At 48.5% G+C, this 71,683-nt stretch overlaps 1 long non-coding RNA gene across 1 annotated transcript; it reads right to left on the bottom strand.

Annotated features, from left to right (window-relative positions):
- Positions 1 to 54,699: 54,699 nt before the first annotated feature.
- Positions 54,700 to 62,679, bottom strand: LOC144366213 (uncharacterized). Its single transcript, XR_013425173.1, has 2 exons — positions 56,424 to 62,679; positions 54,700 to 55,484 (listed from the first exon to the last, which is right to left on the bottom strand). It is a non-coding gene; the product is annotated as an uncharacterized LOC144366213 (long non-coding RNA).
- Between the last annotated feature and the right edge of the window lie 9,004 nt (positions 62,680 to 71,683).

Raw genomic sequence — 71,683 nt, 5'->3', positions numbered from 1 at the left:
ATCTGTAACTCAGGAGGCTGAGGGAGGAGGATCACAAATTCAAGGCCAGCCTCAGCAATTTAGGGAGAACCTAAGGAGAATAAAAAATAAAAAGGGTTAGGAGTGTAGCTCAGTGGTAAAGCACCCCTGGGTTCAATGGAGGATTGAACCCAGGAACACTCTACCACTAAGCTACATCCCCAATTGTTTTTATTTTTCGAGACAGGGTCTCACTAAATTGACAAGATTGGCCTCAAACTTTTAATCCTCCTGCCTCAGCCTCCTTGGTCACTGGGATTACAGACGTATGCCATTGTGCCTGGCTCAAAAACAAATGCTTTTAATGACTGCTGCAGCAAATAGGAAATGCAGATGTCAATGGTCGCAGCAGACTTGCCCCACAAAGCAATAGAAGAGTGTGTGTGTGTGTGCGTTTTCCTGGCCAAGGCTCCAGACAGCCTCACTTGACTGTCCTCCCTGGGGGTTTATCTTCTGTGTGCTGTGTCCTCACGGGTTCACGGACATTCAATTACACACTTCTTCCGATCTCTCATTTGCCCCCCAAGTTCAACAGGTCTCACTGAAGCCCTGTTGGGTCCCATCCTTGACTTTTCACTTGCTTTATCGATCATGCTCCTGTTCACCCAAAAGCCCACACACAGATGCCCACCATGCCACAAAACAGAAACAGCCCAGAAGTTCCTCAACAATGACAGGCTAAAGAAGCCATTGACTACCACTCAGTGATGGAAGGGAGTGAGCGATTGATGCATGCAGTAACGTGGATGGATCTTAAGGAATCCATGCTGCATGAAAAAGACATTACGAGAAGTTCACATACTGGACCATTCCATTATATCACATCCTTATACTGGCAAACTTACAGAAGGGAAGCACATTAGAAGTTGGCATTGGGCTAAGATCCCTGGGAGAGGGAGGAAGAGTGTGGCTACAAAGAGGCAGCAGGAGGGAGATTTTTGTGGTGATGAAATAGTCAAGTACCTTGATTACAATGGCAGTTAGCCTGTAATCCCAGCAGCTCAGGAGATTGAGGCAGGAGGATCTTGAGTTCAAAGCCAGCCTCAGCCACTTACTGAAACCCTAACCAACTCAGGAAGACCTTGTCTCTAAATAAAATACAAAAAAGGGGGGGGGGGAGGGCTGAGGCTGTGGCTCAGTGTTTAAGCACCTCTGGGTTCAATCCCCAGTACCAAAAGAAAAAAGAACTCATTCATGGCCCAGGGACCTCCATGCACTATCTTTGAACTTCCTATGAATCTATAATTATTTAAAAGTTAAAAGAAAGAAATGGGCATATCTGGAGTGTTTTCAGTTTTATTTTGGTTTGGGTTTGGATTTGGCTTTTACAAATAAAGTTGTTCTGAGCACTGATTCACAGGGTTTTTTTTTTTGTGGACATAAGTTTTTATTTCTGACATGGATGTGAACCATCAGGAGCAGTCATTTTGTGGGTGTCTCCTCTGCTATTAAAATATGAGATCAGCAACTCAGGAGCATCACAAGTGCTGGAGATGTAGCTCAGCGGTAAAGCTCTCCTGGGTTCAAACTTAATCCCAATAAATAAATAAATCAACGCCCCAAATAAATAATTTAGTTAAATTTTAGAGTTCCATTGCTCTGACAGCAGGAGTGGACGATTTGGGGACGGGGGTGTCTCCTGACTCCTCTGGGGGAGGAGAGCTTGATAGGTTCTTATTAAATTCTTGCTGGAGGTAATGATCCTGGTATTATGTGAACCTAGCTCTGAGATTTTCTACAGCCGGATTTTCCAAAACTTTCACATCTCTCTTCCAGGACACCCGTTTTGCCCCTGGGAAGGAGCCTGCCTTCAGGGGTAAAGGTGAGAAGGCTTGGAAGGAGACTGGCGGCTGCCGTGCTATCCTGACCCACTAGGGGGAAGCAGAGGACGAAGAATGGGTCCCCGTTCTCTGGCGCTGACAGCATTTCCGCCAAGCAAAGGGAAGGGTTCTGCCCAAGCCTCTCCCCAGATGGGCTGCTGCAGGTGCAAAACCAACTTGCGCGTCCCCAGCGCCTCATAAACAGGGAGTCCCAGTGCCAATCTTAAGGTCTCCAGACGTTGAGATTACAGGTGGGGAGGGAGCAGGGTGGTGAGCTCAGGGTGGTCCCTCCCTCCCTGCCTTCCTTCCTTTCCTGAGATCGGAGATTACAAAAGCTCCCCCACTCAAAGCCCCTGGCTTTTCACTGTCGGGGATCAGGCTGCTCCGGAAGTCTGAATATCCTAGGGTTACTGTGATGGTTAAATAAAGTGAGTGAGACACCTTGCCCAACACCTGGCACCCGGTGAGTAATCAATAAGCATGTTCCTGCGCCCCCTGCTGTCCCCAGCTCAGTTCTGCATCTGGTACGGACTCCGGCTGCAGTATCCCTCATGGCCACTAGGAGACGGTATGGGACCACGGTGCTGGCTTTGCGCACAATCAGATTCTCTCCGGGGAAAACCAGCATTCTGAGCCTAGCGAGCTGCTGAATTGATGCGCCGGAGAGAGACTGAGTCTTGCCTTCTTATGCCAGCGTAGCCCACTCTTGTTGTACAACCAAGAACCGGGCCAGGGTAAGCCAAGCAAAGACAACAGGTGGGAGGGAGTCAAATCAAGGAGTGGAAACACCAGAGATCCTCACGCTGGGGCTCCCAGAATGCCTTCCCACAGCTCGCATTCCAAAGCTGGCCGCTATAGAGACCATACCAACTTCCCCATCCACGACACCTTCCCCAAAAGTATGGGTGCAAGAGGGGTAGAGTATCATTCAAGACATCTCCTGGCCTAAGCATTCATGTTCAATACATTGGACTGGATTGAGATCGGAATAAAGAAACCCAAGAACATGCAAAACATGAACCAATTAACTCCCCTGTCTTTCAAAATTTTATTCATTCATTCACTCACTCACTTTGTAGTACTCCCTATCCCACCCAGGGCTGTGTGCATGTTAAACAAAGGCTCTACCACTGAGCTTCATCTCCAGCCCTGTTTATCATTTTTAAAAACATAAGTCAGATTGCCTCATACCCTTGTTAAAATACTCCAACGGCTTCCCAACATCCCTACTATGTAATTGAAGGTCTCCCAACATAGCCTACAAAACCTCACATAATCTGATCCCCCTGAATCAACACTGACCTCCCTTTCACCTCCATTCTCTCTCCTTAGGGTCAAAGATCAATGTCAGGCTCTTTCTACATCTGCCACCATATTTGCAGTTTGCAGCCTCCTCTGCCTGGGACCCTGTCCCTCCGGAAGTTCATGCCCCTCACTTCATTCTGGTCTCTGCCTCCTCCCCTCAGGCTCTCCCTGATCTGGCATTTTCTTTCTTCCACTGCCCTCCCTGTCACCATATTCTGTTTCTGTGTTTATCTATTTATGACTTTTCTGTCTCAGGAGAATGGAAGTGCTCTGAGGGCCAGGACTTTATCTTCCTGTTGCTCTGACACTTGGTAGGAATTTACTGCTTGCTGAATGAATGTATGACTTAATGAGTTCTTTTACAAAATGTGGAGACTCCTGAAGGATCCTGGTGATGACAGCTCCCTGTAAATTTAACTCAGTATGTGCTCTCGGGTGCCTATTTTGTGTTTTAGGCATCATGTTATTCATTGTCACAAGGAGAATAAGGTGGAGAATGAATCTGATCCAGGCCTAGGCACAAACCCTAGGCGCGGCTCTCTTCACAACTCTCTTTCCCATTCTTGGAACAGCAGGTACCCCATGCCAGCTGGGAGAAGAGCGCGTCAAAGCGCCACGGGGATTTCCCCCCAGAAAGGGTTACCGCCCCTGTGCACTGCTCCTTCTTCCTTTCTGGGCCTGGTGTGTCCAAGAGGCAGGAGGGTGGGGGATGAGATCCCTCTCCCTCCCCCACCCTGGGGCTGACTCACTCTGGTACCTCTTCCCCAGGGAGCTGGGTGGTCCTGGATTTGTGCCTCTGTCTCCTCCCTAGGGCTGCCTGAGAGTCTAGAGATCCCTGATGGAGTCTCAGGACAGCGCGCAGGTAGGCACTAGTGCAGAGCACCGCGTTCCCCCGGTGGCCCGCCGGAAGCGAAGAGCAGAAGAGGCCCGGAGAGGCCCCGGGGACCACCGTAGCTGATGTTAGGGAGACTGGGAAGGCGGGTTGCTTAGGAAAAGGACGTGCCAGCGTCGGATTCGCCGGGCAGGGTAGGGCAAAGTGCCCTGAAACAATTCACTGCTAACCCTGCAGGACGCCCCCCAACGCCGCTAGCCCCAGCTGTGTGCCCGCGTATAACACGTGCAGTTACGTGTGCTTCTGGCGTATGCGCGTGGGCACTTACACGTTCCCGGGGAGGCTGGGTGCAGGAGCTTCACTGTTCACACAAAGAACTCTAGATAAGGACCATTTAAATTGGGGTCCAAAAAAGAAGAGGAAACGTGTTTGGGAAGCTGCGGGAGGAGGGTGGGGCCAAGGGCACTGTCGGGTCTTAGAGGGGCACCGTTACTGGACCGCCTGGGCGGAAAGCTCAGGGGGGAAGTGCGCAGGGCCGTTTCTCGTCCATTCTACGCAGAACTTTTCTTCCCTCCCTCTTCTCTCGCTCTGCCTCTCACGGGGAGGTCCCCAGGGACTGTCTCTCACATCCATTCTCCTTTCCTCCTTGATTTATGCTGCAGAGTGGAACGACCTTCCCTGACCTCATTTTCATGTCGACGCGAGCACACCCGGAGCCGGCTACGCACATTCCGGGGGAGGCTCGCGCCGACACACACTCACCACCGAGACCTGAGCTGCTGGACCCTGCCCATCCCTGAGTTCACACCAGCTCCGCCACCATTATGGGCACTGCCGGGGCTGTGGACGCTCAAAGAATAGATCCTCATTAGCATCTTGCTTTGAATATCATTTGCATTTTATTCATTTCATGTCAAAACGCTCAGAACTCTCCTCAGCCCGCACCTCATCCCAGGGGTTGGGAGTCATGGGCCTCCATCTCAAGCGGCTTCCCTTTGGGCCCCACACTTGCTGGCTGCCCCTCACCCCACCCACTCTCGCGTGGCTACAGCCCGCATAAAAATAGCTGATAGCTCCTGAGCTTTTGGTAAGTTTCAGGCCCTGCGCTAAGGGTGCATTATCTCATTTAATCTTTCCAGCAATCCACAGGGCGAAACACTAAGATCCCTTTGAAAGTGGAGGAAACTGGTCACAAAGGTGCCTTGCCCCAAGTCGTAGGGCCAAAAATCGAGGAGGGGGTACTGAAATCCAAGGCGGCCGGACGCCAAAGCCAGAAAACTTCACCACTTCACTGATCTGCCTCGTGCAAGGTCAAAGCTAAGGTAAACGACGGCAATAGGTCCGTTTCCCTACTAGGAAGAAAGTCGATCTCTGGCCCTCCACTGCCCTTCCCCCAAGCCTGCCACGGGTGGACTAGGGCGCATTCCCAGGACCCGGCTTCTCAGTGCCCCTCTAGCGAAGCTGCCCCTTGTCCTGACCCTTTCCAGTGCCAGCTCCGCCGGGTCCGGCAGCAGTGCTTAAGGGGTCGTCTGTCGGCGCTGGCTAGTTAAGAAAAATAAACAACGTTCCAAATGAAGGCGATTCCTTTCAAACCAAGTCCCGCCGCCTGCCAGAGAAATGCAAACAGCGGGGGACCGCCGGAGCCCGCCCCGGCCGCCGCGCCCGAGCTGCGGGTGGGAGGGCCGGACCGCCGTAACCTGAGCCGCCGCGCCGGCTCCCCGCGCGCTGCCCTCCGCCTGCCCCTTCGCCCCTGACCCCGCCGGCTGCGCGCCCGGCCCTCGTCCCCCATTCGCGGCGCCCCCCACCAGGATGGGACCCTGGCCATCGGTTCTCGGGGCCCAGAGCTTCCCCCTCCCCCCAGTGCGCTTGGCTTGGGCCCCCATCCCCACCGGTCATGCCGGGAGCGTCGGCAAAGTCCCGCGCGCTCGAGGCCACACGGCTCCTGTCAGCAATGCTCCCCTGCGGCGGCCGCGCGTCAGACTTCAGCGACCAGATCATTAAACACCAAGGGGAAAAAAATGGACAGGGGGTGTCAACAAGCTGCCTTAGCAAACTGTTGCTTAGTGGATCAGGGGTGGGGGCTGCTTCTAGGTACGTGCTCTCCCCAACCCGCAGTGTATGGCGAGAGCAGCCAGGGACACTACAAAGAAAGGCCCTACCTGGTCCTGCCAGGCACAGTATGGCCGCCACGAGCCCGAAGGAGTAGCTTATGATGGGACGGGGGTGGTTCAACTAGGACCCACCAGAGGAAAAGCATTGCTCCCTCTGGGGGCTCTTTTACCCCCAGTCTTCCGAGGCCGAGAAAACCTGCACTCGAGACCACCAGGGGGAGCCGAAGGGCGAGGGACAATGACCCCACTCCAAACTCGACTTCAAAGAAGCGCATCCCCGCATGCGACCACGCAGGATGCGACAGCGCCGCCGTGGTTTTTAAGTCTATTTGAATGACTCTAGAGAGCCCAATGGTTCCACGTGTATATGCGCCGCGGTAGGGAACCAAGAACGATCCCTGGAGCTGGGTGCCGGGCCAGGAGGAAATCCTGGGATCCCTGCAAGATGGCCTCACCAACTCGAGGAGGGGTCGTTACGCCGCGTGGCCCGGCGGTGTCGCCCGTCGTAGAGGCCCTGGGAATCGCTACGGCCTTAGTCCTGACAGGCTACCATTCAGGGGGCTCCCGAGCCCCGGGGCTCGGAGTGTTGGGGAGGGACAGTGGTGCACCCGCTTCCTCCGAATCCCTTCATTGCAAACCTGGACATCACCAAGAGCCGCGAGAAAATGTCCGAAGGAAAGCTCCCATCTGCTTGGTGAGAATCCCAGACAAGCGAAGAGGCCGACCCCGCGGGCTCTCGGTCCCCTTTATTCCCAGCTCCTTTTCGCTGGACAGGCATATCTGATAGCCTGTCTTAAGTGCAGTCTCCATGCGTTCCTGCCTGAGCTTTCCAGCTCCCAATTATTTCGAGCGGCTGGGAGTCAAGCGCTCTCCCGGGAGCATTGCTCACACATCTCACACGCACATGCACTTTCGCACAGCTCTCTCCGCGCTGCCCTACGCAGCTCGTTGGCTTCAGGGGTCTCAGACACCTCTGGAGCTCAAGGCCTTGACTTTCCCGCGGTCGCTCTAGACCTGAACGGCAATCAATACTCATTAAGGGCGCAGGACCCTCGCTTGCCTCCACTACCCTTCCCCGCACACGCACGTGCACATCGCTTTAGAGATACCCTTCCTTGCACTTTCGTGAAAGTCGGATGTACACCCGGGAGAATTCTTCTTTCCCGGAAGAGTCCCTATCAGGACTTCAAAAAGAGAATTTTTCTCCCATTGTAGTAAAAGAAAAAGTTTGCCCAGAGAGTAGAGGGAAAGAAACATCCTACAGCACCACCGCCACCTATTCCCGACTTCCTAAATGGGTTCCTTTCCGCCCGAAGACACCGAGCAATTCTGGCGAGAAGGAATCCGTTCCTTTTGGATCCTTCAAAAAGCGCCACCTTCGAGACAGGCGATAAATCTGCTTGGCCTAACTCCGCCATCATTGCTCCTCCCGGACCCTCCCTTGTAGACGTGACCTTAAGGAACTCCCAAGGGAGCAGGTTTGAAAGCTTAGCTCCGAGTATCGAGGGCAACGTTTGACAGGTCAGCCCCCTCGCTCTCCCTCCTCCAAGTCCGGTGCCCCTCTCCCATCCCACCCCCACCCTCTAGCGGGACTCAGACTCTGATCCCCGGACGAGGACGCAGCTGACAGTTAAATTGCAATGTAGGCCGAGGGGGGGAAAAGGGACCGTGTCTCTTTAACGGGCCCTGCAGACAAAGCGTCTCCCCTTGGAGCGAGCGGAGCCCGGCGCAGCCGCGCGCAGACCTGTCAGCGCGTCTCCCGCGCTTGGGAGAGAGTTTGCAAAGTCATAATTATATCTCTTAACCTGTCTTGCTCTCTGCAGAAGAAGGTCCCATTATATTGAAATGAGATTATTAGCCATCAAATACTTTCTTTCTCGGGAGTTTTTTTTTTTTTAAATTCAAATACCTTAACGACTTGGCAATTGCATTTTGATCAGATTTAGTTGGCGCCCCAGCCCGGCGCGGGAGCTGGGGCGGGAAGGCAGCTGGTTAGGGAGGGTCGATGGGGGTGCCAAAAGAGTTTGCAAAGAAAAGCAACCCCTATTTATTCCGTTCCTAAGTCTCAGCCACCAGGTGAAGACCTCTGGGCCGAGGAAGGGGGCGTAATACAAGGGGCTTTGGGCGGAGGACAGCATGCGTCTTCTCTCCCCTCCGGCTCATCGACTTAAACCACTTCTTAAGGAAATCGACTTTCAGGCGAGGCGGAGGTGGGGCTGAGATGCTGCGGAAATTTAAGGGCTGCAGGAATAGGGGTGGGTCTGGGGCACCAGGTAAGACAGACTGAAGCTGTGGGTCTCCCGGCAGAGCCGTTTCCGCTGGAGGCTAGCCCAAGGCTCTCGAGCCAGGTTCCTGGTGGATGGGATTTCAGTGCGTAATAAATGGGTTTTGCTCTACGCCCAAGGTCTGTCTGGTTTTACCAAAGATTGTGGGCCCCTTGAGGGGGAAGTCCATCTTGTTTCCAGACCCTGGAACGCCTGTCCTTACTGCCAGCAGAGCCAGCCCTCCCCTCCCTGGACCAGGGGAGGATGTGAGGTGGAAGATTTTCCAGACTCTAATTGTAAAGCCCTCACTTTGACTTCCCTGGTGGGAGGAGGAGCTGGGCTGGTGTTTTCCTTGGCTTCAACCCAGACTCAAGGAAAATATGGAGCAAGACAGCCACCATCCCTCCTCCCCCTCCCCACTCTTACACTGAGCATATAATCCTGGTGGGTCCCACCCAGCATCTAGTTTCATCCCATCATCTTCCAGATGAACACCTCCCTTCAGGTACTCAAAAAGCAATATGGGGGATCCAGAGTTCAGAAACTTGGGTTCTCAGCAGGGCTAAAGCCACACCTCCTTGGACCAGTCAATCCTAGGCTCAGCTTTAGTTAATGTCTTCCTGGGAAAGGCTTAGACTTGAGATCTATATGGTCCCTTCTTTAATCTCTGACATCATTTCCCTATAATGAAGTTTCTTAGGCCAGGCATAGTCATCTGAAAGATTTCAGAGAAGCTGAACTACCCAGTCTTCAGAAAAGAGGCCTTGGGGGAGTGGGGAGTGCTAACCAACTCTGGCCTTTAAAGGCTTCACATACACAAACTTTGGAAAATTTTGCTGGTGTCTAAAAAGCTGAAGCACACATATCTTGTGACCCAGCATCCAAAAGTAGGCATGGCCCCAACAGAAATGCAGGCCCATGTTCACCAGGACAAGATACAGATGTCCACCCATCTATACTTCTAATCAATATAGGCATCCCAGCCAAAAATAAAAGCCTTAAGGATTGAGAAGAGAAAGGAGAAATATTTTTTCATTCATGGATGACACAGTTGTGAACATGGGAAACTCAATAGAATCTATAAACGACTAGCACTGTAGGTGAATTTAGCCAAGTCACTGAATACGACAAGGTTAATATACTAAATTCTACTTCTCCATATCACAAAAAGTTACCAAAAAAAATTTTTTTAATTGGGGCTGGGGATGTGGCTCAGGCGGTAGCGCGCTCACCTGGCATGCGTGCGGCCCTGGTTCGATCCTCAGCACCACATACAAACAAAGATGTTGTGTCTGCCAAAAAATAAATATTTAAAAAAAATTTTTTTAATTGGTACTGGGGATTGAACTCGGGTGCTCTTTACCACTGAGCTAAATCCCAAGCCCTTTTTATTTTTTGTTTTGAAACAGGGTCTCACTAAGTTGCTTAAGGCCCAAGTTACAGAGGCCGGCTTTGAACTTCAGATCCTCCTAGCTCAGCCTCCCAAGTAACTGAGCTTACAGACCTTTGCCACTGTGTCTGGCTAGAAAATAATTTTTTGAAACAATTCTTCTTAGTCTGGCCTAATACCACAGACTAGATAGCTTATAAACAACAGAAATTTATTGGTCATAGTTCTGGAGGCTGAGGTGCCCAGGATCAATGTGCTAGCAGATCCAGTGTCTGCTGAGGGCCTTGGTTCCCACAGATGGTGCCTCTTTGCTGGGTGCTCACATAGTGGATATGGCCAGGCAGCCGTCTGGCCATCTCTAATAAGGAAGGTAGTCTCATTCATGAGAACTCTGTCTTCACAATCTAATCCAGTCCTAAAAGCCCCACCTCCTAGTTCCATTACTTTGATTTCAACATGAATTTTAGGGAATACAAACATTCCGGTCATCACAAATGCCAGAGTGGGTAATAGATAAAAGATGAGGTTCTTTTGAGGTGATCCAAATATTCTAAAATTGTGATGATGGTTATATATGTATGTGAAAATTCCAAAAGCCACTGAATAGTATTGTTTTAAGTAGTTGAATGGTGTGGTATGTGAATTTTGACTGTTTTAAAAGGTGTCTCATGAAAAGGTAAAGAATACGTATTGCTGAGGCTCTTCACCTTATTATATCCATCACCACTCCTTAGAATAATTATTTTTAAAAATGCAATTTAGAAGAGCAGCAAACCCCATTAAATGCTCAGGAGTAAATCTAATGAAAAATGTCCAAGATCTTTACACCAAAACTACAAACCATAATTAAGAGAATTTAAAGACCTAAATACAGTAGTCCCCTCTCCTTCTGTTGTTTCAGTTACCCATGGTCAACCATGATCCAAAAAATATCAAGAAGCAAATTTGAGAGGAAAACAATGCACAAGTTTTTAATTGCCCACCTTTCTGAGATCTCTTGCCATCCTGCTTCATCCAGGCTGGACAATTATTCCTTTATCCAGCGTATCCACACTGTATACGCTACTTCCCCGTTAGTTACTTAGTAACCATATTGTCTGATTGTGATATTATAGTGTTTATTTTGGAGTATCCTTTATTTTGCTTAATAATAATCCCAAAGGGCAAGAGTAGTGACACTGGCAATTTGGATACATCAAAGAGAAGCTGTATAAAGTACTTCAAGTGAAAAGGTGAACGTACAGCAAGATATTTTGCAATAGGTGAAAGAAGAGAGGCAGAGAGACCATGTTCACATAACTTTTATTTAGTATATCATTATAATTCTGTCCTGTTAGTCATTTTTTGTTAGTATATTATTGTGCCTAATTTATAAATTTATTATGGTTTATGACTTAAACTTTATCACAGATATGTATACATAGGAAAAAAACATAGCTTTGTAGACTTAATAACCATTCATGGTTTCAGGCATCCACTGGGAGTCTTGGAACTTATCCCCCATAGATAAGAGGCAAATACTGTAAATGTGGAGTTGGACTATGTTCACAAATAGGAAGATTCATTTTGTAGTAATTTTCATTCTCCAAACCCATCCATAGATTCAGTGGAATTCCTATCAACACCCACTAAGTTTGTTTATAGAAACTGATCTCCAGCGGATCTGATTCCATGGCCCACTGGAACCTGAACACTTCAAAAAAGATCCAAGGGTCACATTTTCCCCTACATATAGGGCTACAGTGGTCATGAGTAAAAACCCTAATCGTAAAATCAAGAACCCTGAAAACCCCAAATGAGAGTCAAATAAAGAGATCAAACAAATTCTCAGTTAAAACAGACTCTTATCATGCTTTCAGTAGACACAAGAGAAAGACCGTAATTTACTAAATAATTTTTCATTTAAATAAGGGTGGTAGGGAGGAGTTGTCACCTTCCACAAATGATACCACTGGGGATATGGTTCCCATGCTGGGGATATGGCTCTCTTCCACGTACATAGAGGTGTTCAGGGATTCTTCTGGCAAAGACCTGAAGAGTGGGTCACTGAATTCATTAGGCCACATGCCCATGGGCACCAGCTTACGCAGTTGGGTGGCACTGCGCCAAGAGAGCAGCTGGGTCTTGGCCTTGGCTTTGGGCTTTGGAAGGTTGTAGGAGAGTTGAGACTTCAAGAGAATCACTGGAGGAGACGGCAGCCTCCTCCCTGAGGACAGGCTGGGAAGCACCTGATAGGTGGGGCGCACAGCTGGAGGAGGCCGGGGGTACAGCACTACCCTGGGCCTCAGGCTGCACCCACAGAGGCAGGGCTCAGAGCCATGCTTGATCACTGGTGAGGGACAGGTCAGAGCCCCCAGGATCCCCTCAGTCTCCCATCTTGATCCTTTGGCGAGCCAGGCTTTCCTAAAAAGGGGAGACATCCAGATCTATCCAAGGCTCCAGAGATACAAGGAGGTGCCCGGGCAGGCTCCCTGCCCCGAGGAGGTACTCACTCAGAATCGTCCCAGAGGATGTTCTCCTCTAACGGAGACGTAGAGGCAGATGCTACAACAGGGTATCTCTTCATTTTCTCTACAAAAGGGAGAGAAAGAGATTGGGAACTGGGTGGGGGCTGCCGGGAGCTGGGGGCTAGGAACATCAGTGAACCAGAGGCGTTTTCCGGGGAAGGGGAAGGGGAGGAAGAGGAAGGAGACAAGACATCTGCTCCCCTCCGGCTTGCAGATGACCCAGCATCTGCCCTCCAACACACACCTCGAGTGGGAAGGCCGGTCAGACTCATTCTTGTCTACAGTCTGGGTTGGGGACTGAAATATGAGGGAGGGACGGAGAGGACAGATGAGAGAGAAGACGCTTCTTTTTCTCTACCTCTTGCACTAGCTTTTTTTGAGTCCATGAAAATCTACTTCGTGTTATTAAAGGCCCCTGTCCTTACTGTGATGTCACAGATGCGTGGGCTACTAAGTGCCAAGGGCCCCTGTGTTGAGTCACTGTGCTGAGGACCCCAGGTTCTTTTTGGAGCCTAGAAGTTTCCGCTTCTTCCCCAGATGGTCCACCAAGAGTATCCATACCACAAATACACCAGGGCTCCCTATGCCCTCATTTCCTGTGTGCCCATCACTGTGGGAACTCAAATAAAGAATATGGCACCCTCCATACCCTCAGGGGCATGCCAGCTAGCTGGGGAGAAGATACACAGGAGACCAGTGTCTATACCCCTGGCACGGTTCAGACATGGTGGATGGAATATGTTAACAGCAAAAGTTAATAAGACCCTTCCCTGCAAGCCAGGGAGTCCAGAAGCTTCCAGCCAGGGAGAAAATGGCAGAGCCAGACTTTGGGATGGATGAGATGCTGGTGGAGGAATCCAGCAGAAGTTGCCAGGGGAAATGCAGAGCTAGATCAGAAGTCAAGAGACCATTTTGACTGCAGCAATAGATTTACTTTGAGGGCCGACCAACCAGGGTGGAATTCTACCACTGGGGGTCCCATGTGCCAGGGTAAGGGTTTGGGGCTGACTGAGGGTCATGAAAAGCCTCTGGGAGAAGAAACAAGCTAGAGAACAATATCAGATGGGTCCCTCCAGGAAACAGATGGAGTATCCCCACCCAAGCTTGGAACATTGAAAAAAGTTTGATAAAGGCTTCATTTATTGCATAAGGCTGCTGTTTAAAATCATCTTAAATTGGGTGGCTTAAAATAACAAATTTATTTCTCTTACAATTCTGGAAGCCAGAAATCTGACATGAAGTGCCAGCAAAGTGGATTCCCTTCCGGAGGACCTGGGGGAGCCATCCTGGGCCTCGAATACCTTCCCGGTGACCAAACATTCTTAGAAGCTCTTGATTTAGCTGCATCTCCCCAGTCTCTTGCTCCACCATCCTATGGCCCTGCATGTCCTTCTTGTAAGGACACCCACCACTGGATTCAGGGCCAGCCTAAGTCAATACGATCTTATCTTCACTAATTACATCTACAAAGACTCTCTTTCCAAATAAGGTCTCATTCTGAGTTCCTGGGTAGACATGAATTTTGGGGAGACATTTATTCAAAAGGACTACTTACAAAGGTAGGGACAGGTAACCTCAAGGAACAGTGCAGTATCTAAGACTGAGTATCTAGAAACCAAGTGCAGCCAGTCCCAGACCTTCAGTGTGAGAGCAAGGAGCATTGACTGGTGTGGTGGCCCACTCCACCTGACATCACTGCACCTCCAGGGGGTGAGGCAGGAGGGTCCCAAGTTCAAGGCCAGCCAATGGACTTAGCGAGACTCCTGTCTGGGGATGTAGCTCAGTAGTAGAATGCTCCTAGGTTCAATCCCCAGTTCACCTTGAGAGAGCTGGATCAGAAGTCAGGAGACCATTTTGACTGGAGCCATAGATTTACTTTGAGTGGCCGCGTCAACCATGTGTGGAAGGAGCAGGGCAGTAAGTCCCCGCCCTCACTCTCCTCCCTTCTTCAGATCTTTGGCCAGAGATCACAGAACACAGCCATGTGGTCTATGCAGAGCCACCTCCCAAGGTGGTGCAAAGTAGCTCCAGAGAGGCACGAGAGACAGCCAATACAGTGACATAATGACAACGAGGAGCAGATAGACCTCACATAGGCAGAGGAGCCGAAGGCCACTCCAGAAAGGGCAAGGTCTGGGCAAGGTATGTGGGGTGACAATGTCTCCCTCAGCTGTTGGGCCTGGTATTCAGTCATAGATGAGCTCCAGATACCCATCTGTGTCAAGATCTTGGGGGTAAAAGGATGAACCCCATAATCCTAGCAACTTAGGAGGCTGAAGAAGGAGGATTGCAAATTTGAGGCCAGCTTCAGCAACTTAGCAAGAACTTGTCTCAACATTTTTTAAAAAGGGTGACATTGAGGGTGGGTGCTTAGAGGTGCAACTCCGCACTAGTCTCGCTTGCATAAGGCCCTGAGTTCAATTCCCAGTACAGCAAAAAGAAAAGAAAAACAAGATAGAGCCCAAGTCCTGGGAAAAGAAGCTTGATAAGGTCTTTTAAAGCATTTGAGTTCACACACTGGCCAGGACTATGTTTAGCCAGGTCACGTTTGTTGGCAAACATCCAGCTTTTTTTTTTTTTTTTTTAACAGATTATTTTTTAAGAGCAGGTTTAGGTTCATGGCAAAATTGAGCAAAAAGTACAGTAGGTTCCCACACCTTCCCCCAGACACAATCAACAGCCTCCATCACAGGGAACATTTGTTACAATCTGTGAACTGACATTGACTTGCCATCATTAGCCAAAGTCCACTTTTTGAATTAAGATTCTTTTTTTTTTTTAACTGGCTGTTTAACCCAGGGTGCTCTACCATGGAGCTACATCCCCTGGTCCTTTTTATTTTTTTTTTAATTTTGAGACAGGGTCTCACGAAGTTGCCCAGGCTGGCCTCCAACTTGCGATCTTCCTGCCTCAGCCCCCCAGCTCACTAGGATTACAGGAGGGTGCTGCCACCCCCACTTGGGATTCCCTCTTGACATTGTACATCCTATAGATTTGACATGTATCCACCCTGACAGGATCATGCAAAGTAGTTTCTTTGCCCTAAAAACCCTCCGTGCTCCACCTACTCATCCCTCCCTCCCCTTACCCTCTGGCACCCCTGATCTTTTTGTCTTTGATGTTTTCCAGAAGGTCAGGGTAGTGGGAACCGTGCAGTACGTGACCTTCTCAGATGGGCATCTTTAACTTAGAAATGTGCATTTCCGTCTCCTCCATGCTTTTCGTGACTTCATAGCTCATCCCTTGTCTGGATGTGGCACTGTTTACTTATCCATTCACCTGCTGAGGGGCATCTCGGTGGCTTCCAAGTTTGGGTAGTTAGAAATAAAAGCTGCTATCAACACCCCTGTGCAGGTTTTTGTGTGGACAGAAGTTTTCAGCTCTTCTGGATAAACACCAAGGAGTGTGATTGCTGGATCTTACCGCGACAGCGTGTCTGGTTGTATAAGACACGGCAGGACTCTTCCTAAGTGGCTGATCTGTTTTGTATTTCCATTTTCACCAGCATTTGGTGTGACATACAGTTTTTCAAATTGGAATTTGAACAACTTCAGATGGGATTTTTGCACTCAGGTCACCCACAGACTCATTTCCCATCGCCTGACCCAAGCCCACTTTACTGTGTAAACTCCCTGCCCGGCCCCAGTGGGTGGTTTTCAACCCCTACGTAAGTAAGGGTATGGGGTGAAGAGGAGGAAGCAGATTAGCCAGACCCTGGGACGACATTCCTCAATTCTGTGCGTCCCCTCATTTCCAAGAGGGATGAGGAAGGATGGGCCTCTGTCCACTGCCGCTGGAGACGGCCAAGGGAAAGGCCAATGAAAGCCTTCTTTAAATGCAGCTGTTTCCTCGGAAGGCCCTGGATGATTTAGGTCCAAGCAAGAACCAGTTTGTTCTCAACCCTTTTCAGCCATCAAATCAGCTGCCACTTGGATACATGGGGAGGAAAGTGTGGACTGTTATTTCTGAAGAGGAACTTGGACAAATCCTTTAATACCTCTGAGACTTGGTTTCCCATTCTGTAAATAATGCTACCTGTCTCACAGGGTTGCTGTAAAAGAAAAGTAAGCTGGGCACAGTGGCACACGTCTGTAATCCCAGCAGCTCGGGAGGCTAAGGCAGGAGGACACAAATTCAAAGCCAGACTCAGAAACCTAGGGAGACCTTAAGCAACTCAGTGAGCCCCTGTCTCTAAATAAAATACAAAAAAAGGGCTGGGGATGTGGCTCAGTGGTTGCTGATTGCCGACTATAAAATGAAGGCAAGTGGTAATTTTTGCTTGCTTGCTCTCTGCATTTCCTCACCTCTCATTCTTCCATTCATGCCAGTCATTCCACTGAAACTTGGCTGATCAAAGTCATCAGTGACCTCCTCATGGCCACGTCCAAGGACCAGTTCTCTGTCCTCACTGTGACCCACTTCCTGGAACATAGGCTTTCTTTGTCCTTGAAGTCCTTGGCTCCCCTTGGGTCTAGAACATATCCTCTCCTGCTTCCTTCCTGCCCCTTGCCTGTGCCATCTCCATCTCTCTGGAAGGATCTTCCTCCTTTTCCTGACCTCTAAGGAATGGTGTCCCAAAGGCTCATCCTCTCGGCTCCTCTGTTCACTTTCTACTTGTCGCCCTTGACAATAGACTAGACCCAGACCCACCACAGGGAAGTAGCCCAGGCTGAAGACAACAGAAATTGATTCTCTCTAAGAAATTCTGGAGGCCACAAGTCAGAAGTCAAGTCACGAGGCTCTCTCGAAGTGCTCTGGGCAAGAATCCTTCCTTCTTCTTCCAGCTGCTGGTGATTGCAGAGGACCCTGGCTGTTCTTTGGTTTGTGGCAGAATAATTCCATCTTCTGCCCCTGGATGTCCTTGGCCATCTTCCCTCTGTGTGTGTTTGTGTCCAAATTTCTTTCTCCTAATGAGGACACCCATTGTTGGATTAGGACACCTCCCAATTCAATACAACCTCCTGTTCACTTGATTATATCTGTTAAACAATCCTATTTCCAAATATGATCACATTTATAGGTTCCTGGTGGACAAGAACTTTGGAGGAGACACTATTTGACCAAGTGCAATGATGTTCAGTGTTGAAACCAATGATTCGTGGTTTCAAAATTACCAACTCTCCAGTGCACGCCTCCAGAGCAGACTTGGCTGCTGCTCTTCTGCCTGCCTAGTCCTGCCTTCTCCCCATCTGAGTCACGTGACTCAGACTTACTGTCTTCTGAATGTACCCTTATTCTGCACCCATGGTTGTTCCCCTCCTGCAGAAATGGTACCACTTTGAAGCAAGGTGCTCAGCCCCAAACTCTCAAGGTATCTTGGCTCCTCTCCTTCTCTCTATCCCCCAGTGCAATTCATCAGCAGGTCACAGTGGTTCTGCTTTCAAACGACCCAAAACCCATCCACCTCTCACCACTTCCATCCAAGTCACCAACAACCGTCACCAACAGAAGCCACTGACCTCATCTTCTGCCATTTTTCTTATAGTACTGTCCCCACCCAAACTGCCCTGTGGATTTATAATCACAGGATCTGAGCTTCTTCTGTCACAGGGAGGGGGTTCACTAAGAGTCCATTCAGTCCTGGCCTTGAGAGAATTCTTAATAATCATTTATTATCAATTCACATTTATTGAGCACCTCCTGTATGCCAAAGTCCTCCTTGACCCTAGGTAAATGAGGTTGAGTAGGAACTAGGTTGTACCCTAACCTGGTAGGAAAATAGACAGGTGAACAACTACAATCTATGCCAGGGACTTTCTTCTTGAGTCCCAGAGAAGGGGGCCTCTAAAACAGCCTCTTGGAAATACAATATCTCCATAATGTGTCCCCATTCTTTCCTCGTACCCTTGGGTACTCACCCAGTACCTTTTCTGATCCAAACACACTTATGCCGAGATTCTGCTGCCTTGGACATCCTTTCTAGGGATGAGGATTACTGCGTATCTCTTGAAATGTGTTCATACAGAAAGATTCCAACACTGTTATTTGACAAATAGTGAGAGAGGGTGTGCTGGGGACAAGCCCGTGAACAAGGGAAGGTGGAGCCTCCATGGGAAAGACGGATCATTAACAAGCAAGCAAAGAGCACACAGCAGTGTGACCAACAATATGGCAGAAAAATAAACTGGGCAAGGGGATAATGAGAGGAGTTTAGATGCAGTTGTCCACCAAGCCCCTCTGAGAAGATGACATTTGAAATGAGACCTGCATTAAGGGAAAGAGTGTAGCTTGCCAGACAGAACAGGAAGGGACACCAAGGAGGCCCTGGGCCATATGGGTGAGCGGTGGGCCTGATGAGGTCAGAACGTGGAGCACAACTCAGAGCCCAGGGGGCCTGGAGAGCCTGAGGGAAGACTTGGTTGTATTTTAAGCACAAAGAAATTTGGAAAGGAAGGAGCGAATCCAGCTCGTCTTAAGGAGGGTTCTTTGGATTATAAGGAGGTGATGAGAGTCTGTCTTTTAGGCCCTAATAGGTCCATCTGGGCACTCACAGTGACTTGGATACAGCACCAGGGAGCGTGGACTTCATCCTGATGATTACGGGGGCCACTGAGGTCTTCTGAACAAGAATATAACATGATTAGGTTCCTAATTCCAAATAATCACTCAGACCATGTGGAAGATGAATTGTGGAGATCAACGGTGGACAGGAATAGCTACACAATTTGCAGGGCCTGGAGCAAAATGGAAACACGGGGCCTGTGTTCAAAAATAAGTAGGAATTTCAAGATGGCAGCAGCAGCTGCAGAGCACTCAAGCAGCAAGGGCCCTTCAACGTGGGTTTCGAGGTTTCGATTCATAGACATCAGACTCTATTCCTCAGGGCTCATAGTAAGGCAGGACATCATGGAGGAAGAGTGGGACAGAAGGAAGTGACTCACATGGTGATCAGAAAGGAGATAGAGAGAGAGAGAGACTCCACTGGCCAGAAACAAGTATATACCCAAAGCCACGCCCCAATTCCCACCTCCTCCAGCCACACCCCCCAGTTACCACTCAGTTATTCCCTAGGAGAGGATTAAATCACTGATTGGGTTAAGACTCTCACCATCCAATCACCTTCTTGCATTGTCTCACACGTGAGCTTTTGGGGGACACCTCACATCCAAACCATAACAGGCCAATATTGACATTTGGAACTTCCAATCAAAGTGGCTGGCTGGCCTCTTGAGCAAGCCCACCCTGGGCACTTCTAATCAGAAATGCCCAAGAAGAGGCAAAAAGAATAAGCAAGGTGGGAAGAGAACTCACACAGAAAAGAGACAACTGTCAAAGCAGAACAATTCAAAAGAATTGTAATTAATAGCCTCAGAGAGATAATACAAGACAGGGCATCCATGAAACAGATGCAGAGTGCAATGTTAAAATAAATATAAATAAAGAGGAGCCAAGAGTAAATTTTAAATGATAGCAAAATTTAAGAGTAATCGCATGGAAATGGAAGGCGATCCTCAGGGTTATACAAAATGATATATAAGAGGAAAGGAAGGGTAAGACAAGATAATACAAATGGAAGAAATGATTTACAGTAGAAGGGGTAGAGAGAGAAAAGGGGAGGGGAGGGGAGGGGAGGGGAGGGGGGATAGTAGAGAATAGGACTGACAGCAGAATACATCAGACACTAGAAAGGCAATATGTCAATCAATGGAAGGGTAACTGATGTGATGATACAGCAATCTGTATACGGGGTAAAGTTGGGAGTTCATAACCCGCTTGAATCAAACTGTGAAATATGATGTATTAAGAACTGTGTAATGTTTTGAACGACCAACAATAAAAATAAAATTAAATTAAAAAAAAAATTTAAGAGTCAGCATGGTAGTAGGATTGCACAATAAAGTCAATGAAATCTCTTACAAAGTAGAACAAAAAGATAAGAAGAGATAAGAGATGAGAAAATTAGAGAATTAGTGCTAAGGATAAAACTGACTCTTAAGAGAAGTATAAAGAATTGAGTCAGACCCAGTGACACACGCCTGTCATCCCATCTACCTGGGAAACTGAGGCAGAAGGATGACTTGAGCCCGAAAGTACAGAGCCAGCCTGGGGCAGCCTGAGCCTGTCTCAAAAAGAAGGAGAAGGAGAAGAAAGGATGAGAAAAGGGTAGCAGATTATATTTTCCAAGGATGGCTGCAACAATATCTCCTCTGGCACATGTTTTTCTAGAACCTTGCCATCTCCCATCAAGAGGTGATCCCTGATTGCTTTACCCTTGGATCTTGGAAGGCTTCCATAACTGGGTCCACCACTATAGCAGGGTAGAAGGGGTAGTGTGTGACTTCTGAAGTTAGGGTACCAAAAGCAATGTTCTGCCTCCTTTCTTGCTGGAAGAACTGCCCCAGAACCCTGAGCTGCTCTGAAGCCACCAGAGTAAACCCAAACAAAGCCATATCAGAGATCACAGAGGACACCCTGAAAAAAGAACTACCCCATAAACCCTCAGCTGCCCCAGTCCCCACTGTCCCAGCTCCAGCTGCCATCCTGCTACAGTCTCATGAGGAAGAACCATTTAGCTGAGGTTTTCCAAGATTCGTGAGAGGTTCTAAAGTGATTGCTGTGTGCCAGGAATGGTGGCCACACACCTGTAATGTCAGTGACTCTGGGAGGCTGAGGCAGGAGGATCACAATTTTGAGGCCAGACTCAGCAACTTACCAAGAGCCTCAGCAAATTTAGCAAAATCCTGTCTCAAAAAATAAATAATAATAATTTCTATAAAGTCTGCAGATGTAGCTCAGTGGTAAAACATACTTGAGTTCAAAAATAAAATTAAAAAAAAAAATGGTTGTAGTCTTAAGTCCCTTAAGTTTGGGGAATGATTTGTCACCCAGCAATAGCTAACCAGAGCATTACCTGAGAGAATAAAATTTCCCAGATTGAAAGATGTGAATCACCAAACTAAAAGACTCACTAAAGCCCAGCTTCATTAATGGAGAAAAAAAATATATATGAGAAGTTTCAGAACTAAAAGAAAAAGTAAAAATTCTAAAAATAAAATAAAATGGTTGGGGAAGGGATCTGATGGAGTGGGAAAATGAGCAGATTCTAGTGTGGCCTTGTACCTCTCAAAAAGAGCAGCAAAAGCTAGAAATGGATTGATGGCTTTGCATTAGTAGGATACGCTCTGGTAACAATAAATCATAAAACTAACATGGAGGTTTACTTTTGCTCACAGAATAGTCTTGGGTGGATGTGTGGGTAGTAGGCAGATCTCCTCCATGGATCCTAGACTCCTTTCATCTTGAGGCTTGGCTCTAGCTCAGAATCCTTCTTAACCATTTTGGGTTCTGGACCCCTTGGGCTAACTGGGGCACCCTTCCTCCACACTTTCTTTCCTTCTCTATTTATTTATTTATTTTGGTGCTGGGGATTGAATTCTACCACCCAAACTGTTTTATTTCTTTTGAGACAGAGTGGCCAGGCTGGCCTTGAACTTGTGATCCTCCTGTCTCAAGTAGCTGAGATTACAGGTGTTTACCATCACACTGACTCATAATATTTTTAAGTCCACAACACATAGTAGTACAAAACATACTCATTATGTAGACAGACATACAACTATTAAAATATGGAAAGACAATTAACGATGTAGTAATACAGGTATTTCTGCATTAACTCAATAAGACAATACATTTAGAACACAGGTAAGTTAAAGTTACATTTATTTTTTAAAGACATGTCAGTATGAGCTGGGAGCAGTGCACATTCCTATAATCCAGAAATTTGGGAAACTGAAGCAGGAGGATCAAAACCTGCCACAGCCATCCCTGTGCAACTTAGTAAGATCCTGTCTCAAAATAAAAAATAAAATAAAAGGGGTCAGGAATGTAAGTCAACAGTGCAGTGTCCCTGGATTCAATCCCCAATACTGCAAAGGTGTGTGTGGCAGGGGAATCAAGCACATGTACCTGTGACCTGAGCACCTCAGTATTAAGGGTTAAGAATTTTTGTTCGAAAAAGTCTTATGGGTTTTTGTTGTTGTTGTTTATTCATTTGTGGTCCTAGAGATTAAACCCAGTATTCTTCCACTGAGCTCTGATTATGAACAGCAACAACAAAATGTTGTTTGAATCATTCTTTTTTTTTTTTTTGCAAACCTTTAACAAACAATAAAGAAAATAACTTATCCTCATGTTTCCCAGAAGGGAGAGCAAGGAGTCATGGAAGAGAGAAGATACTAAGGCTAATGAAGAAGCCTCCTCCACTGGCCAGGCAGCGGGTGTCCACAGTGCTTGCCCAGCAGGGCCCAGCATTGATATGGAGGGAGTGGGGGCTGCCTGTGCTCCCCCATCTGAATTGCAATTTCCTTATAATTGGTGGGCAAAGTTCATGGTCTTTGGACTAAGAAACTGCACCAGTCTTGATGGGAAGGACTACATGTCACCTGAAGTCCTGGACATGGGGCTGAAGGTCAGTTCGTACTAACTGACCAACCATGGAGGCAGAGACTGGTCCACCAGCATGAGCACTGTGGACGTCACCATGTGGTGGCTGAGTGCTTCCTGGCTCAGCATCGGCCAGTTGTGTTGCCTGACTGTCAACAGAAGACTGCAATTATGTGCAATCTGGTGGCAGGTCTAATAACTGCTGCAATTTCCGAGTAGTGACGAATATAACGATATTTTGAGATTTCTGCAACAACTATAATGTGATTTGAAAATAGGTGTGATTTCTACTGGTGACAGAACCACAGGTACTGCTAGGATCACTGTGATTTGTTGTCACATTCTTTTTGTTTGTTTTGGGACGTCGGGGACCCTACGCACTCAAGGCATGCCCCCTACCACTGGGCTACACTCCCAGCCCAGCATGTTGTACGTTAAGGAAAATAAAGATGTATTTATGTCAGTTCATAGACTCCCTGAACTTAGGATCTATGAACCTCCAGGTTGGGGCATTTGCTCTGGAGTCTGTTGTGACATGTGCCACCAGCCAAGAGGGGAAGTACAGAAAGGACTGTAGAAATGGAGTCTTTACGGGCCGAGCTGATGGGCGCACAGGTGTTCGTTCTCATTCCCCCGGGGGAGGGCTCAGTCATGTGGCTTGACATGTAATCTTATCTGTGGGCCAGGAAGAAGAAAGTAGAGATTCGGGTGCCCAACTCGCTGTCTCTCCCGTGGTCAGAGGTACGTGTGGCCTTCCTGACACACAGAGAACATACTCAGTCCCTTTCCAAGGTGTCAAAGCAAAGTCCCATCTAGTTTCTCTGGCTCCTCTCTGGGACCTCAGGGTGACCATGCAGTCCTTTCCACCAAGTCTGTGGAATTTCTCTTGGTCCTAAGACTTAGGAACAGTGCCCCCTGCTGGGAAAGCATTGTGCATCCCCTCCCCACCCCACCCACCTACCCACCTTGGCAATGGAGTTCTCTTCATTAGACCCAGTATCTCCTCCTTGGGAAGAGCACCTTCTCTTCCATGATCCCCTGCTTTGCCCTCTAGGAAATTCTCTCTGGTCCATTATCTCCTATGGTCACACTTGAAGGAGTTGAGTAGTACCCACCTTTGGGGGGAGGTCCCTTTAGTTTCATGGTGCATTTGTTGCTCATGAAAGCTTGGAGGTCCAAGTACTGTTTTCAAGTTGTTCAAGGCCGTGGCTGTGGTCTCTTTGAGAATTCAGTTGCTTCCTTCAGATAGATTTCTGATCTGTTTGGTTCCTATTGGGTTCCACATGCCAGCTACCACATTCCAGGTTTCTGTGGGGTGGTTCTTAAATTTGTTTGTAGTTTCTTTGACTCCATACCAATCTCCATTTGTCGTCGTCAGCTACTTTAAGTCCACCTGTAGCCAGAGGCTTATCAGAGAGACAATGTCCTTAGCCTGATCTTTGCTGAAGGGATGAGCCCCTTGTTTATCTGGGAAGGCTGACTTCTTTGCGGCTCAAATACTTAGTCTTATCTCCTCCTCTAAGTGGTCTGGAAACTATTTCTTTATTTTTTTATTTTTATTTATTTATTTATTTATTTATACTGGGGATTGAACTCAAGGACACTTTACCACTGAGCCACATCCTAGCCTTTTATATTTTATTCAGAGTCAGGGTCTCACTAAGTTGCTTAGGGCCTCACTAAATTTCTGAGTCTGGCTTTGAACTTGCGATCTTCCTGCCTCAGCCTCCCAAGCCACTGAGATTACAGGTGTGCACCACCATGCCCAGCTTGGAAACTGTTTCTTCCATCCTTATTCTCTGCTTTCAAACAGCCCAGTTCTTCCTTGAGCTCATTTTTCCTGGTGACAACCCACCGAGTGAATTAAGAAACTGACAAGCCTCTGTGACTTTTCCAGCTTCTTCCTCGGTAGCTCCAGTATAATAGGAGATTGTCTCTGATACCAGTTTTACTAAATGCTTTGGCCTCATCATAGCAGGGATCTCCAGCTCTCCAGCCTGATCCTTGTTTCCTTACCGCCCATCCCTACCCTCCAGAGAAGGGTCCAAGGAGTTCCTGGAGACAGGGGGCCACCTGACTCAGGGCCTGCAGGGTTCTTGGCATCCGTGACGGAAAAGGATTTCAGCACATGCTGGTCAAGAGGAACAGATAGAAGTTTATTTAGGAAAATAAATATTCCAGGGAGAACTGGGGCGATCTCAAGAGAAAGAGAGGAGTGTGGGGAAAAGAGAGGAGTACTCATATAGGAGAGAATGTGCTTTGGGGGTTCCCAGGTTCCCTTTTCAGGGAAACTTGATGAAAGCTAAGCAGGAAAGGTATCAGTCCAGTGATCTCAAGACGGTTTCTGACCACCTGGTCACTCTCAGAATCCTTAGACTGACGTCGTCTTCATTTTCTGAACAACAGATAGCGCTAAAAAGTTCTCTACATTATAGGTTCCTCAAGATATCACCTCTCTCTTTGCTTATTCTGTTGGGAGAGGTAATTAACAGGACATGGGTAGATTTATAGATTTTCCAGAAATTTGGGGAGTAACATGCCTGGGTGGCAGGCTGGCTTAGGGGATGGCAGACCTGAAAAAGTGTATGGAACTTCTGAATTAAAATTCTAGTTTTTTGGTCCTTCCTTTATGTTTCCTTCTTACGTGTTTCTTACTTCTATTTTACCTCAGTGCCATTTGCTTCAGTTTTTGCAACAGCGTCACCCCACTCCTAGAATCAATTTCTGTACTAGTTAGAGCAGGTTAAACTGCTAACAAACAGACTCCAAGTTTTTACTGGCTCAAAACAATAGGTATTCGCTTCAACTCACAAAACATTCCCGGTGGGCTGTTCTTCTCCACGTGATGATTCAAGAGCTGACCTGATGCTCCTTTCATCCTGTGACTACAACTCTCTAGAATTTCACTTCATTGTCTCTGTCCATGACCAGAGGGGAGAAAGGTTGAAGGAACGTGCACAGTAGATTTTCACTGGGCCAGTTCTGGAGTTTTAAATCTCCATTAAAGAAAACTGGGTCCCTTTATTGCAAGGGAAGCTAGGAAGTGTAGTCTCTGTGTATGCCCAGGATTTGGGTGGACAGCCAGAAGTCTCTGCCATAGTTACTGTCAATGTAAGCTTCTGTACCCAAATAATTTATCAATCAGATGAGTGTACGGTAACATTTTCAGACATGCAAAATCTCAAAATTATACCTTCCATTGACCTTTTCTTATGAAGCTACTAGAGGATGTACTCTACCAGAAAGAGAAATTAAATCAAAATAGAAGTCAGTTTGGGATCCAGAAAACAAGGAACAACAGTTGTATACCTAGAGAGCTTTTAATCCATAGTATAGCAAACGTTTGGAGCTCTCTCCAAGAAATAAAGTAGGACTGATAAATTTTACAACAGAGTGAGAGAGTGAAAAATTGTAATAAGGTACATTTTGTAGAAAATTGTTGAAAGATTAGATATAGTCAGAACATCAAAGAGAGCTAATTAAATTTTAAAATGAGACAATTACTAAATCTAGCAAAATAAACAACTTTTACAATAAAAGATTTAGTCAAAAGCACTATGTAGCTCACAGGGAGCAATCTTTACATAATTTTCAAACTGAAAACAGTGATGATATGCTTAATCAAAAATTGAGATGTAATTAGGAGAGGTATGGAGACAGGGTATAAGTAGCTAAACTTCTCATAGTAAGATGTAGAATAATGAGGTTGGACTAAGTTATTCAATGGTAACCACTGTGAAATCAAAATGGCATATTTAAGAGATGTTTGTGTCAGAGAGACCAGAGAAGCAGCCATGAGCTTTTCACTTTTTTTACTGTCTGAACTTAGAAGTGATGGTCATCATTTCCTCTTACAATTTCACTAGCCAGAAATAGTGACCCTGTTTAACTAGCCAGGGTGGGCCAGACAATGCATTCTTCCATGTTCTCTGAAGGGGAAGGGAACTGGTAATATTCACCAGGGGAAGTTTTAAAACCATGTAAGATGAATAATCATGACACCATTATATGCATTTTTAAATGTGAACATGAATACCAGAACATGTAGAAAGCTAAAGCAAAAGTTGAGGCAGGTTTCCAAGTTTGCCCCTAGAGAGGCATGCAGGTAACTAGCCCCGAGTGTGATACAGGTCACAGAACAAGAGACTGAGTGAGTCTAGGAAAGTCTGCTAGCATCGTTTGACTTTTGAAACGGCATTATTGTTTTTTATTAAATTATTTGTAATTTATTTTTTAAGTTGCTTGAAAAACAACTTAAACGACTCTGACAAGCATATTCTCGGTAATCTCATCTGAGATCATCCCTGAGGTCAGTGTTAGAGACTGGTCAGCAGGTTGAGGAAGGTCCTCTCTTGATTGCTTGGTCAAGCCCCTTCCCTGGGTGTCTAACTGCTCCTGATTCTGGAGATCCCAAGTGCTGTCTTACCGCCTCTTCCTCTTTCTCAGGCTGTGATTCCTTCTTGCTCCTGTTGACCTTACACTCCTCACTCCAAAACTTATTCTCCTTGTGAAAACAAATCCAAAACACAGATGCAAAGTGCTCTCCTTCTATTGCCGCAGTAGCAAAACCCCATCATTCCAAGGGTTTTCAGCATATTCTGATAGCTTCTCTACAACTTTCTTTTAGAAAAATTTGGTTAAGCCAAGTACGGTGGAGCATGGCTACAATCCCAGTGGCTCAAGAGGCTGAGGCAGGAGGATCTCGAGTTCAAAGCCAGCCTCAGCAATTTAGCAAGGTCCTGAGCAACTCAGTGAGACCCTGTCTCTAAATATAATATATAAAGGGCTGGGGATGGGGCTCAGTGTTCAAGCACTCCAGGGTTCAAACCCTGGTACTAAAAAAAACAGAAAACTTTGGTTAAGTTTGAGATTCCACTTAAGAGCACTTCTGTTTACCTTCTCTGTTCTTCACACTAGCTTTTATAAGCGTTCTTTTAATATCAACGCATTTCTGGGTACTTCGTTGGCGTATTCAGCCAGGCTTCCTCTCCTCTTTCTTCCCTGTCTCCTCCTTTGCCTCTTCAATACACTGGCCAGAGCGAGCCTCCGTGATGTGCATTTTACCATGGCATTTTTTTTCCTTTTTTTTTGGGGGGGGAGGGGGTACCAGGGATTGAACTCAGGGGCACTCCACCACTGAGCCACATCCCCAGCCCTCTTTTGTATTTTATTTAGAGACAGGGTCTCCCTGAGTTGTTTACCACCTCACTTTTGCTGAGGCTGGCTTTGAACTTGGGATCCTCCTGCCTCAGCCTCCTGCGTTGTTGGGATTACAGGCGTGCACCGTGGCGCCCGGCTTCATGGTGTTCTTAGCAAATCAAGCCAGGCCCCTTCCATCTGCCTCCACCCACTGCATCCCGCTCTCTCCCTGCCCACACCATCTCTGGGCTCCAGCCAGGCCCCTCCACTTATGGTTGACTCAACCTGCCAGCAACCAGGAATCCTGGGCCTCCCTCACGGCTCCTGCCAGGCTCCCTGCTTAGAATGCCCTTGGTCCCCTGCTGGATGGTCTCCACAATTAGAAAGACATCGCAGACCCCTGGCAGCCTGGAGTAAAGGAAAGAGGCCCATTAGAACGAATAGTGTGAGTTCATACCACTCAGTAATTTGAACCTTGTCACTTAGCTTCTCAGAGCTTCAGTTTTTTTAAGGGTTGAAATATTAGGGTTGCTTTGGATTGCCCTTAACATCTCTTCCAAGCCTAATGCTAGTCCTTCCCATCCCACCTTAAAAATCACTTTGAACTGTTTTGCTGTTGTTGTTTTGGGGGTTTGGTTTTGTTTTTGTAGCACCAGGGATTGAACTCAGGGGTAATCTATCACTGAGCTGCATCCCCAGCCCTTTTTATTTTTTATTTTGAGACAGGCTCTTCCTCAATTGCCCAAGCTGGCCTCAAACTTCCAATCCTTATGCCTCAGCCTCCCCAGTGGCCTGTGCTGATGCTCCCAGCAGTGTTTATAGTTTAACGTATAAAAGGAGGATTCTGGACTAGAGTCAAGCAGCCTGGCTTCAAATCCCAGCTCCACCCCTTACTGGCTGCCTGACCTTGAGCAAGGTACTAAGTCTGTGCCTTGATTCCTCACCATATAAATGGGAGGCAGAAAGAACAATTGTCTCAGGACGGTTGTGAGAATTAAGTGATACCTATATTAAACATGTCATGATATATACAAAATACTCTTTAACCGTTCTAATAAGCTCTTACTAATTATACCATTAGTCGTGTTAAATAAAAATTAGAGGAAGCCGTTGTTTTGGACTAAGCTCCCATATTAGGCCCCAGCAGACTAAAGAACAAACAGAGTCACTCACACTTAAAGTTCCACATCACCAAACCAAAACTACGTTATCTGACTTTCCAGAGAAGTCAGGAAAGATAAATAACTGCCAAATTTCCCAAAGGGACTCCTCCCCAACCCCTCATCCCCTGACCCCTTCCCGTGCCAGAGACTGAACCAGGGCCCGAGCACGCGAGGCAAGCGCTCTGCCACTGAGCTGCATCCCCAGCCCTGCTTTAGCCTTCACTAAAATGATCTGAAATAACCTGATGTTAACCACTCAGGTACTTTCCACCCCCTCCTTGCAAGGCAAGTAAACTTGAAGCATCCAATGCCCTCTTTGCTTCTGGGTTGTTGTTGTTGTTGTGATTTTTTGTTGTTGTTGTTTTTGTTTTTGTTTTAGCCCTTCTCTGTCAACAAAAACAAACTCCTCTGCTGTGCGCTCTGCTCATTGAAACACTTATTTTATTTTATGGAGCGAAGTGTTGCCTGATTCTAGAATCACAAAAAAAAAAAAAGTCAATTAAGATCTTGCCATTTTGACCGGGCATGGTGGGGCACGCCTGTAATCCCAGCAGCTTGGGAGGCTGAGGCAGGAGGATATGGAGTTCAAAGCCAGCCTCAGCAACTTAGTGAAGTTCTAAGCAACTCAGCAAGAACCTGTCTCTAATAAAGTATTGAAAAAGGGCTGGGGATGTGGCTCAATGGTTAAGCATCCCCAGGTTCAATCCTTAGTACAAAAAAAAAAATCATAATTTTGTAATTTTGACAAACAGTCAACACTTCCAAACTGAGGTTTGGAGAACAGGGCCATCCTTTTTCCCAATCTCCAGTGCCTGGGACTCTGCTCAGCATTTAGGGGAAACAATTTTTTTTTTTTCCTAATGGAACAAGGGGATGAATAAGACAAACCTACAATCACAAAGTTTTCAAGAGCTTTGTCCAGGCCCCATGAACTGTCTTCCTTGTCAGACTGTGGCTCCTTCCCCTCCACACTGGCCTTTCACACAACATTTAGGAGACTCAAAGGTAGAGTTGAGGCAAGGAAAAGGAGGGGACAAGGGCTAGAGCTTGTTTTAAGCTCGATTAGTTCAAGCTTCTTGCTCTGAGATGACCACAAGTGTAAAAGACTATGAATTGAAGAAACTGAGCCTCTGCACGTTGGTGCATGACTGTAATTCAGCGGCTCAGGAGGCTGAGACAGGAGGATCGTGAGTTCAAAGCCAGCCTCAGCAATAGCAAGGTGCCAAGCAACTCAGTGAGACCTTGTCTCTAAATAAAATACAAAATAGGGCTGGGGGTGTGGCTCAGTGGTGGAGTGCCCCTGAGTGCAATTTCAGGTACCAGAAAGAAAGAAAGGGGCAACTCATGCTACATTGCAAAATAAATTATTTAAAAAAAAAAAAAAAAGCCAACCTCAGCAACTTAGGTCTTCAGCAAATTAGTGAGAACCTGTGTCTAAATTTAAAAAATTTAAAAAGGGCTGGAGGTGTGGATCAGTGGTTAAGTGCCCTTGGGTTCCAATCTACGGTACCAAAGAAAGAACATACATGCTTGTAGGTCTTGGAGCGGGTGAACAGGGACTTCTATGAGGACAAGCTCTGACCTTTCTTTGGGGAGACTTAGCAAATACAAGGAAATGCCCAAAAGGCAGGTCGCTTTTTCCCCCCAGACCACTACCTAGAGATCGGGAGCGGGTAGTGGGAGAAAAGCGCCCCTGTACACCCCGCACCAACCTGGAAAACACCACGGGTAGTGGTCGTGTAGGTGGGGGGACTTTGTTTCCTCCAGATGTTAAAAATCCAGGTAAGAACCAAGGAGAGTGGGTGACAGGGTAAAAGATAGTAGAACTGGGGGACTGGTGGGCAAGGGCCCCGGGGGAAGCAAAATGAGGGGACAGGCTCAGGGAAGGCTGGGAATTAGGCGAGTGTCCAACCTGAGCAGGTGTCTGTGCCCGTGCATATCTATTGCAGGTTATTTAATAAAGAGCCGCCAAAGTGAGTGCGATTCCATTGCCGATGCGCTAATGCCTGGCAGTTCTGCATCTTAACCTCATTGCTGGGGCTCTAGAGGCCCCCTCCCCACCCCCGCCTCCCCAGCCCAGTGTCCCCCTGCAGCCACTGGGGCGGAGCAACTCATTTTGCTAGAATGTCATCCATTTATCAAAGGACAGGATTAGCCCCCTCCTCCACATTCAGAGGCAGAGGCTTCCTCTTTCTAATTTCGACTTGGCAACAGCTTAGGTTATTAACCTACTGAGATAATCCTCCAGGGTCTCCCTCTCACGCCAGGCTGCCTCCCTCCCATGTTTCCCAGCATTCGCTCCCGACTCGCTTGTCCTCTAGGGCTGAGGTACTTAAACTTTTTCCACCTTCAGATCTTTATATGTAGATGAAAGATATCCCGCTCCCTGCTCATATCCTCTGCCAGAGGGGGCTTCGGGGCATCAATGGGGAGCCAAGGGGCTGAGGAGCGCCCTCCAGGAAGAGGGGGAGACTAGGATACCCCATCTGAGGAAGAGAACGAGGGGAGGTGGAAGGGGTCTTGAAGCAGAAGTCGGAGTCTGGAGACCAGGGCTCAGGAGCTAATTCTGTCACTCACTCACCCTTGACCTTGACCCAGTCAACCTTGCTTCCCTAGGCCCCAGTTTCCCTGTGTCTGACATGAGAGGGGTAGATGCGAACCAGGGTTTTGAGGCCTTAGGAACGTTCAGGGGATAAGTGGACCCCCCACACACACACAATGAGTGAATTGGCTGGTTTAAGATAATAAAGGGAAGGAGACCATTTGATTTCACCAAATAGATCTGCTGGCTAAACCAGGCCCATGATTGCAGGATTGGAACAGGATACCATCTTATAGTGCACCCATCTCCATGAACAGGGCCTGCTGGAAAAGTGCTCCAAGTAGATATATATGGCTTGGAGTCAGAAGAATCAGCTCAATAGTCAAAACAAAAACAAAAACAAAACAAAAAAAAACAACAACAAAAAACACCCAGGTTAAGAAATGTTTCTCTAAAATTCAAGAGTGCTTCTGTTTCTTCAAGGACTTGCGTCCCTGTCTTCCGGTCTTTCCCTATTTTCTGGTTAGCTATTGCTGCATAACAAGTCACCCTAAAATGTAGTGGCTTACAACAACAAGAAGAGTATATTTTGCTCAGGAACCTGCACTTAGAGCAGGGCTCTACAAGGACAGCGCCTCTGTTCATAGACCTGGGTCTCAGCTGGGAGGATTCACGTGCCTGGGAGCTGGAAGCTATGCAGTGCCACATCTGGCTTTTACCAGCTCCACACAGACAATTGTCAAACATGCAGAAAATCAAGTTACACACTGGTAGTTTGAAATCAGCCCTCATGGGCTTAGTTACACCCATAAATCAACAAGTGTTATAAACAAGGGCACTTTATTTGGAGAGCGGGTCTACCAGCATGTCACTCTTGGACAGAGCTTTCTCTCTCCCCTCCTCCTCCAAGGCATAGTTAGCTTGGGCTTTCTCACAACATGGCGGTCTTGAGGTGGTTAGGCTTCTTACAGGGCACTAGCCTTCCCCCAGAGCAAGTGCTCCAGAAGAAATCAGAAGTTACACACCATCCAGAAACCCCACCGCATTCCCCAAAGGATATGAAATCAATATGCTGAAGAGACATCTGTATTCCCCGCATACAGCACTGACTGCAGCACTAATCACAATAGCCAAGTTATGGAAGCAAACTCAGTGTCCATCTGAGGATAAACAGATACAGAAAATGTGGCGTATGTACACAATGGAATACTATTCAGTCACAAAGAGGATGAAATCCTGTCACTTGCAATAACATGGAGAATCCTGAAGAACATTATGTTAAGAGAAATGAGCCAAGCACAGAAAGACAAATACTGCTTGTTTTTACCCTTAAAAAAAAAAAAAAAAAAAAAAAAAAAAGTTGATCTCATGGAATTTGAGAGTGAAACTTATATGTTTTCCTGAGAATGAGGGAGGGAGGGACAGGAAGGAGTTGGTCCATGGGTACAATGACCAGGTCTGATTGCACACTTGTAATCCCAGTCACTCAGGAAGGAGGTTGAGGCAGGAGGATCACAAGTTTGAGACCAGCCTGGACAACTTCATAAGACCCTGTCTCAACATAAAATTAAAGGGGGTGGGGATGTAGCACAGGTATAGACTACCCTGAGTTCAATTCCTACTACCAAAATAAAAGGGTAGGAGTGATAACAGGGTTTCAGTTAAATAGGAGATGTTCTACTGCACATTTGCATGACTGAAGTTAACAATAATGTAGCATATATTTCAAAAAAGTTAGAAGAAAGGATGTTGAATGATGTGACTGTTGAATGATGTGACTGAAGTGAAATGATAAATGTTTAAAGTGAAAGATAAGCTAGGTACCCTGATTTGATCGTTATACAACACATACAGATATCAAAATATCTTCATGTATCCCACAAATATGTTCAATTATTATGTGTCAATCAAAAACTTAATGAAATAAAAATACTACATGGTGGGGCTGGGGTTGGGGCTCAGTGGCAGAGCACTTGCCTAGCATGCCTGAGGCACTGGGTTTGGTCCTCAGCACCACATAAAAATAAATAAGTAATTAATTAAAAAAAAAAAAAAACTCACTATGTGGCTCCTTATGTGCCAGTCTGGCTGGGCACAAATCACGAGCCACTCAAGCAGGAACAAACTTTATTTCCGAACTCCCTCGAAGGCCACCCACGCGGCCTTCTCCGGAACACACCATACACCAACCGGAAGTCCCACCACCGGAACTTCACCAACCTACTCCAACTCTTCAGGAATCCCCGCGAGAGCTCAAGCTGAACTCAACGGGAAATCCACGAGAACCCAAAAGTCATCATCTTAATGGCTCGCTGGCGTCACCTCTCAACCACTACTTCTGGCAAAAATGCCATGCGTCATCCTGACTCGGCTTATGACAGCCCCTGAAACTCCCCAAATGTCATATCTCTCACATTCTGTTGGTTACATGAATCACCAAGACCCCAACCCAGAATGAAGGAAAGGCATGAAACTTCACCTTTGGGAGGAGTCGCAGAGAATAGGAGGCCATCTGTAGTCTTCCCATAGCATGGAAAGGGAGTCTGTGATGTTTCAGAAGTGACCCGACAAGATGGCAGGAGATTCCAGCCCTCTTCCGGCTCGACTCCTTCCCTCGTGTGTGCCTGAAGCATTTAACACTCAGACGTCCTTTTCTGCATGTGGAGAAGGAAGGAGGTTAGGAAGGAAGGGAGAGAGCAGGAAGGGCTGTATCAGTCACCTGGATCCTATGTCTCAGGGTTATCATCAGGAGCAAGTGAGGTCATTTAAAAGTGCCTATATGTAACTTAATGATGTAGGATACAAGAAGCTGGACACCCAAGAAATTTTCAGGAAGCAAGTTTATTGACCGCAGGGTCCAGAGAGGCTATCGCCTAACATTCCCTGGACCAAGAATCTGGAAATTCTTTGAACTTTATACCCACTGGGAAGAGGGGCTTGAAGGTTTACATGACAAGTGCTTTTTGTCCTATATATATTTTTTAGACTAGACAGAGGTTTTTAGACGTTGTTTTTTTTTTCTGCAAACCTGGCATTTACAAAGAGTACCAACCACAATGCCCTCTGAAGAGACTTTTGTTTTGCTGACATCCTTTCTTTTGCTTTCTGACAAGAAGAGGAATTCTATGTTAAAAATATGGTGGGGTTTCTGCTTAATTATGGTGAGCATCTGCTGGGTGGGGGTCTCTGGCCTGCTTCATCAGCACCATCCAGATTCAAGGCTGTGTGGCAATGGTTGCTCAGGTGTGTGCTTTAACTATTGTGCCCACAGGATTCATAACTCAAGCCAGGAAATTTGCAGAGTGAAAAGGAATGTTACTGCTAAGGACACAACAAGTGTCGTCAGGACTGAGCCGGGCCTCCAGTTTGCATGGTCACCAGCTGTAAGAAATATGCCCGACTTCAGAGAAGAAAGTGAGCGATATGAACGGGATCCAGTTACCTGGTGGAGAGCAGCCAGTGGGGGAGAAATAAGGAAAGATCCTGGGAAGAATTTAGCCAATCAGAGATCAAGCTGACAATCTCCAAAGGAATAAGGCAGACTCTAAATAGATATGTCAAGAAAAAGGAAAGCAGAATTTTTTTTTTTTTTTTTTTTTTGGTCCTCTGGTTCAAATCACTTTCATTCCCAATGTCAAGGAGCCCTGGGGTCCTTCCTCCACTCTCACCCCTATCTGGTCATCTGTCCACTGTGCTCTCCTCCTCCTGAGAATTCCATCAAGAATGCGGGCCTCCTATCATCCCCCACCCCCAAACTTCACTCCCAGCTGGTGAGGGGGGGTGACTTTACCTTGAGGACAGTGGCTTATCCTCTCTCTGTTCCTTCTCCTTCCAGATCTCTAGGAAAACTCACCCAGCCCCACCCTGCCCCGCTGCCCTAGGCATTTCTCCCACTCTTTACCCTCCTTTCCCAGGGAGCTCCCTTCTAGGAAGGGTGCAGATAGCTTTGTCACTCAACCTCCAGAACCACACACGTGCCTAACCACAGAAAATTGAATAAACCACTTTGCATTTGTTGCTGTAAGCCAGGGATGGGAGGGTCACCCTTAAATTTCGACTTCCCTTTCTCTGGCTTCTAAATACACCCAAATGAAGATTTTTTAGGAACAAACCAAGTTATACATAAAACATTTACATTCCTAAACTGACAAAGTGATTTAGCTTTGTAAAGGGCACTTGAAGTCTAAGTATTACGCATGCTTCAAATTTTCCTCAAATTTCCACTTGAAAAAAAAAAAAAAGGAATTTGAAGAGCTCCAGAATTCCCAGACATTTTCCTACTTAAGCTGACCCAGGAGAGACACGCTGCGTCCATGAGGCTGTCTGTCTCATAAAGAGTACCTTGGAGCTGAAAAGGCAAAGGAGACATGTCCTTTGTGTCCAGGCACCAGCCTCTCTGGCCACCTTCATCTCTTTCCGCCTCTGCTGACCTTTATGAGGAGAAGAGGGTATATGCAGCTGGGTTGGCCTCTGCAGCATCAAGCTCCCGGAAGGCCAAACATCTGGGCAGCTGGAAGACTCTAGTTTCTCCAGCCCTTCTCCATTCCAAAGTGGACACTGACACCCTTCTCTCCACAGACCTCTTGGCAAATGCCCAACCATCTTCTGCAGAGATCACACTCAGAAAAGTGCACCATGAGTCAAGGAAGTCCAGGAGAGAAGCCAGCCCGGCCTCCAGGGTCCTTTCAGAACAGCTTTAAATAACAGCATCACCAGCTCTTGACAGTTCTTGAGTCCAGGGGTGGATCCAGAGCAAGACAGGGTGAAGTGCTGGTCTTCATCTCAGAATAGATGACAGGATATTCTCAGAACTGTACCAGCAGAGCCAGGCTCAGTGAGGCACTCCTGTAATCTCAGCAACCCTGGAGGCTAAGGCAGAAGGATCACAAATTGGAGGCCAGCCTGAGCAATTCAGTGAGACTCTGTCTCAAAAATTTAAAAAGATGGGAAAGCCAGGCATGGTGGTGCACACTTGTAATCCCAGCAGCTTGGGAGGCTGAGGCAAGAGGATGGTGGGTTCACAGACAGCCTTAGCAACTTAACAAGGCTCTACACAACTTCTGCAGACCCTGGTTTCTAAATAAAATATTTTAAAAAGGTTCCAGGAATGTGGCTCAGTGGTTAAGTGCCCCTGGGTTCAATCCCTGGTACAAAAGTCAATAAATAAGCAAATAAATAAGTAAATAAATTTACAAAATAGAAAGGGCTGGAAATATAGCTAAATTGTAGAGCACCCCTGGGTGTACACACACACACACACACACACACACACACACACACACACACACACCTGAATCATCAGGAATTTGAGCTTAAAGTTCCTGGTAGTAGATTATTAGATATATAATTAGTAGATACCTTAGTCCATTCAGGCTGCTACAATCAAATGCCTTAGCTTTAAAAATTTTGTAATTTATACACAGAACTTTATTGCTCACAGATCTGGAGACTAGAAATTCCAAGATCAAGGCATTGACAGATTTGGTGTCTGGTGAGGGCTTGTCCTTTGCTTCAAAGATTTAGCACCTTCTTGCTTTATCCTCACATGACTGATGGGGTGGAAGAACAGGCTGGTTCCCTCAGTCCTCTTTATAAGGGCACTAATCTCATTCATGAGAGCTCCACCCTCATGACCTAAGCACCTGCCTAAGGTCCACACTGGGGATTAAGTTCCAACATTTGAATCTGGGGGATACTGATCTTTGACCATGGCACTGGGTGAAATGAGGACCACGAGAGTAGGGGCAGATGCTTATCTAGTAGAAACCCTCTGTAATGGGAGCAGAGAAGCCGTAGGATTCTATAGTCTCTTGGTCCTGGGCTTGAATCCTGGCTTCCCTACTTATCAGTTATAGGACAAATAGATATATTTTTTTAAAAAATGAAAGCAATTTTTTCTCTTCTGGTTCAAATTATTTTCATTACCTTGAGTAAATTACCTATCTTCTCTAAGCCTCAGCATCCTCATCTGTAAAATGGGTGTGGTGATAATCATACTGCCCACACCATGGGTGTCTACGAGGATTAAATCCAAATGGGCTTAATACAGAGCTTGACATATACTAACTACTCCTTAAATATTACAATATTACAACCACTGTGGTTATTCCCAACATTTGGGATCCCTTGGACCAGTCTCTAAGCCAGCACCTACCTACCTGCCTCTCCATCCTACCACCTCATCTCCATCACCCAGTTAGGAGTCCAGTTCCTTCCCAACCAACAAACATCTCAAGAAACTCATGTGAGTCCTCCAAACTGGCCACTCCCAGCTCTGTCTTGGAGCCCAGGTTTCACCATTTACCTGTGTCCATTCTGTCTCTTTGCCCCTTCCAGGACAGTGAAGATGCTGACCAGGACCCCAAAGACCTCCAGGCAACTCCCCAACTCCAAAAAAAGGGGCTCCAGCAAGTCACAGCAGTAATGAGATGGAAGATTTGGGCTAATCCTGAACCAAATGAGGGTCTAATTCCTGCTGTAAAAATCTGTCAGCTGCTAGTTAACAGTTCCTCTGGCCCTGGGCTTGGGGGTGGGGAGGTGGCCTCCACTTGCAGAAGCAGTTGGGCCTGTACCTAGGGTGTTGTTTTTCTCCCTGTTCCTTGTTTTTTTCATTTTTGGAATGTGAATATAAACTTTATGGAGGGGCCTGGTCTCTGTTCACACCGGGTGCTAATAACCCATAGCTGAAATCAGGGGCGCAGAGGAAAACGGGGAGGTGCCTCAGCCCAGAGGGCTACAGGAACCAGGAGGGGCAGTGAAGGGGCTGGAGAAAGGGACCAGGAGGATATTTAATATTGAATTTGCTTTTTTTTTTTTTTAATGTGGAAACTTTTAGACACAAACCGGCCCCTGTGTTTAAGTCATTAAAACATCTTTAAGCATTTTCTGGTTTGAGTTTGCTCTGCAGCCGTCCTGGTTCCTGGAATGTATTTTATTTTTCTTTTAAGTTGGTGAAAGCAGAAGGAGATGGGGGTGGGGTGGCAGGGGGGAAAAGTGCATTTCCAACAGATTTTTCTTTTTCTTGTTCCTGGGGTGGGGAGGAGGGCGGAGAAGGAAAGAACAGGGCTCCCAGTGTCTGATCCTTAATCCCCAGGAATCCCGCTCAGTCTTTTAGGACCGATGCACTTGCTGACACAATCTGCCTTCCCCGGGCCTCGCAGGGAATCGTCACAAGCTGGGGTAAAGTCACCCCAGCCTTGGGGGAGGGCGAGGACCGGCCTACTGGGCAGGGCGCGGAGGACGCGGTAAGAAGCAGGCCTGGGTCTCGAGGGTCCGCGGCGAGGTGCCACCAAAGGACCCCGCCTCCTCCACGCCCCAGCGCACGGCGAAGCCCTGGTGGCGGAACCTCACGCACTTCCGCTCGACCTCCAGGCGGAGTGTCTGCCTGGGCCGGTTCACACTGGGCACGGACGGTGACTAATGCGGCCACTCTGAGGATAGGACACCATGTGAACGTGGCGGCAAGGGCTGAAGGGGAGGTGACTACGCCTTGGCTAGTAGTGGGGGAGGAGGGATCGGTGGCGGCTTCCTTGATCTCAGGACCTAGCCCTAAAGAACCAGCAGCTGCAGCCAACCACCCCCCCCCCCGCCCTCCCAGTGCTAACAGAGGAGGCCCGGATCCGGATTCTTGGGTCATTATTGTCTGGGCCAAAACTCAAAAAGAGGCAGGCAGAAATCGGCCTCTGAGATCCATGCAAAAGCTGCTTTTGCGGAGCCGCTCGAGTGGGAAGAAGGGTAGGGACTTCAGTGAGCCACGTCTCAAAAGTGGAGCCGTCGCCCCGCACTACTCTCGACTGGAAGATTGGCACCCCCGGGATGGCGCTCCACCCGAGCACGTAGCGGGTGGCGGAAAGTGCCGATGTCGAGTGATCCCGTTAGAACTTTCTCTGCCCGCCCCTGTCCCAGCTGCTGCCCCAACTCTTCCTTCATGGAACCCTGGTCTCTTCGCCTCTACACTAAGTAATGTGGAGGTCCAAACACCTTTAGGGGAGGGAGGGAGGCGCAGTTTCCCCAAAGAGGTTCTTTTTCACAAGATTGAAAAATAGAATGGAGATACCCCTAAGAGGTGAGGAAGGGGTGACAGGCTGGAAGGGGTCCCCGGAAGTTTCCTCTCCACACACAGAGCACACTGTGTGTCCAAAGGAAACTTCATTCAGAAACTTTGGGAAAGCGCTCTCCTAAACCATGGCTTTCCGGGGTGGCTAGGAGGTGGTTAGGAGGAGATGGCGGAGGAGACACCTCCCTACTGCAGGCTCGCATGACTTTCAGGTGGGCCAGACGCTGGCTGGCACAAAGGTGGGAGAAGATCTAGAGGCAGAGGGGAGACGCCAGAGTCTGCCTGGCACTATGCTAGGGGTGGAAGAGTGAATTGGGGTCCTGGAGGAGCTTGCAGCCCCCGGGGCAGGGACTGAAGTCATCTATAAGCGCAGAGGAAGCTGTTGCCCTGGAACCTCACTGCCTGGAGACTTCAATTCCAACCCCATGTGGTGACTGGGACTTAGCTGTGGCCTTATCAGGACCTAACTCTTGCAAGAATTTATAGGTCAGAAAACCAAGACTCGACCTGCTGGGTACCTTGGCACCAATGCAAACAGTGCGTCCTCACTCCCACAGTGTGCAGGTCCAGTGTCTCCCACCGGGCCTTGGGGCATGGACACCATGTGTCCTGAAGGCCCAGGACACACGCTTTTCTTAATTCTCCTGCAAAAAGCGTGCGTGGGGTGGCTTCCATCGGGAAAGAGCTTTACCCCCTGCAAGCCCCCTCCATCTGGCCTTCACACTGCTGGAGCTGGGGGTCAAGGGCGAGACCTCACACCTGCAGGGCGATACAGTGAACCTGAATCCTGTCCACAGTACACAGCAGGTCCCCTGAGCGGGCTGTGGGCTTCTCCCAGGACCCAGAGCCCCGGGTCCACTGTTCCCTCAAAGGCTCCCAGAAAAGGCGGCCCCACGGGTGCCCGGTCCCCGCGCAGAACCACAGACAGCCTGCCTTCCGACGAGGCTCTCTCCCGCAAACGGGCGGGCCCTGGCAGTAATTTGGCTCTGAAAATTGGTGCCACAGAAACAGCTGAGAGCTGGCAAGGCCGGCGCCCCCGCGGTCAGCGGCTGTCAGTCGGCATTAAGAAATGCAAAGCCGAGCCACCGCGCAGCCGCGTCGCCCCTCGGCCCCGCACGTAATTGGTGTCAACTGTTTGATTGCGATAATTGCCACTGTCTCGGGAGGTGGCATCCAGGCCCCAGTGGGACGGAGCGTGCTGCTCGCCCTCGAGGGCCTTTCAGACCCTATGTTCTACCGCAGACGGCTCCGGAGACCTCGGTCTTCCGGCTCAGGGGACTCGCCATTCTTCCTCCCTGTCCGGGAGAGAGAGGAAGGAATGGAGGAGCCAGAAAGGCTGTCCCCCTGCTCCCTCCAACGGCCATACCTTCTTAAAAAAAAAAAAAAAAAAATATATATATATATATATATATATATATATATATATATATATATATTCTTAAGTTTTAGGTGGACACAATATCTTTATTTTACACTTATGTGGTGCTGAGGATGGAACCCAGTGCCTCGTGCATGCTAGGCGAGCGCTCTGCCACTGAGCCACAACCCCAGCCCCCATACCTTCTTATGGAAGGAGGAGAAACAGGCAGGTTTAGGCCTGCGTGCTTTACCCCAAGTCCCACATTTCCTACCCCATAATAGTCACAGTTGCAATTACCATCGTGCCCATTATCTCAGCTGATCCTCACCACAGCCTCTGAAGTCAGTTCTATTAAATCCTACTTTACAGGTAAGAAACTGAGGTTGAGGGTACATGACTCTGAGGGTACATGCCCCCTGTTATGTACCTAGTGAGAGGCAGAGCCAGGCATGAGAGTTAGAACTCAGTTCCCCAAAGCCCTACCTTCATTCCAGCCCCCAGAGGAGGAGTCCTGGCAGTGACACCCCTGAGAGTGGGGTGCTTAAGCCCGTGGGCCTAATGCTGTCTGGGGGTAGCCATACTATCATTTCTTAAGGGTTTGGGAAAAAGAAAATGGTTGAGCTGGGGATATAGCTCAGTTGGTAGAGTGCTTGCGTTGCATGCACAAGGCCCTGGGTTCAATCCCCAGCACCAAAAAAAAAAAGGGGGGGCGGGGTAATGGTCATCCAGGCCATCTTAGGAGCACTCTAGGTACCCAGAACAGTATTTCTTAAATTTCAGCTGGACAAGCCTTTATTGTTGGGGCTGTCCTGTGCATTAGAGGATACTTAGCAGCATCCTGACCTCCACTCACTAGATGCTACTATCACATGCTCACACCTCTTCCCCAAGAGGGAAAGTCAAAAGTGCTCCTAGAAACTGCCAAACATCCTAGAAAAGGAGACAAACCACATGCAATTGAGAACTACTGGTCCCAGGCCAGGGACAGTGGCCCAGGCCTATAATCCCAGCTACTCAGGAGGCTGAGGCAGGAGGATCATAAATTGGAGGCTAACCTCAGCACTTACAAGACTCTGTCACAATAAATTTAAAAAAAAAAAAAAAAAAAAAAACTAGGTAGAGTGCCCCTGGGTTTAATTCCCAGACGGAGAGGGGAGGGACAGCTGGGCCCCTGTAGGAGCCAGGTGTCCTGAATCTGGCAAATAAGTGCAACCCAACTCATTTGAAGAAAAATTTCCACATCACTTGCTACATATAAGAAAAAGGCTAGATATAGAAATAAGTCAAAGTCACTGCCTTCAAGAGAAAATAAGGTTTAAAGTCAGGATTTTTTTCCTATTTAATTTTATTTGTGTGTGTATTTATTTATTTATTTATTTTTGAGATGAGGTCTCACTATGTTGCCCAGGTTGGTTTCATACCCCTAACCTCAAGGAGTCCTCCTGCCTTAGCCAGGACTACAGGTGTGTACCACTGCCCCCAGGTTAAGACACAGTTTGGGTTGCCATGTCAGAGGCAGTGCAGAAGATAAGGGGGCCAGAGCAGAGCTCCTACAGCAAGCTGAGTGGTCTAGGAGGGCTTCCCGGAGGAGGCAGTGCTTAAGCCAAAGAATGAATAGTAGATGTCCTTTACACATAAAGAATGTCAGTGATTAAAATGCATTGCTATTTACTTGTGCTTTCTTAACTTACCTGGAAGGGCTGGGAGCTTAAATTTCTAGAATATGGAAGTGCAAAAGATGCAAAATCCAAATGGAGAACGAGAGTCGTGTCACCATATACCAGCAATCTTGTGTCAGCGATAATATACTTGTCCTTAGAAAAACAAATCGCAACACGTGTGCTGTGTTCACAGTCATTACAGCAGTTATGGTTGAGTTCCCAGAACAGGTAGGCGAGCTTCTCCACAGCACATCTCCGTTGCTTCTCCTGTAGTGAAGGTCACACACTCCATGATGGTCCATCTACAGAGCTCTCCTGGATACAGGCAGGAACAGGGGGATGCCCCAGAGCAACTCAGCTGTGCTCTGTTTTGAGAGTAAGTCTGTAACAATCTTTGAATCCTGAGAGCTGGCTTCAGTTAGCACTTGCGTCAACTTTTCTGTAGATCTACACATCCCTGCCTTCAAACAGCAGATTCCAGAATAAGCAATGACGCCCGATGATGGCAAAGATAAAGTTACAGACCCAAGCTATGTGGACGCTGTCATGCTCTACGCAAATCATTCTCTAAAACTTGCACATTCATTCATGTGCTTCCTGCCCCATGGCCAAATTAATCCAGTTTATCTAGTATCAATCAATAACTTTTCTTTTTTTTTTGTACTTTAGCATTTATTTTTTTATTTACTGGTATGATTATGCAGAGTTGTACAAAAGAACATTTTCACTGTTTGGCTTTCTTTTCTGGTTATTTAGTTGTCTATTTTCTCCTATGAGGGGCTCTTAGAAGTGATTCCCTTGAGATGTCTAATACATGAGTACCCTACTGGTCTAGGGGGAATGTCAGATCCAGAATGTCCCAGAGGCCACCCCTTCCCAGCCTCTGTGACTGCCCACACGACTGGCAGCTTGCCTTACCCTGGGGCCAGCAGATAGCCCAGCCCTCAGCATGGACTGTGCACCCTCCCAGCAGGGCAGCCCTGCTGGACCTCTCCCGTAGGTCCCTCCCACAGCAGCGCCCCCCAGCCAGCCCCTACTCTTCCCTTCCTGTCTTCTCAGCCCAGTTTCTGGGGTGACTGGGTAGGGAAGATCTCAGAGAAGTGTGACCTCAGGATTGTCGCACTTGAACAAAGGCCCCTCCCTGCAGGATCCAAGGAAGCTGTTCAGATTTTCAACATATTGGGGAAATGGAGGCCCAATCACCCAGCTAGTCCATTGGTCAGGGTAGAACTGGGATTTAGAGCCAGGCATGGTGACACATACCTGTGATCATAGCCACTCAAGAGGCCGAGGCAGGAGGATTGCAAGTTTGAGACCAACCTGGGCAACTTAGCAAGACCCTGGCATGCACTAGCCCTGGGTTCAAACCCCAGTAATATACACACACACAGCGGGGAACTCAGTATTCCCAGGCTCCAGGCCTAGGTCATTTGACAATAGTCAACCCTAATCTAACAAGGACGGGTCAATGGTAGAACTTCTGTCCTCAGATGCAGGCCTCCTGGGTGACCTTTCTGGCTAGGAGGACTGTCCTAGGGCCCTGCTCCAAAATCCTTAGACTTGGGCCTGCTTATAGTGCTCCTCTCAGAACACAAGAAGGGGCTGATGGCATTTGTTTTATTTGTTCTTTTTAGATATACATGATTGTAGGGAGTATTTTGACATATTATATAGATATCAGGTATAACTTATTCTAATTAGGATCCCATTCTTGTGGTTGTACATGATATGAAGTTACACTGGTCATGTGTTCAAATATGAACATAGGAAACTGACGTCCAATTCATTCTACTGTCTTTCCTATTCCCAACCCCCTCCCTACCCTTCATTACCCCTTGTCTAATCCAATGAACTTCTATTCTATTGTGTATATGTACCACATTTTCTTTATCCATTCATCTGTTGAAGGGCGTCTAGGTTGGTTCCATAGCTTAGTTATTGTGAATTGAGCTGCTGTAAACATTGATGTGGCTGTGTCCCTGTAGTGTGTTGATTTTAAATCCTTTGTAAATAACCAAGGAGAGGGTCAAATGGTGGTTCCATTCCCAGTTTTCTGAGGAATCTCCATACTGCTTTCCAGAGTGGTTGCACCAATTTGCAGCCCCACCAGCAGTGTATGAGTGAACCTTTTCTCCCACATCCTCACCAACATTTATTGTTACTTGTGTTCTTGATAATTGTGATGGCGTTTTTTAAAATGCCATTAACTCATCAAACACAAATGGGCCCTACTATGTGCCTGGCCTTGGTACTAGACCCTGAGGACACAGAAATAAGTCAAGGTCACTGTCTTCAAGGAAACAAAGCCTCAAGACAGTGTTGTATGGAAGACAGCACAGAGTGTTAAAGGAGCTGGAGCAGAGCTCCTGCTGCAGGCTGGGCAGTCTAGGAGGGCTTCCCAGAGGAGGTGGTGCTTGAGCTAGAAGGATGACTGATAAGTGGCTGGTGAAGAGGGGTGGCAGTGCCCGTATGTTCAGAAGAGAATCCTACTCAAGGTGGCAGCTTCCCCTTGGGACCTGTGGGGACCCCACCGTGTCAGGCCAGTTCTGCCTTCCCCATCAGAATCCAGCTCAGGACTCACCTCCAGGCAGCCCACCTTGGTTTTTCTGATGCTCCTGGAGTCCTTGTGCTGCCACCCACAGGACTGGACCCCTAGCCTCTGCAGCGTTATGTTTCTCCCATGGCCCGCAGTGCAGGGTGGAGCCCTGAGCTCAGGTGACCTTCTCCTCTTTCTCTCCCTCCTCCTTTGTTCTTCTTCCCGCTTGGCCTTGTCATCCTGTCTCTCTCCCAGTGTATCCTGGGAGCAGAGTCTGATACGTGATGGAATTCTCTAGAACAGGCTTCAGGTGCCCTGCTGCCCAGAGGGATCAGCCTTTCCCTGGGGAGCAGGCAGACCATGGCCTACCACTGAGCAGGGGTGTGCAGCTGAGGGACAGAGACAGTGTGGCCCGAATGGCGAGGCTGCCCTTCCATTCTGGGGGAAAAGGGTAGATCCAGGGACCCTGGAAGGGAAGGACCTTGCGCTCGGTGACATGGAGCTCCACTTCTAGGAAGCCCCTCCCCCAGCTGCCTCCCAGTTCGGCGGCTGCCGAGGCGACTGCTCCCATTTCCACCAGCCGCGGATCCATTAATAGCATCAATTTTATTTGCACCAGTCCCTGCGCCCTCCCCGCTCCCCAGGGGCGCCCGATCCAGAATGCCAGGCCCTGCTTCCTTTTCTCCTGGAACACGCTGACTCCCTCCCTCGGCGCCAGGGGAGTTGGCAGGATAATAACCTGCGAGAGGAAAACTCTCTCCTCCCTGCCTTCTAATCTCCAGCCCTCACCAAATTAGAAAAGGCATCAGAAGCCCATCGGGCGGACTGCCGGCAGGGAAGGCACGCCATTAACCCCGCGGCCTCCTGCGGGCCAGGCAGCCAGGGAGGAAGTTGCAGGTACCCCCATCCTCTCCAGCCCCCTGCCTCTATGCAGAAATGCAGCCACCGCCACCTCTATGTCCCCATGTCTGCTCCCGTCCATTGGCACGACTCTCCTACCCTAGTGTCCTCCTCCGCCTCTTCCCTCATCCCCCACCCCCATCCTTATCAACCTACCCAAGCCCCTGTCAGTTGCATGGATTCCTAGAATAACCAGGGGACCCTTGGCCTCCAAACCAAGTCCTGAGGCCCAGGGAAGGGACTATTGCCATCCCGTTCCTCCTTGAGGACCGAGCTCGGCTGGCTCTTCATTTGTCCACTCAGCAAAGATGGACTGAACTTCTGCCCCCTTCAGGCTCTGTTCTAGGCTCTGGGGACACAGTGGACAGAACAAAGCCCCATGCTGGTGGGGCCCACAATCTACCTCTTCCAAGAGGTTGCATCTTGTTCCCTGACGCTGGGCGAGGCATCTGCCACGGAAGCACAAGGAAGGGTCGCCTTCTCTGTCCACACCAGCTGAGCACACACTGACATCAGGGCCCCATCTTGCTCAACTCTGCACCCTGAGCTCCCCCGTTCAGGGCAGGATGGGATTAGATACTCAGCCCTTGCTGCGTGTCCTGCAGGAGTGCTAAGACATACTGTCACCATTCCTATTTTAGAGGAGGAAACTGAGTCCAGAGAGGTCAAGTGACCCGCCCAAGTTTTCCAACCAGCAAGTGATTCAACCCCAGGCCATCTGGTTCAGAGACCAAAGCTCTAAATGACTCACCAGGAGGAGGAAAGGAGCATTGCCAATAATGAGGATGTTGGGCTTCTCTGTCACCTGTCCCCATGCCCTAAGGGCGGAAGGTTCTTCCTTCCACCTGATATCAACCTCAGTAACCAGAACGCCACCTCACCTGGTGCTGTCTTTTCTACCTCTAAGGAGATGAAGTGTGCAGATAGCAGCACCTGACCCCTGTAAGGTCATCTCACCAAGCCCAGGACACACCTCAACCCCTAGAGAAAGCACCCAGGAAATGTTGGTAGGTGGATGATTCTCTTGGGTGATGTAGGCCAAGCCAGGACAGAGCTCAGCCCTGGTCCTTCTACAGCTCACTTTGTGACCTGGGGCGAGCCAACCCCCTCTCTGAGCCTTAGCCTCTTCGTGTAGCTCCAGGAGTTGGACTAGATGGTCTCTAGGTTACTGTCCTCTGTGGAATTCTAGCTTTGATTTCAAATTACAAAAGAAAATACTCAGAGCATCAGGCAGACGGTCCTTCCCAGCCGAGCTAAGGCTTGTCTGCCGAGACAGGTAATAAGGTGAAGAGTGTCTACACAAGGGCCCAGGGAAGACACCACACCTTCAGGAAGGGACTAGAAAACCTCCAGAAAGTATCTGTCCATGGAATCTGGGAGAGGGGAGCAGGGAATGGGAATAGCCCCGAGTTCTACTCTGTGCCTGGCCCCACAGCACATGTTCTCAATATTCAGCTTCCCCAAAGTAAGTGTTCCCACATCCACTTTATTTTTATTTTTGGAAGTCCCAGGGATTGAACCCAGGAGTACTTTACCAGTGAGCCACATCCTCCCATTCCTTTTATTTTTATTTTAACAGAGTATCACTAAGTTGCTGAGGTTGGCCTCCAACTTGGGATCCTCCTGCCTCAGCCTCCCAGGTCACTAACAGTGTGCCACTGTCCCAGGCCTGGCAGGCCTACTTTGCAAGTGAAGACACTGAGACTTCTCCCCAAGGTCACAAAACATGTGACTATCTGTGGGGGTGGGGTGGGGCAGGCATGTCTGACTCCTGGCTCTGCCCGGGTCATAGAGCCACCTGTCTCAGCTGCCCTGGTGTGCAGGCACCTGGACCTGTGACCTCTCTCCAGAACACCCAGGTGCACATGAGGAGGTAGAGAGGGTATGGACAAGGACATTGTGCTCACATTATTTCTCTGCCTGGATGTATCACACACTATCAAGAGCCACATCAGAGTGTGTGTGTGTGTGTGTGTGTGTGTGTGTGAGAGAGAGAGAGAGAGAGAGAGAGAGAGAGAATATGCAAGCGAGATGGGGGCAGGATGAGATTGGGAAACCAGAAGGAAAAAGAAAGGAGTAGTCGGAAGGGCAGAGGGAGGGTGTTAATATGCAGCCTAAGAACGGGGACAATAATAACAATAATAATAACAAGGGTAACACAAACCTTGGGCTTTTTTTTTTCCCCCAAGCTGAATGCGAGCTGGATCAGGGCTGAGGGGATTAATCTCTTAAAAAATAAGTGCCGCGTGAGGAGACAGGCAGTGATTAAGGCTTTAACTGATCAGTCTGCATCTGACAGTGAACCAGCTATTATCTTAACGGAATCAAACGAACATTCAAAGCCGTGCTCAGCCCCAAACATGAAAGGAGATGTCATCTGCTGGCAGCTGGCAAGCCACAGGGGGAGCCCAAGGGGAGAGGAGAGAGGGAGAGAGGAGAGTCGTGGTGAGGGAGAGGGGAAGAAGAAGAAAAGAGAGAGGAGGTTTCGCAGAGGCTCGGCCACCCCACTCACACACACACACACACACACACACACACACACACACACACACACACGGCACCCCCAGATCGCAGGTCCTAAGGCAGGTGACAAATCGTGGTACTCCTCAGCTCTGAAGCCTTCAGTGGCTCCCCACTTCCCAGAGGATGAAGGCCCAGGCTAGGGGATGGGGCCTGGAGACTCCTGCCGAAACTCATCCCCTGAGGAGCCCAGACCCGGACGCCTGCCCCTTTCTTTTCCCTTTTACTCTGGTTCAGTAAATACTTTTTAAATAAAGGAAAAGGAATAAGAGGAAAGAAACAAGTTGAAAGGGGAGAGAGGGCGCTTTCTCTAGGCCTTGAAACTCATTTCCCACTTAATTATCCCCAGAATCCAGCAACAAATGTCTCCATTCTTGGTCAGATTGTCGGAGGGTGAGGGTGGACCTGCAGGCCCCACGGTTTGTAGGAGGCAGAGCCGGGATTTGAACCCGGGCCTCTCCAACTCCAAACTCCCTGCTCTTCTCACCAGAGATGGGAACCAGGAAGAGCGAGGGCAACCAGAAGAGAACCCTGAGGGGCTGTCACTCTCCCGCCTGTGGCTCCTTGTGGAGTGGACAGCTCTCCCCTCTCACCCCACTCTTCCAAAGCCGGCCACTGGGGGCACTCTGGAATCTGCTTGCCCCAGGCCCCTAGACTCTGGGCAGGGCACAGTAAGTGTCAAAGGAGGGAATGAGGGAAGGGTGTGGTCCAGGGCAGGTCCCTCGGAGGCTGACGGAGGCTGACGGACACAGCTACCTGGTCTAGGGCCTAGCCAGCCCCACTCCAGGGGGGGGCTCTGACCACAGGGTGGCCTGGGGCAGGAAGGGCACAGCCTCACTGTCAGAGGGGACTCCAGGCCTGAGGCTACCTAAGAGAGAAATAGCAAAAAAGGAGAGAGAGAGAGAGAGAGAGAGAGAAGGGACTTCTAGATGCATGGACTCCCACAGGCCCCATGGCGGACAGTTCATCTGCTAATGTGGAACTGACCCTCAAGCCCAGGCTCTCACTCACTTGACCAGACAGCTGTTTCTCAAAGAAAATAGACATATGGTCCCCCCTTTCCTCTTTGTCACACTCGTGGGTTCCTTCTCCCTTATACACATGCACACACACACACACACACACACAGTCACAAACACAATCTCACACACACTGTTTCTCACACACACATTCTCTCTCTCTCTCTCTCTCTCTCTCTCTCTCTCTCTCACACACACACACACACACACACACACACACACACACACACACACGGAGCCAGCGCTGGGCCCTTGCTCACAATCTACCACTCTGGGCCACAGCCAAGTCCCCAGCATTGTTCTTTTGGGTCCAGGAACACCAGGTGGGATCCCATCACCCCTGGGGGGGCACAGCCCTGAGCTTCCTGGTGTCTGCCCCTCCCCGGACGCAGCCTTCAAGTGTGGCCCAGCAGGGAAGAGGCCAGGGCAGAAGCTGCAGCCAGCCATGGTAGGGCAAATGGGCAGGAGACCAGGGTCCCCCTGGAGACTGAGGCAACCCTCTCTCCCTTCCCTTCCCTCTGCCTCCACCCTGGTTCAGGACATGCCCATTTCATACCTCCGTCACCTTCTCCCTGTCTTTACTCCACCAGCACCTGCCCGCCTGCCAGGGGGCTCTTTCTAAAACACAGCCCAGATGGCCTCCCACCCTGAGGCCATCGATAGCGCCTCTGTGCCTGCAAGGCTCAAGTCCAAACTGCTTGAGTGGGTCTCAAGGGCTCCCTGGGCCTGCGCTGCCCCTGCCCCTCTGCCTTAGGTCCCATGGCGCTGCCCCACCCCCAGGAGCATCTCCCCCTGTGCAAAGTCATTCTCACTCTGAGTCTGAGCACATGTGCATCTTTGTGCTTTACACCTGCAGTCGCTGGTCCCATCCATTTGGAGGCCTGTATCCCTCCTCTCCACCTTACCCAAGCCCCCTCTCTTTAGAGATTATGAGGCTAACTCAACTCTGTTGAGTAATTAGCACATACACATTCATCATATTCTCGTCCCTTTATAGGCAAGAAGTCATTTACTCTTCACCCAAAACTGATGAGATACATTGTATGGAAAGGAAACTAAACCCGGCTAATCCCAGCAGCTTGGGAGGCTGAGGCAGGAGGATCGTGAGTTCAAAGTCAAACTCAGCAAAAGCAAGGCACTAAACAACTCAGTGAGACCCTGTCTCTAAATAAAATACAAAATAGGGCTGGGGATGTGGCTCAGTGGTCGAGTGCCCCTGAGTTTAATCCCTGGTACCAAACAAAACAAAACTGAGCCCAAAAGAGGCTGAACAATTTGCTAAAGCTACATAGGTCTATCCAGACAGTCACAGAACTAAGATTTGAAAACAGCTTGACTCCAGAATCTATACTCTTAACATTTTACTACCCTGCCCCTCCAAGATGCTTCTCTCTCCTCAAAGCCCTTGCTAGACTCCCCAGCCCCCACGTCCAATCTCTGTCCTTCAGCTTCTTCAAGTCTGTGTTGTCTGAACCTCTCATGGGCTCCTTAATTACGCAATGCCTTGAATCAGTACTTTGATCTCTGCGTGTGTTAATTTTATCTCATGAACTAGATTATTTATTATCAGGAGTATAAACTGTTTGCCATCAGTCACCCCCATCACCACTACCCGTTACCTAGCACAGTGCTAGACAGATGGGTTAAAAATAAAATCACACCAGCTGACGTGGGAGGGCTAGCTGTGGGGCAGGCCCTGGTCTAACTACTTACCATGATTGATGTCTTTATTCCTCACAGATGAGAACACAGATGGAATATTGGAATACTCCAATGTCACACAGGCTGTAGTGGATTAAAGATGGCTACAAGCCAGTGGCACATGCCTGTAATCCCAGCAGCTCAGGAGGCTGAAGCAGGAGGATCACAAATTCAAGGGCAGTCTGGGCAACTTAGTAAGGCACTATGCAACTGAACGAGATTCTGTCTCAAAATTTTAAAAAATATATATATTAAAGGACTGGAGATGTAGCTCAGTGGTAGAGGGACCCTGAGCTCAATTTCCAGCACTGCCAAAAGAGAGAGAGAGAGAGAGAGAGAGAGAGAGAGAGAGAGAGATATGACAATTTTTCATTCCCCATTGAGATGTGGAGTTCATTTCCTTTCCCTTTGAATTTTTAACCAATAGAATGCATGGATGGGAAGATGTGCACTTCTGAGGCTAAGCCTAGGAAGACCTGGAAACTTCCACCTGTGTGCCTCTGGGGACCCTCTGAGCTGCCCTGGAAGAAGTCTGGCTAGCCAGTGGGAAAGATAACCCAGGAGGAAGGGTGGCCATGGGTGTCTGCAGAGCAAGAGGCCCACTACTCCAGCTTCTTGGTCAGTCCTGCTGATGACCACAGCCCCGGCCCCTACCTGGCTGTAACTGCCATAGAGACCAGCAGAAGAACCACCCAGCTGAGCTCAGCCAGCCACATGTGTGGGGAGATACCTGGGGGTTTGAGAGATGGTGGGTGTTTTATTGAACAGTAGTAGAAAACTAAAACCAGTAGGTCCTGTTATTATTCCCTCTGTTTCCAAGAAGGAGATAGATGGAAGGTCATAATGGCTGCATGATGACTTACCCAAGGTCACGCAGCTCTGTAAGTAGGGTGCAGGATCCTCTGCCACTTGGAGCATGGGGGAGGTGAACTGTTCCCACAGGACACCCTCAATGACCAAAAGCAAGAGGTCCTTGTGGGCGGGGTGTCCAGAAACAACCCCTGATGAGCAGCACAGCCCACTTCGCTCTGGAACTTCCATTTCCTGCCATGCACACGGCAGGAAGAGGATCGAAGCTGCTGCCCAACTGTACACTGGGAGGACAGGGAAGGGGTCATAGTGGACAGGGTGGGACAAAAAGCACGAGTCAGATCTCCCACGGATCTCATTTCTCCTGTAGATGCCCACAGGAGCTTTTCTTTGAAAACTGTGTTCTAGTTTGAAAACCACCGGACCCAATCATCTCAAAGGCCCCTGCTCGCCCGGGCATTCTAGGATTCCACCAACAAGTGATGGAATAAATGGATAAGTGGGATCACACTGCTTGGTTCCTGTCTCGGCAGCAGTGATGTGGAGTGGACCAGAGGGAAGGAGTCCACGGGGCACAGCAACCTGGGATGCAGTTCCCGAACCTCACAGCAGAAGAGTGGGGGGGCGGTGCAAAAGAAAACCACAGGGACCAGAAAGATTGGAGAAGGGTGGCCTGGGTGGAGGGTGGCTGGAGCAGCAGCCTGGGTGCAGCACTCACCTAAGTAGCCAGTGTGGCCTCAGGGGTGAAGCTCCCAAGCCTGGAACATCAGGCCTGGTTTCAATGCCAGCTCTGCGCTAGGCGAGGTCTGGACAGATGGCATGTTTAAACTCTGTATACGAGTCTCTGTATTTTTATCTATAAAATAGAACTGATTAGTACCTCTGTCGTACAGTTGGCCTGGGGCAAATGAGATAAATCAAGGAAAAATACATCCCCGTGGTTTGCATTTAGTGAGCGCTGGCTGAATGGTAGCTTTGAGGACCACTGTGGAAGACTGAGTGACGTGGCTAACCCAGGAGGTCCCCAAACATTTCCTCCCATGTGACACATGGTATATGCACTTGGGGAAGGCAGGTGGGAGGGGTAGAGCAGAGTTTGGGGAGATGGGGCTTGGGGTGTCATGCAGGGAGGTAGTAGGGATCTAGCAGGTGGCCAGCTCCTGCCGGGCCTCCCAGGACCTGGGACCTGAGCCTTGGTCTGCAGAGGAAAAAGGGCAAGCGCCGGGTAAGCAGAACCCTCAGGGGAGGGTTAATGAGTACATTCAGTCCCTTGAAAAGTCTAGAGATGAACCTGAGAGGGTCAGGTGCCATTCTACACCAGATCCACCAGGAGAGAGTCAGCACTCGGATGGTGAGGTCCCCCAGGGCAAGGCAGATACGATCCAGGAAGGGCTCAACCGCTCATGGAAAGTGAGGCCAGGCCCACCGGTGACACAAGACACAGCCTCAGGTAGAGACAGCATTCTGAAGTGGCCACAGCCCCGGTGATTGGCTACCACCAACTAGTTGTGACCGTGGGCAAGCTGCTAGACCTGCCCGCGCTGAGTGCTGTAGTGAAGGTCATGGTTCCCAATCTCAGACGCTTGCAATCTAGCTGAAGAGACAGACATTCAGAAAAGGTTTGCTGACACTGCAGGTGGCTGATGACACACCCCCTTGTAACAGGAGGTCAGAGCCCTGAGCTGGAGCTAAGGAGAATATCAATGCGGGTTCTCAGCATCTGGGTTTGGAGAGATTAGGGGGCAGGCAATCAGAGGAAACAGAGTCTGGAGACAGGGATACAGATGGCCTGTCCCCATTCTCCTCCCACAGTAGGAAGCAGGGTCGTGGGGTGGGAGTTAGAGTTGGGGGAATCCTTGGGCATCAGGCAACTTGAATGGAAACAGAGAAATCTGAAGCTGTGGCTTCCTCTATTCCTTCCAAGGTGAGGCAGGGGCAAGGGGCACAGAGGTGAGTCAGGAGGACACTGGGCCTCACAGGTGCCTCTGCAGAGACTGTGTCCACTCTGATAGCCCCTACCAGCTGCCCCATCGTCCCTGAGTCCCCAGGGTCAGGCCATTACAGGCGAGATTTATCACGGGCAGGTGTGCTCCAAGACGGTATATTATCCAGGATTATGAACTGTAACAGGATAATCTCTCTAATGTAATTCAAGCTCTCGACATGGCTTATGGCTCCTTAATGTACCTCAGACTGAAGAATTACAGGAACATTCTCCCTCCAGCTCCCCATGTCCCCTCCCTCCCTTCCCTGTCAACCCCTAAATGATTTAGGCAATTGCCTGAAGCCAGATCTTGGCATTTAGTCATAATTCAGTGCAGTTCAGTAAACATGACGGGCCAGGAACCTTCCCTGCCTGCCTCTCTCCCACAAAAGCCTCTCTCCAGCTCACCACAAGGGACAGGCTCGAGGCAGGACAGTCTATGACCCTCAGGACCCTGGGAATCATCCCCAGATACCCTCTTGGCACCAAGGCCTGGGCAACCAGGTTAGGCCTTGGGGGTCCCCCATCCTGTGTGATAGCCCCCTGACTTTTATTGCCCTCTAGACTAAGAAAACAACCCCAGAGCCACAGAAAAATGGCAGAGCCAAAGGGACTTCAGGATTCTGAGATCTAAGTCTGTGAATCGACCTTATTAGCTCATGTAACTCCCATGGACGGTTCTTTTGTAATAGTTGACAATGTTTATTGAGCACTTACTAGACCCCAGGCATTTTTTTTTAAATACTTAGTGTCATTCATTCATGTTATGCTTCCAACAATTTTAAGTAAGTGCTATTATTCCCATTTTACTGAAAAGAAAACAGAGGCTCAGAGAGGTGAAGTCGAGGCCACAGATCTATGAAATTGTCACCTGGCACATGAACCCAGGAATCTGACTCCAGAGCCTGCGTTGCCACCCTCTGCTCTATATGGTGCAGTCTTGGTGTCTAAAGGTCAGCACTGGAATCCAGATCCTGGTGTCCTCCAGTCCCAGCCAGGATCTCCTCCATCTACTGAGCACCTGCTGATGCATCAAGGAAACTGGAGAGCAGGATCTTCTTCTTCCTAGACAGCATGGGTATATTTCCACGGTGGCCCTTGCATAGGGTCATCAGAATCCAGGCTTTCCATCAGCCAGCCACTGAGAAGGTGAGGAGCCCTTTCCTCTGGCCACCCAGCACTGCACTCTTCTTCTGCTGCTGCAATCTCTGTGCCCAGGCCTCGCCTTCCCCATGACCTTAAACAGGAGCCAGGGACTCCTCCGACTACCAGAATCCAAAGAAGGCAAGAGAAATCTCCCCCATGGTAGGAGGCCATCTCCGGTTGGGAAAAGTCCTTCTAAAATCAGCTCAATAAAAATCAGGCAGTCATTGGTCTTTCCCGAAGGCTCTTCCTGACCTTGGTGACTTGAACTTCGATGATTCATTGTTTTCATCTCGAAAATGGGCTAATAGCAGCAAGACCTAAATTAGAAAATGAAGTTTGGGTGTTTCTTGTTTTTTGTTAAGTAGTCCCTACTTTCAACTATAATAGTCCCTCCCACACACCCCTCCAGTTGAGCAGGTCATTTTGGATCTCAGCAGGATTTATTTGAGTCCCATCTTCTCCCCTATATCCATACCTAGTAAGAACAGAAAGCCCGGGTGAATTGTCTGTCTCTGATCTCTGACTCTGTCACAGATTAGATCCAAAGTTATTCTGGTCACCCCGGATGCAGAGACTCTGACATTTGGGAATCTGCCCTGGGAGAGAAGGCTGTGCGTACAGAGGCCCTCAGGGGATACTGGGATCGACATGATTCATTCCTTGACTTGTGTCAATACATATGACACCTGGTGGCACAGAGCGAGCTCCAGCGGAAGAGTGTGTAGACAGCCTGGTTCTGATCCTGCTCTACCTCCCTTTCTCTGAACTCTGTTTCCTGGTCTATAAAACAGGGTAATGTAGGAGGCCCCAGGTCCCTCCAGCCTGACATTCTGTTTGAGGACTGACTTTTTTCTCAGATTTGCCCTGCTTCTTTCCCAAGGTTCGGAAACTCCCTCTTGGGGCCTCTTCCTTCTCTCCCTTTCTGTGGTCAAGGACTCGCTGAGACCTGTTATTTTTGTAAGTGCCACCAGGGGGAGCCTTCTTTTGGCTGTGTGGGGTCAGGAAGGAAGATAGCTCAAGTGAAGGCTGGGGAGTCTTCCAGTCTCAAGGGGTCCCACCCAAGACCCAGACTGAAATAGGGGATTGGAGGACCTTGGGGGGATCTTTGGGAGACAGATAAGCTACAAAGAGCACACTCTAAGCTCTTGAAGGACTGAGACCTTGCCTTATGTGTTAATTCTTGTCTCGTGCATGGTGGAGTTATCTTATTTGATATTCAGTCTGATTCATGAGTCATATAGGGCAGGTGGGATTACCTGTCACTTATAGTTAGGAGAACTGAGGGGCATCCAACCTAGGACAGATGTGCTGATGGCCCAAGTCTCTTAACTGCTGGCCCTGGTCTTGCTCTGTGCATCCTGGCCTCTCCCAGGGTCTTGGCCCAGGCTGGTGCACCAGAGATCTTCACAGACACTTCACCAATGAATGAGCCCTGTGGACGAGGCTGCAGCCTCCCTGGGGTAAGGCTTCTCTGCTCTGTGCTGCTCTGCAGGTGCACAAAGCTTAGCCCCATAGTCTAGCCTTCCCTCATCTCTTACCATAGACTCATTCTCAAGGCAGAGGGAGATGTTCACTGGGTCCTATTTCCCTGTACAGATGAGGAAACTAAGGCCCAGGCAGGGCAAGTGATGAGTGAATTCCTTCAACAGAAGTGAGTGCCTCGTTGTGGGAAGTCCTGCTCTAGGGCTGAGACTGTTTTTTGGAGGGGGATGGGATACTGGGGATTGAACTCAGGGGCACTCGACCACTGAGCCACATCCCAGCCCTATTTTATATTTTATTTAGAGACAGGGTCTCACTGATTTGCTTAGCACCTCACTTCTGCTGAGGCTAGCTTTGAACTCCCAATTCTCCTGCCTCAGCCTCCTGAATTACTGGGGTAACAGGCATGGGCCACCACCCCCGGCTAGAACTGAGACTCATTTCAAAACCTCAGTCTTTATAGAATCTGCAATCTAGGAGAAAGAGATAGGCAAGATATGCAGCATGCCAGACAGCAAAAAATGCTACTGGGAGGCTGGGACTGGTGGTGCACACCTGTTATCCCAGTGACTTTCGAGGCTGAGGCAGGAGGATCACAAGTTAGAGACCAGACTCAGCAATTTAATGAGGCCCTAAGCAACTTAGACCTTGTCTTCAAATTTTAAAAGAAATTTAAAAAGACCTAGGGATGTAGTTTCATGCTCAAGCATCTCTGGGTTCAGTCCCCAGTATCCAAAAAGCTACTGGGCCAGGCAGGGGCCTCACATCTGTAATTCCAAAGACTCAAAAGGCTGAGTTGAAAGGATCAGATCACAAGTTTGAAGCCAGCTTCAGCAACTTAGTAAGACTCTGTCTTGGAAGAAAAAAATCAAAAGACCAGGGGATGTAACTCAGTGGTAAGGTGCCATTTGTTCAATTCCCAGTATCCCTTTCCCCAAATACTACTGGGAAAAAGGAAGCAGGGCAAAGGAAATGGACCACCTGTGTGGGTAACAGGTGGGGTATTGGTCAGACAAAACTTCAAAGCAGGATGGGCAGCACATCAGGGTGCTGGGGAAGGATTATTTCAAGCAGAGGGGACAGCAGTTCAAAGGCCCTGAGGCAGCAGTGTGTGGATCTGCCTGTGGAACAGTGAGGGGGCAGTGTGGCTAGAGGAGAATGTGAGTGGCCGGGTAGGAGGGAAGGACAGGGAGGTGATGAGATCAGTAGGGTCTGGTAAGGAACTGTTCCTGAGTGAGATGTACAGTCACTGGAGGATTCTAAACACATAAGAGGGACAAGATCTGACTTTAGTTTTAAAATGAAAACTCTGGGTGCTCTGTTCAGGGTGGACTAAGAAAAAAAGAGGTGGGGAAGGGACCAAGTTAAGTGTTGCAATGTCTCAGCAAGAAAAGATGGTGGCTTGGAACAGTGAGCTCAGTGGAGTGTGGTGAAGAAAAGCAACTTCTACACATATTTGGAAAGCAAAATAAGGTTTGCTAAGCATTCAGATGAGTTTTGGCAGGAAAAAAAAGTTGAGAATAACCCCCAAGATTTTCTTCTGGAACAACTGGGAAGACAAGTTACCCTTTCCTGAAATGCAGGAGACTGACGGGTACAGGACTGGGGATGGGGGGTTTGGGGGCCGGGCAAGAGTTTGAAATGTTGAAGTCATGCAAGCTGAATTTGAGATGCCTACTATGTGTTCAGGTGGAAAAAGGAAACTGGACTTAAAAGAAGGCAGGTCAGCAGAAATTAATGGTCGAGTTAAGAGAGCAAAACCGAAGCCTCCTGTCTTCCCACTCCCAATAGAGCCCTTTCCATAGTAAGGAGAGCACTCTTGGAGAAGAGTGTTGGAGAACTTATTACCTGCGCTCAAAACCTAGGGCGCAAGAAGAGGAAATACGGTAACCCCAGCGCATCGACCCGGGCTTGCCCAGCCCCAGGGCTAGAGGAGGTCGGAGCAGAGGGGCTGCGCCCGCCCGGAGGAGGCTGGCTATCTTGGGGAATTTGGGCGAGGCCCGAGGGGGCCAAAACCTCCGCAGTCATCCTGGGCGGAGCGAGAGCTGCTTGAGATTCGGGGCGGATCTCCACCGAGGTCTGGGTTTTTTCTCTCGGCAGCGGTCTTGACTCGTTTCCTGGAGCCACCGTCAGATATTTATTTAACCTCGCAGTTCAGCCTCCTGGGGGCCAGCAGAGAGGGATGGAGGCAGGGTGGAGAAGGCTGGTGGAGAAGGGGGGAGGGGAGAGAATCCTTTTCCTCCCCGTGATAGGCCCCGCTTGCCTAATAGCGTGTAGTCCCTCCAGGGGCACCCAGACATCCGGGGGTCAGCCAGCCCCTTGGATCCCAAGTGTCAGCGTGAGGAGCCAGGAACCACGGAAGCCCACCCCGTCGATTTAAGAAGGAAGAAACCGAAGCGAGGAGTAATTTGCCCACGACAACAGCGAGTCCTGGGTGGTGCTGAAGCCAGGTTTAAAGTTAGGTAGTTAGTGTAGTTAGGTAAATCGGGTCTAAAATCGAGTGAAATCTAAAATGGAGGCCATGCTGGGAATGACTCAGGGAAAATACAGGACAACTCATGGAATGTTAATGAAGTCCTGAAAAGGCCCTAGGCCAAAGTCCACCTGGAAGAAGTGTTAATGAACAGCCCCCAACAGATTTGGAGATAGCCCATTCCAGAGAAGTGATAAGCCCATCTCAAAAGTCCTTCCTGCTCAGACTACTTCTTTGGCCCACCTGTGTCCCACCCCTCAGGCCTTCCAACCTACATTCCATCACTGAAAGAACTATAAAAAGGGGAGACAACTGCACTTCCACGGATTCCACCTTCTGGGTCCCCTTCTTCCTCCGGGAGAAGTCTTTTCTTCTGTCCTTTAATAAATTTCTAATCTGTACTCTGACCTTGCCTCGGCGTGCTTCTTTGGTGTTATTCTTCAACATCGGGGAGCAAGAACTCGTCACCTGTCAACAGCGGTAACATATTGGAGGTCCCATACCGAGATATTCTACACCGAGGTAAGCGCCTCTCTACGCACCCCATGTCTGTTTGAGATGCATCTTTCTCTCTCTCTTTCTTTCTGGAGGTAAGGTGGGCACCCGTCGGCTACTTAAATGCAACTAGTGCAGCCGCCACTCTACAAGACTCGGGTGAGAGGTTTCCCGGCCTAGGCAGCTCTCAATCACCTGTTCAATACAGAGCAGGCATGTTGGGTTCTGCCAAAGCCGTTTCCAACTTTTCTGTCTGGGCCTGGAGAGCAATTGGCGTGAGTACACAGTGTCCCGAATCCCGATCTGCCTCAGATGCGTGGAGGTGGAGGAAGGAGTTTGGAACAACTGCGGAATCCCGGTCTGGGCTACTCTCAGACGTTTCCAAAGGTTCCTTTCTCTTGAGCCCCCTTCCGACAGCCCCCAGGGGTATCTAGGGTGATCGGTAGATGAACGGCACTGAGGGAAAGCCCCAATCACATTTGCCTCCGTATGGGCCTTGCAACACTCCCAACCCTGCATCCATTCCTCCTGGATGCTTCCCTTCCTTCGCAGGTCAGAAACGTTAGGAATTCAGGTTGTAGGACTGAGAAAAAGGCATGAGATAATTAGTAAAATCTGCCCAGGTTCTCTAAGGTGCATAGGTAACTTTCAATAGTCTGTTTTACCACCCAATGTTTAAAATGAGCTGTGTTCCTTAAGCTGCTAAGAGAAGCATTTTTTTTAGAATCAATTCTAGTAATCTGCTAGTCTACAGAGCAAAGGCGAAGGCAACAAAGAGCACACGATTCAATGGGTTTTTAGTGGCCGGGAGGAAAGCAGTAAAGCCCTTAAGTCTGAATCCTCCCAGGGTCTTTGGCACAGGGCAAACTGAGACCCTAGCACTTTGCTAAAGGGGACCAGAAACCCCTTGGCAAAGCCAGGTGAGAGACGGGTTTTCTGGACCGTTTAGGAAGCTCAAGGTTAGGGAGACGTCCCTAAGGAGAACAGTTTTCTCCGGCGCAGCATGGGCGCCTGAGTCATGTTTTCCTCACTCAGACAGGAGCTTCTCTCTCCAATACGCCAGGTGCACCACTAGCCTGCGTATTGAAAAATTGGGATAAATTTGAACCTCAGATGCTCAAGGAAAAAGCGCCTCATTTTCTTGGCCTGGCCTCAATACAAACTCTCTGATGGAGAGACCTGGCCACCAGAGGGAAATATCAATTTTAAGTTTTACAGTTTGATAAAGTTTACAAAAAAGGAAATGGTGTGAGGTGCTGTATGTTCAGATTTTCTTCGCTCTAAGGGAAAATCCTAAATTATGCCAACAGTGTAAAGTAGACTTAGCTATGATATCTGCCATGAAGAGAAAAAATCTTGGACTCACTGAGGAAAAAGAATCAGAGAAAAATTTGGGCTGATCAAAGTACATACCCCCTCCCCCTTCAAGACCTAAGGCAGATAAAAACTGACTCTACTGGAAGGTTAGGAGATAAGCCAGATTGCCTGGGATTGGATCTATCCAAAGGAGCTAATCTTGCAAGTGAAAGGGAAACTGAGGAATTCCCAGCAGCTGCCAAAGCCATTTTCGCTTTGGGGAAATTTCCTCATGATTTCCCTGCACTGTAAGGATTACTCCACCTAAATGCAGTAAAGTCAGTCACACGGAGACCCTTGATTTTACACCTATAATTGCCCCTATGTGAGAACATCTGGTCCACTCATGGGAAATCTAAGGTGCCACTGATAATTAAATGGAAGTTCAAAACCTGGAGAGAATTTTTCTTATCTGGTCGGTTTTAAAGGTTATTATAGATTGTTTCTTGGGGATAATCTAGGCTAAATGTGTGTCTAAAAGATGTTTCATTGTAAAATCTGGTATCTAAATGAGTTTGAAACATTGCATAATCTTACAGTTAAAAGTTAGAGTTAGGTAATTGTTTAGTTTGTGATTTCAGATAGTTCATACCAGAGAACTTTAAATACTTAGGATAGAAAATTAAAAGAACTCTACTTCCAAGTTGGCAAGTAACTCCCAATCATTGTTTTATTTTTTCATCAATTTTTGAACTGGGTAGCCTAAGGAGATTTCACTAGGTATACAGTGCATTGATTTGGGCAAGGATAGTAAATTATGATTTGGTATCTCTTTCTCTCAGTGTGTAGGATTTAGGAAAAGTGTTGAATTAAAACATTGGTCTGGCTTACTAAAATGACATTAATTAGCAACAGTCTTGGAAATTTTCAAAGCTTAATTTTAGATATACATGGTAGCGTGTGGATTTTTTCCAGGTGATTTAATGTAACTTTAGAAACTTCAGAACAAAGAAAGTAGCTTAATGATCCTGAAGGAACTTCTTCTGATGGTGGCTTTTATATTATCAAGAAAGATCCTATTTTCAGTTTTGTGTGAGCAAGTTTTTCTAGTGTAGGAAGATATAAAGATGAAATTTTGTAAATTGTATCTTATTTCTACTTCCAAACCTAAAAATTGTGACTTATGGTTAAAATGCCTTAGGCATGAAATTTCTGCTCAGAATTCCGGTTTTCCAGGTCCTTCCAGACCTCAGCCAGGGCTTACGCTGATATGCAAACAGAAGCAGCCTGGAGCTCAGGCCCCCCCCCAAAAAAAGAGTAAAAGTGTCTTAAACCAAAGAGTAAATTGTATGGCATTTACTAATTACTGGCCGGTCAATTTTTTCTAGGACTTTTGCCTTTTCTTAGATTCTATATTCTTTTGAGCTCATGATTTTCATCCTACAGAGAAGTTAATGTTTTTCTGATAAGTTCTATTTTTGATCAACTGGAGTTTTTTTTTAACATTGCAATGAGATTTCACCTGAGAAATCTGCAAGGCCTTTTGTGTTATGTGTTACACTTGTGTTAGTGTTGTATGTCAGTATGTCTGTGTGTATGTCCATATATCATGCAGTGATATGACAATTGACAGATGAGGAGCGCTCAAAAAAATTAAAAATGGATCCAAATATCTTTGATTCATGTGATTCAAATGGCTCAATTTAAATCTGGTAAACAAATTAAAAAAGGAGATCTTAAGCTTATAAGTTATTCTAGGTGTTCAAAAAAAAGGCCCTAATAAATGTCTATGAAATAATCTGCTCAGATTCAAAGGTTTACAAATATTGTTTCATGATGTGAACAGAAGGAGTAATTAAGAGGGTTTAAGTAAGTGATAAAGAAGGTCTGTGCAAGTTGGTTATAAGTGTAAGTTTTTGAGCAAAATAATATTAAAGAAATTAAACAGCTGGTTAAACAAGTGCTGTTTTAGGGAATTGTGCTATGCTATTTCTTTAAAAGCTAAACTTAGTTAATATAAAAACATCAATGTAATTGGTGCCATTAATGTGTTCATATCTTACAGATATACAAGTCTGTAAGGTAGAAGCTTTAGAAAGAGCATTATATCAAGCAGGTATTCTCAAATTGTATGGTAATTTTAGGCTTAAAAGAAAAACATGTTGGAAGTTTATCATTTGTGTTCTATAACTGGACTTGTTATCAATAAGTTATGTAAAGTTCCATGTTACTTTTTACATTGAGATACAATTTAAATGTATTTTTAAGTTAATGAAAGCTTAATGAGAGCCTAATCTATGTGAAGGTTTTATTGCAAAACACAAAAGTACTTTGCTACTTTTCTACAAAAGGTTAAAAGCTTTCGGCCTTTCTTTAATTCTTGTTTTAGATGTGACATTATGTTGTGTTTGCTCAAGTTCACAACAATTTATGTAGGCTTTGTAAAATGATGTCCAAAAAGCAGAGATCAGCTTCAGAACTATAGTATTTAAGACCGTTTTTGTCAAGTGTGTCTGTTTCTGCCAAGAGACTGCATGAAGAGCCCCACCTTGAGATAAGGCTCTATGTCCCATCTCACTGTATGTGAAAGTGACTATGAAAGAAGTAGGCCAGATTTCAGTGAATTTAAGGTTGTGTTCAAAAGTTGGTTTTTGTCATGATTGCCAGGATCTCAAACAGGGGATTAGAATGTATAACTCTGCCAGAATTCAAGGTAGCTATTACATAAACTAAATGTTTTTATCCTAGTTAGTTTTGTTTTGTAGTTTGCTTTTAGATGGTCTAAGGATTGCCTGTTAATGTTTTAAAGAGGTACTGCTTTAAGAACTCACAACCTGGGTTAACTTAAGATAAGGAGTTATCACCTACAAGATAGAGAGATAGGTACTAAAGCCCAGTACTTAGTATAAGGCTGTTGAAGTTTATTTGCTAGATGTTTAAGATTAAGTTTTAAAATTAAAGTTAAATTAAAGGGGCCAAGAAAACCAATGTTTGGCTCTTGCCCTCTGAGTCAGTCTGAATCAGGGGATAGGGTCTTCTCCAAAGGGCTCTGCAACTCTAGGCCACATAACCTCCTGATCAGGGAGATTAATGAGACCAATGGAGGACAGAAAGCCAATCAGTGCATTTGCTGTGAAGAGGAGGGTCATCAGAAAAGGGAGACATCCCTGATGCTCCCGAGGGAAGCCACATGGTCAAGCAAGGCCTGGACCCATCCTAGCGCAAATGGCACTAGCAGAACTGAGAAGCTGCTGTGAAGTTCCCAAGGACTCCCAGAGACTCAGCTGACTCTTAACAATAGATGGGAACAAAGTCAGTTTGACTTGCTTCATCTTAAACACTTAGCAAAGACAGTCAAAGCCAAAACATAGCTATTCCTGGACATTTTAAATGATAATAATAGTTAAATGTAACCTCCAACAATAAGTAAACTGGAGGCTGCAAAAGAGATTCTTAGGTAGGAATGCCTGGTAACTATCAAAAGGAACTGCCAGAGTAGTTTTTAGTTTTAAGGCCCACAGATATTCCTAACCTACACAGGTAGGCTTGGTGTTTGCTAGTATGATTATCCAGCCCTAAGTAACAGAATTAAAGATTTCTCTTAGACACAGAAGTCATAATAGTAAAAGGATTTTGCAAGATCAGATGATATTAAATTATTAAACTATATCTTAAGGGAAGGATAACTGTAACCCTAAAAGTTAAGTGTTGTATTTACATCGCTGACTTTCTGGCAATGTGACAAATATCCTTAAAGATTTACATGCTCAGATAGAAGCCATGTCCTCAGCAACTTTGTCATGGAAACAATATCTTAGCTTCCGGTTCTTGGTACTTCCTGGTGGAAAATATTGTTAGTCTTTGTCTTTGCCATCATACTCATTGGCATATTCCTGTGCTATGGGATTTATTGCTGCATCAATATGGTTCCAGTACTAATGGATTCTTGTTTCTCTTATAGACCACCCATCACTCAAATGGCCCTCCAGCCTATCATGGACCACTCGATAGACCCGATTTTTAAAGGGGGACTCCAAACTGCTTGCCCCACATCGTCCCTTTTCAGCCTGAAGAAGCCAGAAAGATCTTCTTCGCCCCCTTTCCTTACAGCAGTAAGGAGTTCCCAAATTAGAGGGGGGAATGAAGCCAGGTTTAAAGTTAGGTAGTTAGTGTAGTTAGGTAAATCGGGTCTAAAATCGAGTGAAATCTAAAATGGAGGCCATGCTGGGAATGACTCAGGGAAAATACAGGACAACTCATGGAATGTTAATGAAGTCCTGAAAAGGCCCTAGGCCAAAGTCCACCTGGAAGAAGTGTTAATGAACAGCCCCCAACAGATTTGGAGATAGCCCATTCCAGAGAAGTGATAAGCCCATCTCAAAAGTCCTTCCTGCTCAGACTACTTCTTTGGCCCACCTGTGTCCCACCCCTCAGGCCTTCCAACCTACATTCCATCACTGAAAGAACTATAAAAAGGGGAGACAACTGCACTTCCACGGATTCCACCTTCTGGGTCCCCTTCTTCCTCCGGGAGAAGTCTTTTCTTCTGTCCTTTAATAAATTTCTAATCTGTACTCTGACCTTGCCTCGGCGTGCTTCTTTGGTGTTATTCTTCAACATCGGGGAGCAAGAACTCGTCACCTGTCAACAGCGGTAACAGTGCCAAACACCCGGTCTCAGGAGCCCCCCATTCCTTGTCTGCCAAATGAGCATTGGGGGCCGCGTGGTGCCAAGGCAGTGGGGTGACTTCAGATCTGCGCAAGCCAGCCTTGCGATGGGGCTCAGCACTTCACCTCTCTGTTCCTCAGTTTCCTAGTCTGTACACAAGTCTCGCCCTGCCTCCTTGTCTGGTTGCTGGACCAAAGAAAAGAAAAGAAAAGTAACAGCTGCCAGTTGACAAACCCCAGTGAGCCTGGCACTGTCCCCAGTGCTGCTGCGCACCGGGCCTACCGGTGTCCTCCGAGGTTTGTAAACCTCCGCGGCTTCCCCAGCCTTGGAGGACGGGGCGGTTAGAGTGAGAGCTGGAAGGTGGAAGCCAGAATCCCAGGACAGAAAGGAACCCCGCACCACACGGCGGTGGTGCCCGCCCCCGGGCCCAGGGGTCAGTGAGGGGGCCACTGGAGGAGGGGTGGCAGGGGGGAGCGGAAGTCCCTGCTAGGAGGCCCCACTTCCCCTCCCCCCGGCCGGCCCCGGGGCAGGTGAAGAGGGGACCGGGCTCCGCTCCAGGTGGTGGGGCAGCGACGGGGGTGGGGAAAGGCCCGGCAACAATGGCACTTTTCTTTGGGACTGTTTGGTTCGAGCGGGTGGGCGGAGGGGGAGGAGGCGGCGGGGCGCGGGGAGGGGGCTGGTCAGCGGCATCTGGCTGCACACCTGCTCCTTCTTAACCCTGTGCGTGCTGGGGCGGGGCGCGCGGCGGCCGCGACTCTCCAACTACCCAAGAGGAGTCCCGGGCCGCAGGACAGCGGGCCCCGGGGTCCCCTGGCCGGACCTGGCGGCCTCGGGGTACCGAGGAGTGGGGATCCCTGGCGGGAGCGTGCTCCGGTATCCCTGGCTGTGCCTCTCACCCTGCCCTGGCCCCTTGGAGGTGGCGCGGGCTTTCCAATCCGCCTCCAGTACTTCAGCTCCGTCCAGGCAGAAGAGGAAAGCCAGGGGTGGCTCGGGGCCTCGGCGCGGACTCCCCGCCGCCCTCGGGCCGTTCCGGGAAGCCGGCCTTCCGGAGGCGGCGCGGCGGCCACGGCCATGCCAAGGGCGCGGGGCGCGGGCCAGGCCCAGCGGGCGGCCGCCAGGCGGGGGAGCTAGCGCCGGGCGCGCCTCTCCCGCTAAACGCTTCCAGGCGCCTCGCTGCAGGTGAGCCCCGCGAGCAGCGCACCCCGCCCTGGGCCGCGCCGACGCCCCCTGCCGGTGGGGCGCCCGGAAGGCTCAGCCCCGCGCTGCACCTGCGAGCTCTGGGACCCCCGCCCGCCGGCCGGCGCTGTCCTCCACCCTCACCCAAGGGCAGGCGCGCTGGCCCGTCGCACAATCGCAGCTTGTTTGTGGGCGGAGGAGCCGCGCCGGGTGCGGCGGCCCTGCGCCAGCCCACTGATCCCATAAAATATTATTTGTGTTTAAAAATTCCAGTAATTGGCTATGCAGCCGCTTTTTCCGAGCCCCGTGCCAAACGCAGTAAAAATCGCAGTCCGGCTGGGGTTATTTTCATCATGCAAATTCCCATTTCTGTAAACAGGGTTAAAACGCCTGGAAGGGGCCGGGCTGGGACTAGAGAAGAAAAGCAGAGGGATGTGTTCTCAGACTCTGAAGATGGTCAGATGGGTCTCTATTACTGTGATCTTTGCCTGGGTAATTGGGGAGAGTTATTCAGATAATTCCCCAGTCGCTTTCCCTTGAAGACCAGTGCCTGAATCCCATTTCCCTAACTTTCTCCTTCTCTTGCCCCATCTGAACAACTTACATCATTAAATCATGGAATGCTAACTTTTAAAGTCAGGGCAACACATAGACTGCCTGACTGCCCAGCTGACAGAACTCTAAAGGGCTTGGAAGAAGAGGCTAGAGCAGGTGGCCAGGGCAGGTAGTGGAGAAGCCAAGGCCTGACTCAGGTGCTGATTGTGGGCATAATAACTGGGGGAAGACTCCTCCCTCTCCAAACATCCCTCACTTCCTGTCCCTGGCTTGGAAAGGGGGAGGAGGGAGTCCCTCCCAGGCCTTTGGAAACCCTGAGTAATAGACAGGGGAGCCTCTGCCCTGCTCCACCCAGTGATGGCTGCTGTCTGCGGCAAGGAGCCTCTGAGAGGGGGAACCACACACGTGGGAGAGAGGGAGGGATTTTTTTTTTTTTTTTTTAAAGCAGAGACAGAAGAGGAGCCCAGATTCTGAAACTGGAAGGAGAGCTGGGATTCAGAAAAGAGTAAATAATGCTAAATTATTTGTCATACTGTATGTTCCCTAATTTATTATGGCTACATTGTTTTGAGTGCCTACTGTGTGCCAGGCACTCCTGTTGCCATCTGTCTCATTTATCTCTTGAAGCCTAGGAGGTGGGTGCTGATGTTATGCCCACTTTCCAGATGGAGATACTGAGGTTTCAGGAAATGAAGTCACTTGATCAGAGTAGCCTGCCGCAGTCTGGCTGGGCTCTCAGCAGTAGCCAATAAGGAAAGCCCTTTCTCTGGGGATTTCTGTGAATAAGAGATCTGTTGACTCAACAACCCCAAGTGTCCTATCCACCAAGCATCCTCCTGCCTCACCCCACTTCTCCCTGTTAGTCATTGCAGCATGTTATTTTTTTTCCCCCTGGATATTCCCCCACTCAGCTTCTTCAAACCCTAGAACCTTCCATTCCAGAGGCTGAGGGATTCCTGGATAGACCCTCAGTGATGCTGTGTTTAGACCACTCCTCAGGGTGGTAAAGAAAAGTGGGGTGTGGAGTTTAATGCAAAAAACCACCACCACCACAACAAACTCCTTTTCCAAAAGTATTTATATACTTTGTAGTGCCTCCTCCATGGGCATCCAAAACCAGACACACTCCCCAAAACAGGGGCGCAGGTTGTGGTTACATAAGAGAAAGGTATTTCTAGGAGTTCAGGGTTATTTTACAGCTCAGCTGCCCGTCACTACCTGTATGTGGACACAGGCCGGAAGCTCCCTATCCAGTAATGATGGCAAACGGATTCCAACTCCCCCCTTGGCTTTCTGGCTCAGAAATCAATTCTAACCCAGAACTCCAGCTCCACTGCTATACAAACAGAGGGCCTCACTGCAGTCCAGTGGAATTCAGGTGGTGTACAAGTGTTTCGTCCATCTCTGAATGGAAATGCTCTCAAGGTAGAGAGCATCGGGGAAGGAAGAAGGACCCTCAGCTGGGCCAGGTGTGGGGGGGAGCTTCTGGGATGGGGAGAAATATCCTTCAGGAGGGAGTCCTTGTTGAGAAGGTGAAAAGAAAATAAAAAAGAGTCTGGAGAACTCTAATATGGGGAAGTGTAAAAGCAAGCCGGTACCAGGAATCCCAAAGGCCTGGCCAGCATCCCAAGAGATCCCACCCCTGCTTAGGGCTCCTCTCAGCCCTCCCCCCTGGATCTCCTATCTTCAGCCTTACTCGGGCTCAAGGGAGTCTCCACCTCCCAGCACTGCAGACAGAGTCACCTCCAGGGCCTGGACTTGAGTTTTGGGATCCTAACACCCTCCTGCCCAGAGCCGTCATGAGAATTAAGAAGTGGGTGACAGCCTAACCCCTCAGAGAAGGAGAGGGTTCCCACCCACCCCCCGATGAGCTCAGGGTTCTGATGGTGAGGGGCTCTGTGTCACAGAGGAGACTTGGGTACGGGGTGAATTCCCGGAGAGTTCACCCAGGCCAGGTTATGTGAAAACACAATGGCTCCTTGGTGTGTGTGACCTACGTGGATGATGTCACAATGGTTTTAAGGTGTGGCTGGTATCTTTCAGCTCAGTTATTTTTGGACCTGAAGGACTAAGAGGCGCAACCTCTTTCCTCACAATCCCCTCCCCTTGTCCCACACTTTCCTCACACTCCACTCCAGAAAGGGTAGGATAGAATGGTGGGGGTGGGGGCCTGTGACCTTTCTTCCACTCAGCAATGAATTTGGACCTCCTCTCAAGGAGGGACATGATCAGAGATGACCATAGTTCCAACCTGTAAGGAAACACCAGTGGGAAAGATGTATAGAAGCCAGGTGTGGGTGGCACACACCTGTAATCCTAGTGACTCAGGGGGCTGAGGCAGTAGGATCAAACAAGTTCAAGGCTAACCAGGGCAACTTAGTGAGACCCTGTCTCAAAAGATAAAAAGGGCTGGGGATGTAGCTCAGTGGTAGAGCACCCCTGGGTTCAATCAAGTAACACCAATAAGAACAATGGTACAGTAAGCATGCCTTACACACCAGGTACAAACTATGTGGTCGCCGCCATCAGAGAGGAGCAAGGGGCTAAGGGGACCTAAGCAAAGAATTTTTCAAGGTGAAGAATGGTCCAGGCTTTGAGTGGGCTTTGAATAACTGGTAGAATTTTTATCAGGCAGAGAGGGGAGTGGCAGAGAGCGGGTGGTGGGAACAGCATTGAAGCAGGCTGGAATAGAAAGATCTACAGCAGGCGTCTGGGATGAGGTGGGTAGCTGGGAGATGGGGGCCCTGACTCGTCCCCAAAATATCTCAGGATCTCTTCTCAATCGCTGTCCTGGTCTGAGGTCCCCCTCTTATCTCACCTTTTTTAAGAGAAAAGAAGTGTGTACTCCAACTTCAAATCTGTGTCCAAGATCTCACCAGAGGAGGACATTTGGCACAACGAAGAGGAGGAGGAGGAGGAAGAGGAAGAGGAAGAAATGGGGTATGTGGGCCTCTGCCTTGTCTGCTGTCTCTATCACTGGCTCCTGCCCAGTGCCCAGCTCTCCTCTCTGTCCACTTCATGCCCATCTCTGTCTCTACGGCTCCTCCATCTCCTTCTGCTCCCTGACCCCGAGCTTCCTTCCCCTTTTGCTCAGGATCAAGACACTCCTCTCTGTGCCCAGGCAGGAGTCGGTGTGGGGGCTGGTGGCCTGGCCCAGGGCCTCTCTGGAGCAGAATCCTTGGTGGGAAGACCTGAATTTCTCCCTGCCCCCGCTCCCTGGGCCCTGTGAGTGCAACCTGGGGACAAAGGTGACCCTCCTCCCCCAGCCCTCCCCGGCCTCCAGCTCCACCCTTCAAACCTTGCCCTACTTGTCATCCAAGTTGGAACCCACTTCTCTGGGGGACCAGCCTCAGAAAGAGCCTTCTCCGTCAGCTGCCCACAAGAAGACCCCCAAGATCAGGAGGAGGCACCACCGCAAGGCCAGGCGCCAGGCCTCCCCTAAGAAATCCACTGCCTCCCAGGCCCTGCGGCAGCTAGCCCCAATGTCAGTGTGGCCTCCGATTATTATCAAAGCCCCCGCCAAGGGTTCAGCTCTCCAAAGTGGCCATGCGCCCTTTGCCAAAGAGGACTCCCACTCCTCAGGTACTGGTGACCACCCCTTGCCCCAGCTTTCTCCCAAATAAATATTTTTGTTAGATCAGCAATGGTCTATGACTTCTTCTTTCTGTCCCCAGATAGAGGAAAGACAATTCCTGGCGCTTTCGCATGCATTCTTATTTCATTTCATCTTCACGATAATCAAAAAAAAAAAAAAAAAAAAAGATTGAAAACACGTCTGATTTTGTAGATGAGGAAACTGAAATTCAGAGGAGTAGAGTTACTTTCCAAGGTGGCACAGGAAAGATCTGACCTCGCGTCTGAGTCTGAAGCCTATGTCCCTTCCTCCGAGCTCCAAGATATCATTCTGGAGGCAGGCCCATGATAATACACTGGACCGGGCCAAGGAACTTGCAAGATCTTGCAGTTCCATCAATTGAACCCACCTTAGCAGGTCAGCTTTCCTTTGAAGACTTGGGGCCAACTGTCCCCCTGTCCCCACACTGAAACTTCATCCCCTCTCCATAGCATGCTCCTCCCCCAAAAGTTCCTGCCCAAGACCTGTACCATACATGAATTCCATCCTCTCCTTCAAAATTCAGTACATATGTGTGCTTTGTGACAAACTGGAAATCTAAACATTCACTGGATATTAAAGACTATTTTAGCAGGGTGTGGTGGTGCACACCTGGAATCCCAGCAGCTCAGGAGGCTGAGGCAGGAGGAGTTCAAAGCCAGCCTCAGCAATTTAGAGAGGCCCCGAGCAACTCAGTGAGACCCTGTCTCTAAATAAAATATAAAAAAGAGTTGGGGATGTGGCTCAATCCCTGGTAC

Source organism: Ictidomys tridecemlineatus, chromosome 8 (assembly GCF_052094955.1).
Source record: "Ictidomys tridecemlineatus isolate mIctTri1 chromosome 8, mIctTri1.hap1, whole genome shotgun sequence".
NCBI lineage: Eukaryota > Metazoa > Chordata > Mammalia > Rodentia > Sciuridae > Ictidomys > Ictidomys tridecemlineatus.
Note: the sequence above shows the minus strand (reverse complement) of the source record. Positions and strands in the feature narration are given on the sequence as shown.